This window comes from Ictidomys tridecemlineatus, chromosome 11 (genome assembly GCF_052094955.1).
Source record: "Ictidomys tridecemlineatus isolate mIctTri1 chromosome 11, mIctTri1.hap1, whole genome shotgun sequence".
NCBI lineage: Eukaryota > Metazoa > Chordata > Mammalia > Rodentia > Sciuridae > Ictidomys > Ictidomys tridecemlineatus.
In genome coordinates this window covers 69459596-69531684 of record NC_135487.1, presented here as the reverse complement: position 1 = coordinate 69531684, position 72089 = coordinate 69459596, and the positions used below count along the sequence as shown (strand labels likewise).

The following is a 72089-nucleotide window of genomic DNA, read 5'->3' as shown; positions in this document are numbered from 1 at the left end:
TCTTCCCACTGGATGGTGTGGAAACTCTAAAGGTCTGCCTGTAACCGTGACTCATGCAGAGAAGAGCAAGCACTTCATTTCAACTTTCCTTGGCAGTTTATGTTCTCATGCCAATCTCTTGTCTTTTAACACAAAAGTATTCCCGGTTGTAAAGCAGTATGTTAAAAAATTATACTCATAAACACACTGTAAGAATATTTTTCACTCACCATCAGAATATTTTTCTTGTCACCATGCACACTTGCCTAAATATTTCACTGGAGGAGGGGACAATTGAAGACAGTCATTCAGCACTTTCTCTTGTTTAACTTGTTTTTTATCAACAGCTAAAATGGTTCCTTCAGAGTGTGAGTGTGGGGGATATTGGCTGGAAAATGCATATAGCTTTATAAAGACCACCAAAAGTGAGCCTCTTGTCTGACTTTGCCTGGGTTAAAGCCTGAACAGGCACACCTGGACTTTGCTTAACCTGGGCTGAGTGTAGGCATGGCCTCCACTCATGTCTACCTGCATTTTGACTCCTTGGTTCTGGACCCAATCTCCATCTAGTCTGGCTACTTTACTGAACTCCACTTTTGCCATATGTTCCTTGCAAATTTCCCAGTCACTGATTCATTTTCTGATCACGTCTTGACAATTACATTCACTTCTGAAAGTCTTTCCCATCACCTCAGTTCTGACCCACCCTTTGGAATCTACTCTGCTGTCAGCAACCATGTCAAAAACCAGGACAGTCGAAGATCTCTTCTTATTGCTTTCTCCTGTTGCTGGGCTGACCCTATAGGAGACAAAACTAAAAAGCAGGAGAAAACTGACTTGACTAAATGATTAAAAGTCATTCCTGAGCATGTGTTCTCTTCTCATACAATTTATTCTTTCATGCAAAAAATATTTGCTAGACTATGTTTATAGATTTTATGATAAAAGAGAAATAAAATATACCTAAGTGAAAAAAATGTGAATACAATTTTCAAGGGTTTATTTCAATGTTATATAAACTCTAGGAATCTGTTCTGCTTTAATCTACTTTCAAGAAAAAAACAGTTATTCAATTTCAGTAACTGAAGAATTGAAAGCACATCTTTGTGCATTGTGTGAACACACAGTTCAGCCTGGTCTTGGAAGGCCTCATGGAGTCTGCTGATACAGAGCCACAGGCAAAATGAATAAAGCATCAGATGGGTGTCAGAGACATAAGGAGATTTGGCATCTTAAGGAGTCAAAGAAAGTTTTGCTTCCTCTTGGGATTTTGGTTCAAGAATCCCATTTAGAAGAAGAGAATATCTGTATGGCCCACCTTAGTTTATGCAATATTTATGAAATAAATCAAAATAGAAGTGAAACATCGTAAGAATCTTAAAATCTAAATAGAATTTTATAAGAGTCTGCTGAGGACCCAGATGGGTCTTCCCAGATTTCATCCATCTCATATCCCATTTTCTTCAAATTTATACTCAATTTTAAAGCAAAGGAGTGAAGTAGATAACCACAGAAGGCTTGGGACCATTTGGTCTCTTGAGTCACCACTATGTCAATGCATGGGGATTGAGAACAAAAGTGAGATGCAATGACACATAAACGCAGAATTGAGCCAGTAAACCTAGTGGCTCCCAGAGATAACTGCTTGGAGGCCTGAGGAGAAAGGATTCCCAAACTGAACAAAACACTGAACTTGGACCCTGTGAAAACCTTCCCAGGGATAAAATCTTGGAAGCTCCTGACATTATTAGAAATAATGATTGTGCTTTTCAGTTTTCAAAGCACATCTGTGTATTTTATCTCAGAAGTCACAGGAAATTATTTTAAAGAAAAGCAAAGGTAGTTATCTTTTTTGAGGACCATTTAAATGAGGTCCATCTTGGATATGAGGCTAAGGTCTAACTCATGGATTCTTTAAAATTCATTCTGTGCATAGCACTATAGTATACCGTGTAGTGTTCAGGGCAGGAGATATTTCTTGTACTCATTTTCTACAGGACCCTGGTCCCATCACTTTTTTTGAGGCTTGTTTTCATCATCTCTAAAATAAGGAGCTTAATATACTTAATTGTATTATTTTCCCCTGCATTCCTCACCTAATTCACTATTGCTGTAACTTGGTAGATTAATTTGTGCACCCACACACCTAAATCTGCCAAAATGAATGGCATATGAGAACTGATATTATATGTCAACCCAATAAAAAAGGGGGAGAAAGTGCATGAAATAGTCCTCATTTGCAAAGCAGGCAGAAAATTAACTTGCCTCCTATAAACACATCCATAGAATAGAACATCATATGAATGAAGGATATTATCACTACAACCATCATTATTTTTCAGAGAAGATAAAAAGAGAAAGCATAAAAGTAGGGGAAATTTTAAAAAGATGAAAAATAAGGAAACTCCAAGAGCAAGTACACAGAAACAGCACCAGATCTTGACTGTCTTTCTTAGTCTCATTTCTGTTTTCTTTCTGCTCTGACTCTGGTCTCTGTACCTCTCCAAGACCCCAGGGCTTTACCACCTCTTCTGCTGCCCCCAACCCCACCAAGAGGGAGTAGCAGGTACTTTTTGTTTTCTGTCCTCTACTGTTCTTAATACTTCATTTCACCCAGCCAATCCCATGAACAGGAAATCAACCAGTTGAAAGATCTGCCAACTGGGATATTAGGGCTCCCTCTTCTGTTCTTGGGATGCAGGAATCTGAGGCTATGAATCTCCAAACAAAATCCTCAGCAAACGGAACCCATGCACATGAAAATCCCTTATAAAGTACAGCAAACACAATTTGGAGTGATGATTTTCTTTTTTTTTTTTTTTTTTTTTGCTTTGTAATATTTGGTTGAATTTATTACAAAACACCATCAAATCAGCAGCAAAATCCAAATTCCAAAACAATTCACTGTGAGATTTAATCCTACAATCATGATTGAGGGTATTTCTTCTTGTACAGAAAAAATTTTTAATATCAGCCCTAAGCTCAGAAACTCATCATAAATCTCATATGACCATTAAGCCATAAACTACTATGTGGGAAAGCAAAGCAAGGATATTCTGTTTCTATATCTGATGAAAGATGAAAGAACTGTTGATGTCTAAGTCTGTGAGAGTAAATGATGTTCTCAGTTAACACTATTAGTTCAATAATATAAGATAGAGTACAATATATTTCACAAAATACCTATTAGTGAATAATATAATAAGTAACCACAGGTTTTAAACACCTTACATTTTTAAAGGTTTTGCTTTGTAAGTTTAACCTGCTAAATCTTGTTTTGGACCACACATATTTTTACTGCTACCAGTTGTGACATATCTTAGCAGATTCTACATCAGGTTGTATGTAGTTTATGTTTTCTTCTTAGAAAATATTCTTGTCTGTAATTGTTTTACACAGACAATTCATAGGAACCAACTTTTCACTCCCTTTATCCTTGTCATTGATTCACCAAATAAACAATAACTAGGCAGTATCAGTCACATGTAGCCAAGGAAGACCACTCATGGTCATTTGTTTTATTATTTTTTCTTCTGTTGACTGTTGATGTGGTTCCCAGAGTTCTCAGTTCTTCAACTGTTCTTGCCAAAAGTCTAATAGTCATGAGCATGTTACTTTTCTTCAGCTGATGCAATAAAAAGATTGAAATCAGTAAAAGGCTTTTCTTTCTTTATACCAATTCAGTCCTTTACTTTGGCAGCTTGATTTTCATAAATTAATTCTGCTGTGGTGAGTTGTTTTAAATTTTCTAATTTTTCTGACCACTACATTCCTATAAATTAAGGATTTTATAATGAGTGTTTAGCTTGGTAATTTTAACACATTCTTTGAGAGCAACTATTTCATCATTGCATGTTAAATACCATTCATTGCCATCAAATTTTATAACAAAATAATCTTCGTTCTATTATGCCTTAAATGTATTATCACTTGAAGTTTACTTTTCTTTTGTTTTGACATTATAGGTAGACATTGTTTTTTTTTTATTGTTGGTCGTTCAAAACATTACATAGTTCTTAATGCATCATATTTCACAGTTTGATTCAAGTGGGTTATGAACTCCCAACTTTACCCCGTATACAGATTGCTGTATCCCATCAGTTACCCTTCCATTAATTGACATATTGCCTTTCTAGTGTCTGATGTATTCTGCTGTCTGTCCTATTCTCTACTATCCCCCCTCCCCTCCCCTCCCCTCCCCTTTTCTCTCTCTACCCCTTCTACTGTAAATCATTTCTTCCATTTATATTATCTTGTCTTGATTTTCAAATGTTATTATATTTAAGAATCATCACCTGTTCAAATGCAGATTCTGACTCTGTCGATCAAGGCAAGATCAATACTCTGCATATTTACTGTTTCCATAAATTTCCAATATAAATGTATATTAATTTATGGTTGATGAAACCTCATTTTATTTTATGACTATCACCTAAAGATGAATTAAGAGGGAATTGTTAATTTCTGTTCAATCAATAATATCTTTAATCAGTGAGGATCACCCATAAGAATCAATGACTTATTATGATAAACATCAATAACATACACTCAACTTGTGCAGCCAATATATGCACTATATATTGGAAATGCACTAATGTGGCTAAGGTCCTTGGGCAACACTTGGAGTAGTCTTTGTATCAGAAGAGTCCCCAGGGAATCTGCAGAGCCAATTGTCCTAATTACAACCCTATACTCAAAGAAGGAAGTCTGCAGTCTTTAAACAGATTTTTATCTTCTATGGGAAAGTATTTCTGAAGAAAATGTTTTCTCAAGATAAAAACATTGCATTAAGTATCCATATTTATAGTGACACTATTATTTATTCTTTGTAAAGAAATACAAAGTACCAGGTTTAAAAAAAAACTAAACACAGATATGTAGGTTTTTAGATTCTTAAAACTCTTTAATATTAAAACAGTCCTCTATCACTAAAGTCCTGCCTGAACTTGAATCCACTTACTTTCTTATTAAACATGATGTTGTAATACTGAGCATAGATGGGTGGGTTCGAAAATTTGAAGAATGAAATCCATACACCTAAGAGTGAGAGCAAAGTAACAGAATTTATTAGAGTAATAGAAGGAAAACAGGGCTCCCAAAGAGGGATGGGTCCCAAGAGAGGTGTGCCAAAGGGTAGCTGTTGTCTTGTTGTTGTTTTCATTTTTATTTGTTCTTTTTAGTTACACATGCAGTAGAATGTATTTTGATATATTTATACAAGCATTGGATGTATCTTATTCTAATTAGGGTCCTAGTCTGTTTTTTAAAATATTTATTTTTTAGGTGTAGATGGACACAACACAATGCCTTTATTTTTATGTGGTGCTGAGGATCGAACCCGCGACAGCGCTCCACCGCTGAGCCACAATCTCAGCCCCTAGGATCCAAGTATTGTGGATGTACACAATGTTGAGATTTACTGTGGTGTATTCATATATGTACACAGGAAAATGACATCAGATTCATTCCATTGGCTTTCCTATTCCTATTTCTACTCTTTTCCCTTCATTTCTCTTTGTTTAATGCAGTAAACATCTACATTTCCCCTCCTCACCCCTTGTTCTGGTTAGTATCCACATATCAGAGAGAACATTTTATCTTTGATTTGGGGGGATTGGCTTATTTCATTTAGCACGGTAGTCTCCACATTCCTCCATTTGCCAGTGAATGCCATAAAGTCATTCTTCTTTATGGCTGAGTATATTCCATTGTGTTTATATACCACAATTCTTTATCCATTCATCTGTTGATGGGCATCTAGGTTGATTCTATAGCTTAGCTAATGTGAATTGAGCTGCCAAAAATACTGATGTGGCTGTGTCATTGTAGTATGCTGATTTTTAAAATCCTTTGGATATATACTGAGGAGTGGAATAACTGGGTCAAATGGTGATTCCATTCCTGGTTTTTTGAGGACTCTCATACGGCTTTCCAGAGTGGTTGCACTAATTTGCAGTCCCACCAATAATGTATAAGTGTACAGTTTTCCCCACATCCTCACCAACATTTATTGTTGATAACATTTATTCTTGATAACTGCCATTCTAGTTGGAGTGATGTGAAATCTCAGTGCAATTTTAATTTCCATTTCTCTGATTGCTAGAGATGTTGAACATTTTTTCATATACTTGTTGACCATTTGTATTTATTCTTTTGAGATGTATCTGTTTAGTTCCTTTGCCCATTTATTGATTGGGTTATTTGTTTGGATTTTGTTTTTGTTTTGTTTTTGGTGTTAAGCTTTTTGAGTTCTTTGTATACCCTGGAAATTAACACCTTATCTGAGGGTGGCAAAGATTTTTCTCCCGTTCTGTAGGCTCTCTCTTTATGCTCTTGTTTTCTTCACTGTGAAGAAACTTTTTAGTTTGATCTCATCCCATTTATTGGATTTTGATTTTACTTCTTGCACTTTAGGAGTCTCATTGAGGAAGTCAGCTCCTAAGGTGACATGTTGGAGTGTTGGGCCTACATTTTCTTCTACTAGTTTCTGCATTTGTCTAGGGGCTTTTAAAGGCATATCTGATGTCCCAGCATAGGTGATTTATGAGGTGTAGGATGCCAGCATGGACCCGTCAAGCTCTTCAAGCTCCCAGCTTAATAAGCCAATTGGAAGTACATAAATTTAACCCCCTTACTTGCATAATTAAGAGGACAGGTCCAAACTTGTGATTTGTCATGTCTGTTTGGGAGAGGAAGTGCTTCAGGTAAGGGTATATCTGGTGGTTGGCCATCATAGGGGTAGGATTAGGGTAGCTAAGGAAGAGCTGTTGTAGTTGAAGCTGTCAGGGGCAGTGACAGTGTATTTGCCAGGCCCTATGTCTCCTTCTAGGATGGCATAGTCTCATTTCCTCTTTCTCTTCTCCAAGGACCTTATCTTGTTTGCTTATGGGAGGTCTATCTTCTTGCCTCATTCCCTCAATGTGAGCCAAGATAAGATTGTTGTAATGGGCACATTTGTCTTTTTATTACCTCTTATACTTCCTCCACAATCTCCAACATGTAGCCTCACTTAAGTAATTCTCAGTGATGTAGTGATGTGCCTTAGTCAGGGGACTCCCTTTACTTTTACTTCTCTCTCTTTTCATTCATTCATTCATTCACTCAAAAATAGTAATTTGTCAATAATATCACAAGAAAGCTGTTAAAAACAAAACTGTGCTCCTCTCAGATGCCAGATACTGTTCTAAGCACTGTATGATTGAGCAAAACCAACTAGTGCTATGGCCCTGTCCTTATGGAAATTACATTCTAGAGAAGGGAGACAACCAACAAATATAATATCTATGGAAAGTATTGTGGAGAATAAATCAAGTTGGGGGAATCAAAGAAAGGGTGGAAACTGGGCTTTGCTATTTTGTAGCAGGTGGTCCAGGAAGGCGTGGTAGATACAATAAAGAGTAAGGAAAGGAATCATGCAACTTTGAGAGAAAACTAGGCAGGCAGAGAGAGGGTCGGCAGGGAATCCTGAGGCTGGCTGGTGTTGGAGTGCAGTGAGCACCGGAAGAGCAAAGTGAGGGAGGAGGTGGGGAGGTCCCTGGTCCTGGAGGATGCTGTGGCCTGCAGGTGACTCTAACACAGATACCACATGGGACTTGCAGCTCATGGGGAAACAATGGTGGCTTTGAGGAGTGAGACAATCTGACTTTCAGATGTTACTTTGTAAGGACCACTCTGGATTCTGGGATGAAATGGGTAGGAGGAAGCCAAGGGTAGAAGCTGGGCAGGGTGGGGGTTACTGCTGGACCATGAGTGACACTGTGGAGGTGGACAGAGTTCAGATCACAGTTTTGATCCCAGTCTCCTTGCCTTTTTTTTGTCTTTCTCCAGCTTTCTAGGAATTTCTTTCTCCTCTCCATGGAATATTTTTGTTACGTGGGTGAAATAAAAACCCCTTAGGCTTGTAGGCAGATTAAGGGAAGGAATGAAGTCATCTTCCTTGCTTGCCCCGAAGTGCCTAATGTAGTGCTGACAACAGAAGAGATACAATGAGACATGATAACATGAAAATAATTGGAGATCTATAGTCATAGACAAATGACATAAAATGCAGTCCACATTTAAACTCACAAAATAAGGATGTGCTTCTCCATGATTCATTCACAAAGGCTCCATAAATGGTAAGTATGATTATTATTATTAATTTATCTATTAGTATTGTCACTGAGGGCTTCCTGCTTCTCAGAGACACAGTTATAATTAGCTATTATAGATGTTGATTCCATGGCTTTTTGCAAGACCAAGCCTCCTCCTAGATTTCTGCAACTACCTAGAAATTTGACTTCTCAAAACTCCTGCTTGCTACATCCACACTGGTTGCCTCTCTGCTTCACTACATTGCCAAAAGTGTAGTGTTTTGTGTTTTCCAAAGAAACATGTGCATGTTTTTATGAGCAATTCAGACTTTATTGAGGAGTTCACAGTAGAGAATAAAGAGGTATCTATGTCACAGAAAAAAAATAACATTTAACAGTTACTGAAAAAATCAACATTTAAAAAATAATTCTCCATTAATGTGAACTCCTTTGGACTCCAATTTGCCTTGGCCTCTGTCTTGAGGGATCTCTATTTCTTGCCCTTTCCCCCTTTTCCTTACTTTGAAGAGCAAAACCAAATAACTAAACAACAACAAAATCTCCACCTGGCCTCAGAGAGGGTCAGTGCTACTATCATCTGAATCCTGGACACTAATCAAAAACCAGACAGGAGGGGGAGTAGAGGGGATACCCTACCGCAGACATTTGTTAAGTGTTCTCTCCAAGAAGAACTCTTGAACAAGAGTTTTAGAAGACTATTCTGGCTTAGTCCCTCTGAGTTCTTTAAAGCCCTCCAGCTCCTCTCTTCCTCTGAATTCACAATTGAATCCTTCCTCTACTATTCGTTTTGTGATATGTAAGTTTGAGTCTCTAAATTTGCTGTTTTCCCTTTAGTTAGCTGGGCATAGGCAAGGTCCCAGAGTTCTTCCCATATCCTACAGAGTTCAAACACCCCACTTTGGTCCCAGTTTTCTTGAGTAACCTCCCACTGTGATTATTTCAGGAGTTTGGGCTTCAGGTTGTTTGCAAATTCCAGTTAAGGTCCTGCTTAGAGAGACTGTTTCTGATCTTCTTTCTCTTATTATTCAGGAATTCTTTTTGTGTATACCATATGAGTACTTTCTTCTCTTTTTCTATTTCCCAAAAGGGACAGGGAACAACTTATGAAAAAAAAAAAAAAAGAAAGAAAACTATTAGCACATTTCTTTTATGACATAGCTGTTTTTATTTTTTCCCTATTAGAAAATAACAGGAAGTTTTTTGAGTAGGGATTCTTAAGTTATATAACTAGGAAAAAATCAAAATAAATGAATTCTTTAATGCTATTAGTGGTTATTAAAATTACAATGTTTAAAAGCCAAAAAAGGCACAGTAGGTGAAACATTTTAGCTAAAATCCAAAATTCATATTATAAAAATATTGAGTGTTTTAAAAGCAACAGCCATGGGCAACTAACACATTTTTTAAAGTAAAATTACAAGGACCGTTTTGTCTTTTTTCAGCTAAGAATAAAATAAAAATTTTAGTGTCATAATTTATCCTAAATGTCATTCTATAACATTCATGCCTTAGCTCCTCTTGGATGAGTTAGTATAACAGATTATAGCAATGAGTCACACATTGTGTTTACCAGAGAGGGGGCTGAAGTCAAAATATTAAAATTCCAGAGCCTAAGAATATATTAAAATTTTTACTATGTCTGTTTCCAATTACATAAGCTTCTATTGGCATTCACCTACTAATCCTGTATTGCAGTAACTGTCTAGAAGCAGTGGTTCAATGGTTAAGTGATCGGATTTGAAAATGGATTACCTGGTTTGAAATCCCAACTCTGCCTCTTACCTGATGAATGGCCTTAGATTAAGTGATTAAAATCTCTGTGCCTCAGTGTCTATACTTGTAAATTTGGTATACTAATTAAGCAGTACACATAGTGACCTAAACTATATTTAGGTCAGATGAAGAGTTTAATAAATACTGATCCATTTTAAATTATGGCCTTTCTTTAGTGTGTATGACACCTAAATAGGCACTGGGTGTTGCCTACCCAGCAGACATTCCCTTCTTTCTTATTTGCTGGAAGAACCTGTCTTCCACAACAAAGGTGAAAATATCTGATGTTGGGCCATGCATGTATGACCTGACTTCAGACAACAGGACCTAAGAAGTAGCACACTAGTGTTCGGCATGAGGAGGTGATGGTGTTGGGATCATTTAGAGGAAAGTATTTTGTACCTGAAAAGAAAAGCCCAGAAAACCCCCACCCTTCTTTCCTATAATGGTGCAAGAAGCCAAGAGGTTTTGTGGCTGTCAGGGAAAAGGTAAGGAGGGTATTAGTCACCTGTTTGTCACTATGATCAAAAATACCTGACAAGAACAACTTAGATGAGGAAAGATTTATTTTGAGTCACAGTTCAAAAAGTATCAGTTTTTGGTTGGACAAGTCCATTGTAGAAACATCATGGCAAAAGAAGGAGAAAAGTTGCTCAGTTCAAAACAGCTGGGAAGCAGACAGAAAAGGAGGAAGAGGCCAGGGATAGATATAGTCCCTAAGGTCATCCCTCCAGTGATCTACCTCCTTCAGCCACACTCTACCCTGCCTACACTTAGCTCCCAGTTGTCCAGTTCAAAATATTAATGGATTAATAATTGATGAGGTTATAGCCCATATGATCCAATCATTTCCTATAAGCTCTGCCTTTGCTGCCCTGGAAACCATGCTTTCAACACATGAGCTTTTGTGTGGGGCATTGCAGACTCTCATAACAGAGTAAGCAAACAGTGAAGGATAGGAGAACTCAAAGATAGGAAGAGCCTATGTCCCAGGTGACTGCTGAGCCACCTCAGGCATGCCTAACTCCAAACTTCTCCCTGTGTGGCAATGAAAGCATGTATTCCTTAGGGCATCTCTAGTTGGTTACTGGTTATTTTCACCAGAGACTCTTAAAAACTGATAATGCCCTTCAGTAGATGAATGGATAGGGAATCTTTGGTATATACACACAACGGAACATTACTCAGCATTAAAAGAGAATAAAATCATGGCATTTGCAAGTAAATGGATGGAGTTGGAGAATATAATGCTAAGTGAAGTTGGCCAATCCCCCAAAACCGAAGGCCAAATGTTTCCTTCGAGATGAGGATGCTGACTCTTAATGATGATGGGGGAAGCATGGAAAGAATGGAGGAACTTTTGATAGGACAAAGGGGAGGGAGGGGGAAGGAGGGAGTAAGGGTAGGAATGATGGTGGAATGAGATAGACATCATTACCCTAAGTACATGTATGAAGACATACATGGTGTGAAAATACTTTGTGTACAATACTAGTACAAGAACTTTGAAGATAGATATTGTATTTTCTTATAAAGTTAAATATATTTGTTTAACTTCATGTTGAGCAATTCCATTCCTAGATAAGAAAATTGAAACTATTATCTTCATAAAATGATTTTCTAAGAATGTCATTATGAATAGTAGCCCTATTTACAATAACTAAAAACTGCAGTCAGGTATAGTGGCTCACACCTGTAATGCCAGTTATTCAGGAGGTTGGGCAGGAAGATCACAAGTTTGAGATTAATCTTAGGCCCTCAGCAACTTATCAAGACTCTGTCTCAAAAAAATAAAGACTGGGGATGTAGCTTAGTGGCATGGCACCCCTAGGTCCAATCCCTAGTAGAGGGAAAAAATATAAGAAAAAATTCATTTAAAAAATCAAAACAAAGTGCATGCACATGTGGCATGTACGCGTGCACATGCACACACACACACACACACACACACACACACACAAAAAAAAAACCTGCAAGCAACCTAAAAACCTAATGTGTTATCAACAGGATAAAGGAAGGATAAACAGATTATATTCATACTCAGCAATAAAAAGTAACAAGCTACCAAAAATATGCAATCTTCTGTATCATCATTAGATCTGCAGCTTCTTTTTCATCTGCTTGGGGTATTCACTTTTGGGATGCAGCTGCCATGAAAAGCAACTCATGCTGGCCATATGTAGACTCACATGGATAGGGTAGGAGTGGTCCTTGACTCCTGATTGATCCCACCAAGCCATCAGACATGAGTAAAGTCATCATTGATATTTCAGCCTCAGCTGCAATCTGGTTGCAATTTGATGATGAGACCCAGTTATCAGTACTAAGAGGGAAAAAATCTAGTTGAGCCCTGCTTGGATTTTGAAAACACAAATCATGAACAATAAAATGGTTGTTGTTTTAAATTATTAAGTTTGTTAACAACAGAAAACCAAAAACATTTTGGAAAGAGTATATGCAGTTCAGATAATGAGAAATAAACTTTATGAAAATCCAGGGCACTGCTCAATGAATTTACTAGGGTTAAGTGGTCTGGGATGTATTAGGTTATCTTCTCAAAATGAAAGTTGTATCACCTTGCTTCCCTTTAGACTATGGTGTTGGCCAAGGTCATTCAAATTGCTTCATTCAGGTAGGAATATGGTTGTGCCCTGAAAATCTATGATTCACAAACCTGGTCACTCTGGTGGGTATCTGTTAACAGGTGGAATCTGATTGGCTTTGCTCCATATTAACTGGATTTCTTACATAGTAACTGGTTTCCAAGAGAAGAAAGTAGAACCTGCTAGGCCTCTTAATGCCTACATCTGTAATTGGTCCAATATCACTTTTTACCATATTCTACTGGCAATTACAAAGCAAGGGGAAATGTATATACAGGAATGACTGGAGTTGTTCAGAAGCCATCTTTTGAAAATTTATCACATTACCAAACCATATTTAAATTGCTTTTTTATTTTGCTTAAGTATTATTTGAATTCACCAAATATCTTAACAAATTTGTTATTTTTATATATTTGTTGCTTGTCATAGTTTGGATGTGAGGTGTCCCTCGAACACTCATGTGTGAGATAATGAAAGAAGGTTTAGAGAAGAAATGATTGGGTTATGAGCCTTAACCAGTGAATTAATCCCCTAACTGAATTCACTGAGTGGTTTCTGAAGGCAGGCAGAGTGTAGTTGGAAGAGGTGGGTCATTGCCGGTATGCCTTTGGGGTAAATATTTTGTATCTGGTGAGTGGAGTCTCTCTCTACTTTCTGATCATCATTTGAGATGCTTCCCTCCACCACTGTCTTCTTCCATGCCGTCCTGCTTCATCTCCAGCCAGGAGGAATGGAGCTGTCTGAATTGAGACCTTAGAAAACCTGAGCCCCCAAATAAACTTTTCCTCCTATATAGTTGATCTGGTCAGGTCTTCAGTCACAGCAGTGAAAAACCTGATAAAACAGTTACCATTAGGAGGGAAATCACAATTTCCATCCAATAGGATATACTGTTGCATACTATACTCAAACATGACTAATGGGTTCAATGTTTATTGAATACTTGATGTTTTACATGCTTTATGTCAGGAGTTGATACACTATATCCTGTGGGCCAAATGTAGCCCACTATTTTTGGAATTAAAATTTTGTTGGAACACAACTAAGCTCATATGTATCCTGTATGACTTTTTTGTGCAACAATGTAGTGTTACATATATGACAAGGACTATATAATCTTCAAAACCTATAATATTTCCTATTTGACCCTACATAGAAAAGTATGCTGGCCCAACGTTTCCATATTTTTCCCTACCGTTTTTTGACAGGTGGTCAAGGGTGTTTGAAATGGGCTAGAATGGTTACTTTCCCCCCCCCCCACTTAATAACAGTAAGAAATCATTCCCCCCAAATTCACTATCCAATCAGATTTTTAAGAACAAATTTAGATGACCAACGATGTCACATTTATTTGGCTTGGACAATCAGCTAAAGCAGTCAATTTGACCCTCTATGGAACTTATTTATTAGGAAGTCTAACTTTAGATTTTTGTGACTATTTCCTCACTGAAGTCTTTTAAAGTTAGTTACATCTAAAATCAATGCCATTTAATTAAGCATTTTTCACAAGTGGAGTTTGTTTACAGTTTTTTTCTTTTCAAGTTAGCAAGGTTAGCTAGAATCCTAGGTTAGCACTGAAAAGCCAAGTAGAATTGTTCACCTTCTGTATCCCAAGTCCATTGGACCCTTCCCTTCTTTTACTGAGAAAATTGGCCCAGAGAAATTAGTTGGTTTGCCAGAGGTCACAGTACATTATCGCTAAGAGTAGATGTTTAAACCACAATCCCCAGAAACTTTTCAGCATTTGCAGACATATAAAAATTACACATTATTAAATTTTAACTCTCATGAACTTTTTGCTGGACAATCACAATGCTGGAGGAAAAGAAGGCATTGTTGGTACCATCAAAAGGAACTATTTAGTAAAATCAATAATTAGAATGGTTAAACGGTTCAATTGATAGTTTGCTCTATTTATGAATATGTAGGCCTAAATCTCATAACTGGAACATGAAATAGAGGCACTGAGTGAAATTTTTATTCTCAATAAAACCTTGTTCAGTTTGTTCAGGAGTTTATAAATCATACCAACTGGCTATTGCACTGATACAAAAAAAAAAAAAAGAGAGAGAGAGAGAGAGAGAGAGAGAGAGAGAGAGAGAGAGCTGGAAGGCATTTTGAAGAGCACAATGCAGCTCCTTCATTTAACAGAGGAAAAACCTTAGGCCCAGGTAAGGTTTTTGGCCAAACAATACCATATATTTTAGAAGAGGTTTCTTTCAAAAGCAGTTGCCTTAGCTTTTTGAAATCAGCTTTTAAGCAAAAGCTGGGCACCTTCATCCTAGTGTCTGAAAGTTCGAAATTGGCTTTATTTCCTTTCCCAGATGAGCTGTCAAGATTTTCGGTGATTAAACACACAAGTCCTGTCCTTTCCAGAAAACAAAAGCTTTTGCTATAAAAAGCTCCCCAGAGAAACAGAGGCAGAACAAAGCACATCCCCGGCCCCGCCCCCTCATTCCCGCCAATAGCAGCGGGCAAGGCGCTCGCGAACTCGGGCCAATCGGCTGCGGGCCCGACGGAAGGGGCGGTGCAGCCGTTGCCAGAGAAGCCGCTGGCCGGTTACTAGCGTCTCTTTGGTGCCTTAGTACCCGGCGGCACTCTTCCGCTGCAAGCAGTTTTAGGTAATCGCCCCCTCCTTAGCCTTCCACCTACTCCACTATTCCCTGCCTCCTGCTCCCTCCTCGCTGATCCGGAGCTGGGGAGCACAGGTACGTAGGCCGAGCTTTACATTTGCATCAGCCCCCGTTGACCCTCTCACCGCGGCGGCGAGATGACGTCACCGCGACGTGCTAACGCAGCAGCAGCGGCTGAGGCGCGCCCCTGGGCTCTGGGTGGGAAGCTTGACTGGTCTCTTGGCCGTCTGAGGGGCCCAGTGGGGTCCTGTAAGAGAAAAATCTCGCCCTCATCCTGGTTGGATTTTAGTCTGCTTTTGCATTTACCCTCCACTTTCCTCAGGGAAAGGGCGGCGAGACTTGACTCCTAGAAAGGGTAGCAGATCTTAGTGCGAGGCGGGCTGGTGCAGAATGGGTCCCCGGGAATGGCCCTGTTTGTTTCAGAAATCATTTGGCTGTATTTTAAGTGCCCTTCAAATTTTATGCGAGATCGTGGAAAGCTCTGAAGCTCCAAAAGTGAGACATATTTCTGGTAGCCTCAGGAAATAATTCCTTCTTCAGGATCCTCTAGGTCCCATCCCTTGGTGGATTTTTCGCTTATGGAAAGTGCTAGAGGCTGACTTGCATTCAGTTCCAGCTCTACCATTTAACCACCTAGTGATCTTGGGTGGGTCACTGGACCTTCTTGGCTTCAGTTTTCCTTATCTTTAAGTGGGGCCAATCATGATCATTTTGGGGGTGGCTATAATTAAAGTACGTGGTTTTCCATGGGTAGCTCTGAATTTAGGTGGCTGGTGAGTGATGCCTGTTATTTACTGAAAATAACAGTTATCAGACTGTGACTGAATGTTGGGGAAAGGCCATTTCAAAGCAGTTTATCTCTCATCTGATGCATAATGTTACAGGTATCTTAAATGTATTTAATTTGTGTTACCTTTTTTTTAAAGTTGTAAATGGACACAATACTTTTATTTATTTATTTTTATGTGGTGCTGAGGATAGAAGCCAGTGCCTCATATGTGCGAGGCAAGTGCTCTGCTGCTGAACCACAATCCCAGCCCATAGTCTGTTACCTTTTAAGAAAGAAAAAAAAAAAAAATCTGAGCTCTTGAGCTTGGCTAGCAGTCACCCCATTTAATGTATCCAGCCTCGTGTCCTCTCCCTGTCCCTCTTGCAAGTCATGGTCCCTCGTGTTTCTAGCTCTTTTTATTACTATTCTTATTAGACATTGTTTTAGCTTTTCTGCTGCTGTGACTAAAAGACCTGACCAGAACAATTTCAGAGGAGGAAAAGTTTATTTGGGGACTCAACAGTTTCAGAGGTCTCAATCCACAGACAGCAGGCTCCATTCCTTGGGGCCCCAGCAGAAGAGTGTGGTGGAGTGAAGCAGCGCCCATGATTATCAGGAAGGAGAGAGAGAGAGAGAGACAGACAGACAGACAGACAGACAGACTCCACTGGCCAAGTACAAATATGTACCACAAAGCCATGCCCCCAATGTCTTACCTCCAGCCTCAACCCTCCTGCCTTTAACTACCACTGAGTTAATCCCACCATGTTATTAATTTACTGATTGGGTTAAGGCTCTCATAACCCAATCATTTCTCCTCTAAACCTTGCATTACCTCACACATGAACTTTTGGGAGATACCTCACATGCAAACCATAACAGATATTATATCGGTACATTTTTGTGGGATATAGTATTATAATCTGATACATGTTATACAGTGTAAAATGACCAAATTTGGATAATAAGCACTTTGATTTCCTCAAACATCAACCATTTCTATATGTTACAACTTTTATATTCTTATTATGAAATATATCATAAATCATTATAAATAACAGTTATCCTACTGTGCTATAAGAAAACAACCAGTTCTTCCTGTGTTTTGGTGTCCCTTATCTAACCTTTCTGTGCCCATTCCTCCTTATCCTCCCTAGTCTCTAGCGACTACTATAACATTTCATTTTTCTGAGATTGACTTTTTAGTTTCCACAAATGAATGAGAACTTGTGGTATTTTCTTGCTCCAGTGTTGGACTTCCCTCGGAGAATGCCTTTTTCTGCTCCTGTTTGGTCAATTCACACTTGTTTTGTAGGACTCAGCTGAGGTTGCACCTCCTTTGGAAAGTCTCCCAGATTCCTGCCAATTGACATTCACTGTCCTTTGGCTTTTTGTGTTACACCATGAATCCGTTTCACAACTTCTCGCACACTAGATTTTAGTAGTCTAGTTACTGCTGCTCGCTCTTTAGATTTGTAGTGTGTACCTTCAAGTAGCTCATTCTTATCCCTTACTTCCCTGTACAGAACACTTTTCATCTTTTGGATATAAATTGAATTAAAATCTGACGGAATTAAGGCAAGTTTGTATATTTTTGCTGTGTTGATTTTTATGTTTATTCATACGTTATCATTTTGAGGCTTTTCATTCAAAACATAATTCTAGCAATTTCTTGCTAGTAGTCTTGGGGAGCAAGCTCACCATTCTAAGACTTTTCTTTTTTTTTAATCTGTAGACTTTGGATGTTAATAGCAACTTTGTGAGGCTTTTTGAGAGATTATGTTTATGAGGTCAGTCACTGTGCTGTAAATGGCAGCAATTATAATTGCTTTGAAGAAAAGAAAAATGCTTAATGATTATCTGGTATAGGATGCTGACTTTATTTGTGATTAGACAATGTACTGAACATCTTTGGTCCCATCTTCTTTTGAATAATTTAGCTTTTGTCAGATGCTTTCATTTCAAAAGTGTCCTATGATCTGGTTACCCCAACTTGTATTTGAGGACCTAAACCTATGCTGCCCACAGTGTTAGGTAATGCAATTTTGGACTAATATAACCATGAATAGCAGTTATAATTTTGATATTTGTCTTTAGAAATGTTCTTTTATATATCATTAGGATCTTTATCTTATAGGGTAATCTCTACTAAATAATAAGTTTAATAACTAAAATGTTTCCTAGCTTTCAGCTTATGTGAAGTTGTTATTGAAGCCATCTATAAATCTGCTTACTGAATTTATGGAGAAGCCTAGAAATGATGGAAGTCATTCAGAAGAATTCTTTTCCAATCTCAGAAGTCCATCAGAGAAAGAACATTTATCACGACATACTAGTGAAAGTCGTCTCAGCTGGTATTCTCATCATTATGAGAGGAACTCTAATATTCTGATTTCAGGGTTTCATCTTTTGTCCACAATGTAAATCATTTAAGCCAAATGCAATATTATTTCAAAAATATTTATCTTAAAATTTATTATTCATTGTTTAAAATAGATTTAATCTGAATATAGATGTATTCATTTAGCAGGACTTAGCTATGCTTTTTAAAATTACAATACAATTAAAAATTAAAATCTAACCTATTAGAAATTTGTAAAGTAAATCTTAACTAAAGCAAATGAAAATATAAATGTAAATAAGATGGGACTGGAAATGTAGTTCATAAGTACTGATTTATTATCATTTAATATATTGCAAATATTTATCATATTTTACTGATTTAGAATGGGAAATGCACTTGTTATTTATAGGAATCATTATTCCCCAAAACATCAGTCTTAAAATAACCATTATTCTCATTATGGATAGGATAGTTGAGTTTCTAATTTAACTTGTTTGAAAATAACATTGTTTTGTTATATATAATAATTCTCGACTTTCTGTAATTTTTATATGGGACAGATATCTTTTATAGCCATGATTTTCTTAGGCCCTTGAAACCTTAAGAAGAAAATCTCTACCTTGTGACATAGCCTGTAAGCTGCCATAAGTTTTTAACAAGTCACTATATTATGTTCTGTGAAGAAAAGAAAATGTTATCAATAAAATTTAAAAAGTCCTTTCCTATCACCTGGAATTTTATATATAAATGTTGAAAAAAACTCCCTTAAATGTGGTTACACAGATTTTTTTTATCCAAATAAATTCTGTTACATAAAAGTAAAATGTAAGTGAAATAGTTTCTCAAAGTTTCTTTTTTTTTATTTAAAAAAATTTTTTTATTTGTTTTAATTAGTTACACATGACAGTACAATGATCTTGACATATCATATATTTGAATCAGGTGATATGAAAGCACTTTTTAAATTTTATTGGCATTTCTTTATGCTGAAAGTCTTAACTTTTAGACTTTTTGACTCAAAATTTTCCTTCCTGTTAAAGAGTAATGGTGATATAGCATTTCTTAGGAGTATCTTTAAATGAAATCCTTGGTAGCCAGGAGACAGTCTTGATTTGTCTTTCTCTGTACATGCCGAAATTTCATAGAATGGTTTTGGAACTTTTGTACTTAACCAATTCTCTTAACCTCTCTTTATGACCTTTCATTTCTGGGAGTTCTAAAAGTGTTGTATCCTTTAACTCTGGGCTATTCTTCAAAGTTGTGTATACCCATTTTATAAATTTTGAGTGTGTACAGATAAAGACAGGTCAGGGCTATCTTGTGGCTGATGAAGGTTGTGAGAAGCATCCTGAATTCAGCATGGCCAAAAGAAAAAAAAAATTCTTACAAAAGCAATCAGATATTTCACTTTCAAGTGGTAATAAATGTATATTAAAGCCAAATGTGGAGGATTTTTGGAGACCTGTAGAACTTTAGTTTGTGTTTCATTTGTTTAGCTTTTTCATTCATTGATGAAGGACAGTTTTATGAAGGACAATGAATTTCATGGAAATATTTGGCAATAAGGTCTAGAAAGACAAGTCTCTTGATTTGGAGTGAGGAAGAAGTTGGAGAAGAAAAAAAGATATTTACACTTTTCATTTTGTAAACCAGAAAGGGGATTTTGAATAATTATCAAACAGCACAGTTAAATGCTGCTATTAGTGATCTTTGTGTTTTACATGTCTAAATATTCTAAAAATTATCTTTCTGTGTATACATCGTGTAGAAAAAGTATAGAAATATTTAGAAAAGCACACATTTTTAAATGACAATTTAATATTGCATATTGTAGAAAAATTTATAGGACTGTAATATTTAGTCCATGCTATGTTTATATAAAAAGCATAACCAGTTTATGTGATAGATTTAACTTAAATTTTATTTATGCATTTGTAATTAGCCTGGACCAGGACATCCAAAATGATGAAAAGATTGATTTGGGGGCAACACTTAAAGAAGCTGAGTTGGCAACCTGTTCTATAGAATTACTTTTACCATTATTTAAAAATGCCATTGAAGAGATGAGTTTTGAAAATGTGAGTATTTGATTTATGAACATTTAACAAAATGAAAAACTAGTGCAGTATTCAATGCATTAACTGATTTCTCATATCTTGAATAGGTATGGTCATTTGTGGGTATTTGATACCCAAAATGGGATTTATCAGTGTTCTTTAGGCTGGTGTCATTAAGTACTTTTCTTTAAAAAAGAAAATCTCTCTCTCTACTACCCCTCCTCCCTCCCTCCCTCCCTCCCTCCCTCTCTCTCTCTCTCTCTCTCTCTCTCTCTCTCTCTCTCTCTCTCTCTCTCTGGAATGCACTAGATAAGAGGCCAGGCTGTGAGCTGTATATCTTGGTATTCGACTTACCTTGCCTTGAACTAGAGATTCAGCTTTTTCTCAAAAGTTAGTTTATAGAGCTGAGATGTAGCTCAGCACTGGAGTGTTTGCCTAACATGGGCAAAGCCTTAGATTTAATCCTCGTTACCTTAAAAAAAAAAAAAAACTAAAAAGACTGAATTTGAAACCAAAATCTTCAGAGAGATGAAATGTATCTGTATTTCTATAGTGCTATTTGGAATAGAAAACTATTTTAAAATTTCAACATGCTGAAGTTTGAGTTAGGGAGAAAAATAGAGTGTATGCTATAAGTTTTGTTAGAATAAATACTGAAATACTTCTAGAGTTTAAGCCTTTACTTTTTATTTTAATGTAATGTACTTTGTAACAGATCCTACCTACTGTTAACAAACTTGGCAAATTTTACTATTATTATGTGCATTAGAATGATCTTGTTACTAGGAAAAATGTTCTTTGATAATAATCTTAATATTTTAGGGTATTTTACTTAAATGCCATATCTTAAAATGTGTACCTGGTACTTATATTATGTCTGGTTCTTATATTTTATCAGGCTAATCTTTCTGTCTCCAGTTTGAAGATTTCTAAACAGAAGGAAATATTAACAAAAGAATTAGATACATTTAAACGGGTAAAACTAGCCTTAGAGCATCTTCTTAGAAAGACCAACTACAAACAAGTAAGGCATCAACACTAAACACCCACTTAGTAGTAATGATATTCCTCACATGAATGTTATTTATCTAAAAGCTAAAATATTGATATATTTGAAGTGAAAGTAATTCTTTGAATTTTTGTTTGAAATAGCAATAATTAAACTAACTCCTATTTTAATGTTTTATAAGCATGAAAATAGCATGTTCTATAAAAATATATTTTTTCTATATTCAAAATCTTATAATTTATTTGATTACAATAAAATATACATTCTTGGAGTTTAATCTCATATACATTATATTTATATATGTATTTTCTTTTAAATTATAAAAAATTTTTAAATATAGATACATAAAACAAAGTTTATGTATTAATGGGGGACAGTGTAATGTTTTGTTATATTTATACTTTGCATAACATTTAAACCTGTACATTTCCTTAAACATTTGCCATTTCTTTATGGTAAAAACTTTCAAAATCCTTTCTTTCAGCTTTTTGAATTGTACAGTTCGATATTGTTATCTATAGCCACCCTACTGTGCAGTAGCATACCAGAGCTTATTACTCCTAACTGTAACTTAGTACCCATTGATCAACTTTCCCCCATCCTTACATCCTGGCTGCTCTCTACCATGTCTTGTTAACCACCATTCTACTCTCAACTACTATGAAATCAACCCTTACCTTTCACATATGAGTGAGGTCACGTGGTATATGTCTTTCTGTGCCTGGCTTCTTTCATTTTAACATTCTGATCTCCCATGTCATCAATGCTATTATGAATGATAGGCTTTCATTCTTTTTTATGTTTGAATAGTCTTACATTGTGTATGTGTACCCACTTTCTTTATCCATTCACACTGGTTGATGGACAATGAGGTGGTTTTTATTTCCTGGCCATTATGAATAGAACAAATAATTCTTGACTTTCTTTTGTTCTTTACTGTGGTGACATTTTCTCAGAATTGTAAAATATATTGAATATTGTTACCTAATATTAGGTAACAGTTTTCATAACTAAAAAAGCTACATGTTTCATTATAGAAAATTTAGATACTCAAAGAAATACTAATAATTTCCTCAGTAAAAAGTCACTACTTTTTTTAATATATTGTTTTTAATTTGTGGATGGACACATTACCTTTATTTTGTTTAGAAGTCACTACTAAAACTATTTTATAATAAATTTTATATGTGTAGTTTTTTGTTATTTTACTATGTACATGTTATTTTTGTGTTTTAGATAACTGAGAACCTACTATTTCATTGTTTTATAACCTGATTTTTACACTTGACACTGTATCATCAGTGTTTTAGTTAGCTTTTTCACTCCTGTGATCAAAAGATCTGTTTAACAATTTTAGAGGAGGAAAAATTTATTTTAGGGCTCAAAGATTAAGATGTCTCAGACCACAGATGGCTGGCTCTGTTCTTCTGGGTCTAAGATGTGGCAGAACATCTTGGTGGAAAGGCATGGCAGAAGAATGCTGCTCAAGACATCACACCAAGAAGCAGAAAGAGACTTCCCTTCACCACACACAGAATATAAACCCCAAAAGCATACCCCCATGGCCCAGCTCCCCAGTCATCCTACCTGTCTACTTTTACCACCTACTTAAATCCCTATCGGGATTAATGCACTGATTAGGTTAAGGCTCTCAAAACCGAATCACTTCACCTCTGTATCCACTTGCATTGTCTCACACATGAGCTTTTGCTGGGCACTTCATTTCTAAATCATAACAACCACTATTTTCTCAACAGTATTTATTAAATATTGGTTGAATAAAAAGAAATCTAAAGTTGAATTCCATGGACTCTTACAGAGTCCAGGGTCAGATTTCATGAACACTGAACCCTCTGAAATTGTGTGCACAATTTTGCATTATATATATACATGTTTATGTGTTTTGGGATGAAAGAAATTCATAGCTTTTTCACGTTCTCAAGCAGGAGCCCTATCCTCAAGAGTGATATGTTTTATTTGTTTTTTAGGGTTTTATGGTATTTCAGTAAGGCTACTTGGTATAAACCACTACAAATTAGGGACTCTAAGTATTTTTCTCTAGTCTCATTTTAAATGGCTACGTACAATTCCATTACTAATTTATTGTCATTTCTTAAGAAATTTCTTATTGCTAGAATTTAAAGTGTAATTTATTCCTGTTTACAGATAGCATTATGTTAAGCTGCTTTTCTGTATGGGTTTTTTTTTATATATGTCATTGACCTATACTTCCTGAGATATTCTTTGGGGATTAATTTTAGTAAATTAATAAATTATGGACAAAAATTATTTGGAAAACTTAAGACAATCTTTCCCATGGCTAACTTTTAGAAATCTGCACAGTTGCATAGTATTTGCTCATATGAATTTTTTGAATTATGCTTATTCTTTCTACTTTTTTATGTCGAGAATTATACTTTGTGAGCATTTATGATAAAATGCTTTCTTTACAGACAGGAGACAATTTACCAAGCATGTTATTACAGAATCTGACTGATAATGAAAGTGAAAATATTGTAAGTTTTTTTTTCATTTTGTATTTTTGTTTTGCTTGTTTGCTACTTGACTTTATAAAATTAGCAATAGTAAATTGTGAAATTTCTAACTCTTACGTTATTTTTGCTGAAGAATCTTAAGAAGAAGGTACTTGAAAAGGAGGCCTATATCCAAGAACTTACTTGTTTGTTTCAGAATGAGAAGGTAAACAAATTTTGAGCTTCTTATCTTAATTCATCATATTTTCTTAATATTGTCACATTTTTTTATTTCTTCCCATCCTGATTCCATATTCTCAGAAATTATGCAAGAAGTGCTTTTTGACAGCCCAGATTATTAGATTATTTAATATAATTTACAAGATTTATGTATAAGTACACCATTTTAAATTTTTGTTTGTTTGTTAGGGTTTTATTGTGTTTCAGTAAGGTTACTTGGCATAAATCACTACAAATTAGGGACTCATGACTTAGAATTTTGGAATTCAAATTAAGGAATTTTGGTATAAATAGTAGCATTTTAGATATACCTATAATTTTACTTATAAGGACAGATGGAAATATTTAAAAAGATAATTATTAGGAGACATCAAATTAAATGTGGGAAGAAAACTCCTGATTTTACATGAAATATAATGAGGCAGTAGTTTATGTAAAGCAGGACTTTGCTTTTTATCAGCTTTTTAGAGTGTCTTCATTTGTGGTAAAATTAAAGGTATTGGGAATTATAGCAAATAATGTTTTTGTTTGTTCTTTTTTCTCTGTTATAGGAAAATACTTTGAAAGCAAACCGTTTATCTCAGGCAGTGAAACTAGTACATGAACGACTACAGCTCCAGATTCATAAAAGGGAAGCAGAGAATGATAAGTTAAAAGAATACATGAAGGTTATAAATTACTTAACTATTTTTAAAATTTAAGAGATAAAATTAATAAAAACTATAAAATCTATTCCTTAGTTATGAAATATAATGATTATAAAAAATTTCAATTTCAGTGTTGCCATGGGAAATCCATATTGAAGGTAAATCCTGATCATAAGATTCCTAGACCTTCTGACTTGGATCCAAATGTCAATATGAAAATGCCATTTCTTTTTAATACCTGTCTAGGAAGGATTTGTAGAAATTGAATTACTTTCAAAATCTTTCTCAAGATGTACATACATATTCTCACACATAATTAATAAGCAGTCATTACATTTTTTGTTATTAATTATAATTTTAAAATTAGTTAATCTAGCTTTAATATTCAGGTAATTGAGTAATTTTCTTGTTATGTAACCTTGTAACCATAAAGTTAAAGGGAGTTTTTGTTTTAATTATTCTCTTTGAATCACAATCACTTTGAGATAATTATTTCAAGTTGTCATCATGTATCACAACCTAACTCGATCTATTGTCATTGTTTTTGACAAAGGCAAAGGAATAGTGGTCCCATCTCTGCAGAAGTATACAGACCCAAACTCCACTGAACAGGAGTACTTCTAGTTAGAAATCTGATTGCATTTAGACTCCTGACTCATACCAGATGTCTGCAACTGTGCAGCACATATTTCAAAACTGTGCTCTGGCCTTTAAAAGTTTTTTCTTTAATGACAAAAAGCTTTTGCCCTTCAAGAGGACATTGAGAATGTTTATGGAAGATGTAAATTTTGTTGCTTGTTTCCCCTTGCTTGCTTTTTTAAGTACCTTCTCCCTAGAGATCCTTGTGTCCTTTGCATTGGTATCCTAGGACACTGCAGATGAGGTGGATTTGGTATTGCAGTGCTCTGTTTGGTAAACACAAGAGAATAATTGTGAGTTAGTATGTCAGGTAGTTATCTGTGCCAATTTATGTTACACAATTTTTAATTATATGCTCAAATGGTGGTTGGAAAGTTTTTTTAAAAATATTTTATTTAAAAATAAAATATTAAATTATTTTTAAAGTTAAGCTTAACAAACATTTTTTATATCCATAATTTGGAGAAAGAACATAAGGCTAAAATCCAGAGATTTTGCCGTAACATTCTTAATACTACTGTTAAGAAATGATTATAATTGTTTCCTTAGGATATTGATTTTTCTACTTCCTTATCATACTTATTCTTTGGAATTTAAAGCATTAAGTAATCAGTGACCAGAATTTAGTTCTTTGATTTTAGACTTAACATTTTGTTCTGTTTACTTTTTAAGAGAATACAATGAATTTAGGTTGGAATAATCCTAGTTTTTTACTCTTTTTGAGTCTGTTTGTTGAATTGGATCCTTTAAGTGTATGTTGTATTTCTCCAAGAACTCTCCCAAAGATACTTTGATCCACTTTTTCCATCTAAATCTTTGTAATTTGGCAACTACCATTGAGATATTTTTATATTTTTAGAAGATATAGAGAATAATTATATAATAGGCATCAGTGTATAGCTTTTGGTAATAGGGAAAGACAATCTAATCTACCTTAACTATTTGTCCATTTGGCAAATGACTGGGTTGTTATTTTGAAATTGTAAAAATAATAGTTTTATTATACTCCTTTATAGTGCTTAAGTGTGAGATTTGGCAAAACTCGTGAGAAAATATGCTTGCAGCCACTTCAATTTCACTTTTTATGTGTAAACATTTTTTTCCCTTGTGTAGCAACTCTTCATGTTGTGTGACTGACACCCTGTGGCTTTTTAGAGGAATGGCAATTGTATTTTCTGTGGATGTTCCTTGCTGTTCTGCTCTTCCTTGTTTTTACCCAACTATTACAATGTTTCACGGGATTTGTTGTTGTTGTTGTTGTTGTTGTTGTTTTAGGTATGTTTTTGAAAACAATTCAACAACATGTTGCCGCATGCCGCATGTTTTAGTTCCCCCAATCTCTCTCCACAGGGGTCAAATCTAAATATGTACTTCTTAATCTCTAGTTTAAGTGAAAGTTAAGAAGCATAGTTTTTATTGATCATAAAGTTAAGTTAAAAAGCCCCATCTTTTACTGTGACTCCTCTGAATTTTTTTTAATTAGAATAATTGTCTGAGAAATGGGAGAGACTAATATCCAAGTTATCTAATAAATCCACATTGGTTTTGATGTTACCTAGCTTTCAAAATGTAAAAGCATTAAAATCCTAAGTGTTTACATTCTCATATACTTAACACTCAAAAACTTTAAATACAATATCTTAAAACTTTTGAAATAAAAAAACGAAAGTTGTTATTCTGGATAAGATCTTTCTTCCACCTAGGCTATTATTCTGTCTCATTTTACCAAGAGATGTCAAAGAGATGATCAAGCCTGTTAACACTCAGTGGATAGAAGCCAGCCTTCCAATACCTTTTTACCTTTACTGACATTATGGATCTGATAGTCAGTAATTTATCTAAACATATCTGGTCTTAAAATCAGTCATTACTTTCATAAATTTACAACTTTTTTGAGTAAAACAGTAATTTTATTGTCCTTAATGTAGCTCTTTCTAGTGGCATGCCTCCTTATTCCAGCAAATTGAAATTTTGTAAATAAGTCTATGTTTATCTCATCTGTATCCTTCATAGATTTCCATCATATCTCCTTTACACTTTTATCTTACAAACTGAAGAATATCAATATATTTGGGAAGCTACCACTTTCCTTTGAGTTTTGCATACCTATTATTTAAATCATTTCCAGCTCAATTATGCTTTCTAAAACTAGTTTCTAAAACTGGTACTTTGTGTCATGTTCTAGATGTGAACTAAAAAAGTGTCCTAGTTAATCACAGTTTAGTCTCTTTAATAATGTTATTAATTTTCCATAGGCTTAAACAGTTAAAATTTGCATTACTTAACTGGTTATAAAGAAGCATTGGTACAGTCTCCTTTCTTCACTGTTTTCCTGTTTTGTAAATCTTATGATTAGTTGTTTTGATAAAATATATGTGGAAGATAATATAAGTGTTTTTATAGTGTTCATATGAACATTAGAGTTCTGAAATAATTTAATTGTTGCTAATACTTTTTTAGGACTTAGAAATCAAGATAGCTAAATGGAACTTGCAACTCAAGACAAATAAGGATGAGACTACAGCAGTGAAAGAAGCAAGTAGGCAAAAAACTGTAGCTCTAAAAAAGGCTTCTAAAATTTACAAACAAAGGCTTGAACATTTTACAGGAGATATTGAACACCTTACTTCTCAGATTAGAGATCAGGTAAGCATACATTTTTTTACATAGATTTATGTACTTAATTTATGTTGTTAATGCCATGATATGTAATTGTTTTATTCTTCTTTTAACACTACTGATAAATAGGAAAATCTTTACTTATCCTATTTGCTTTAATCTTTTATTCTGAAAGATTACATAAAATATCCAAATTTGCCTATTGGATAATATCAGCATTTCTTTTGCGACTTTACTTACAGGAATTGTTGTGTGTATCATACACACTTGCACATAAAGCTTCTGTGGCCCACTAAGGGTAAGGCTTCACACATGTTTCCCTTTGGAAAGTTACAGTGAACATTACTGTATTAAAGGCCTTGAGAAGGCGTTCAGAAACACAGTGTACTGTGGTTATTAAACTAAGAGTTTCCCAAACTTATATAACCACAGAACTCTTCTTTTGCCACAAAGAAACTCTTGGAACTGGTTCTGAGAAATATCAGTTTGGGGAAGTGCTGATTTATGTTATTAGACCATATGATTTTATTCAGTAATTTACTTCATTTCATCTCTGTAATGCATTTAAAACCATATGCTGACGTAAACACACCATGTGAAAGATATCTTTGTGTATAGTACAGAGTAGAAAAGTGGCCTTAACACTTTGTTGTTTTTGACAAATTTTTATATTTATTCAATTATCAACTAATTAAATATTTTTTCTTATTAATGCACCACTAGTATCCCACCTCTGAAGAACTTATGTTAGAATTATTAGAGGCTTTTAGAAATGAAAACAGACCTATATAAAACTTCTTCACATTAACAATATTTTATAAGTTCTTGTTAACATTTTAAAGTCTAATGTTTAAACTATATTCATTGGAATTTATCTAGATAGAAGGATTGGAAACAAGGTTTAAAGTCAGGAAGGCTGTAGTTGATTGCTTGAAGGTATTCTTAAGTGGCAAAAACTAATTGAGTCATTAACATTCTTGAGGTTTTCCTATTGAAATAGCCTCATGTCTTAGTGTAGAAATGCTCCTCCACTTGTGAACTATGTAACATTAGATAAGGAAATTAACTTCTCCAAGTTTCAATTTCCTCTATCTGTATAATGATACCGTTTATCTTACATGATAGGGAGGGATACATGAGAAAACAGGTCAGCATACAGTGTACGTCCAGACTACATTTTACCTTACTGTTCTCCTTTCTTTTCCTCTAATGCATGGAGTTGGTGGAGTTTGTTTGTTTGCTGCTTCCTCAGGCTTTAATGTTCTTTGCCAGCTCATTATATTTGGTTCTTGTTTTAATCATTCAGGTTACTATATCTTCAGAGATACTTTTCCTGACTATTATAAGTTATCCTACAATAATTACTCATATTACTTTGTTTTTTTTCATTGCATTTATTGCCATCTCATTTTTTTGTGGTTGTCTCTTCTTCTCCCACCTCATCTTTCTTTTTTCTGTTTTCCTCTACTAGAATATAAGTCCCAGATAGTATGAGCTTGTTTATCACAGTGACCTGAGAATACCGTTATTTAAAATGTATCCCTTTAAGTCCAAAACATGAAGAGTTTAGCAACAGGAACTAAATAATCATTTAATAAGATGTCATCACACATTCGTACAGTGCCTAAAATTTACCAGGTAGCACAGAGAAATCAAGGAGAGTGACGATTTGGAAGGGCTTGTGGTCTATGGTTGATAGAAAGTCACTAGTTACCCAGTTCACAAGCAATTTCAATGCGGTAGAAGGAGGTGTGGAAGGGCTTTTGCTGTGTGTCTGCATGTTTATAAGAGCAGATGAAAGAAAAAAGGAGGATTTTGAAAGTGCTGGGAAGAACTGATCCTACTTTTAGTACTTAGAGACTAGAATATTAAAAGTCTTGTAATTCTGCATACAGAAGAATTACCCATTTCCTTTTTTGAAAATTACACAGGACTTAACTTGTTTCTAGTGGTTGAGATATGTGCCATTTCTTTAAAGCAAAGAAAAAAGGTAGGCCACCTCAAAAAGTTCTCTAAAAAGATAACTTCATCATTAACTGGTTTCTGCATTCTAGGAATGTCACACTAATTAAGTATCATACCACACACAAGTTATAGGTCACAATTATATATGTAATATATAAATTTCTTTTTTATAATTAAAATTTTAAATATATAATTTATAATATTACATGGAATCACGCTTTATAATGTATATTATACTTAACTTATACTTATGTTCAATTTCATTTTACACAAAATATGAAAATAGAATACTGTTTTTTCCACATACCAGAAATATTACTATGAAAAATATGGACAAACAATACCTTGCACATAATAGATGTTCAGAATGCTTTTTCAGTGAATGGATGAATGAGGAAAGAATAGAAGGAAGCATCCATACATTTTAACTGTTGGCATCATTGTTTCTGGGTCTTCTGATTTATAATTACTGACACTTGTACTCTAATGAGTTTGTTTTTCTGTAGAATGTAGACAAGGGTAGAGTGGCTACAGCTCTTTGGGTGAATTAGTAGAGAGCTGTTCAACAGTTATTTATTTAGTGTTTGTTTTGTTCCAGGCACTCTCAAAATCATAGGCCTAATTCCCTGAGGACCTTAAAAGAGCACACTATACGGATACGGCCACATCAATGATTATAGCAGCACAATTCACAATAGCTAGACTGTGGAACCAACCTAGATGCCCTTCAATAGATGAGTGGATAAAAAAATTGTGGCAGCTATACACAATGGAGTATTATGCAGCACTAAGAAACGACAAAATCATAGAATTTGCAGGGAAATGGATGGCATTAGAGCAGATTATGCTAAGTGAAGCTAGCCAAGCCCTAAAAAACAAAAGTCAAATGTCTTCTTTGATATAAAGAGAGCCACTAAGAATAGAACAGGAAGGAAGAGCATGAGGAAAAGACTAACAGTAAACTAAGACGAATGGGGGGAGAGAAAGGAAGAGAGAAGGGAAAACATATGGAAATGGTAGGAGACCTTCAGTGATACACAAAATTATAAGAGGTTATGAGGGGCAAGGGGGTGGGGGGAAAAAAAGGGGAGAGAATTGAACAACAGCAGAGGAGGTAGAGAGGGAAGATGGGAGGGGAGGGGAGGGGAGGGGGGATAGTAGGGGATAGGAAAGGTAGCAGAATACAACAGTCATTAATATGCCATTATGTAAAAATGTGAGTATGTAACAGAAGTGAGTCTGTATTATGTATTTGGGGAGTTCAAAACCCAATTGAGTCGAATGTATGAAAGATGATATGTCTTGAGCTCTGTAATGTTTTGAACAATCAATAAAAATAAAATTAAAAAAAAATCATAGGCCTACCACAATGAACAAAACAGACAAAAATCCCTACCTCATGAAGCTCATATTCAAAATGGATTAGCCACCACTGCCACTTGCATCTCTTTGCTGACAGTAGCAGAACACTGGTTTAAAACATGACCAACAGGGATGATGTCTAAAAACAGTGTGACATTATTATAACAAAGATAAATAAGCTGTATTACTAAATGCTATGGAGTTGTAGAATTGAGAATAGTTTCTATGTACACCATCTAGATGCTTATTTAGTTGTTTGCATCTTATGCATATGGAATGCAAAATGAAAAGTGTAATAAGTAGAAAGGAAATTATCTTTGTAATTACAAATTATTGTTTAAAAATAGTTGCATTAACATCCTTTAAAATGATAATAAAAGATAGTAATATAGATACTTTTTTAAAGTTTAAAATTTTCCTGTATTCAAAATTATACACTAAAATTTCCTACAATAAAAGTTTCACACTTTATTGGAAGATTGTTTCACACTTTTATTGGAAGATATGTATAGGACTCTTAACAAAATACTTTTAAAATACGAGATGATATTTTATGTATTTTTTAGGAAGCCAAGTTGTCTGAAACGGTTTCAGCTTCTAATGCCTGGAAAAATCATTATGAGAAAATTGTAATAGAAAAAACTGAATTGGAAGTTCAGATCGAAACAATGAAAAAGTAAGAAAAGAATTTAGAATCTTTTTACTGTTTGGTATGAAGCATTTTTAATTACTTTCTTTTTGAATTGTTGATTCTTTGATGTTTCTGTATTTCATTTAGTAAAGGTGTTAGCAACATGATTTATTTTTGTTATAATTCTGTAGTTTTCTTACTGTATAATAAAAAAATGATCACTCATTATAAAAAGTGCATTGGTGTCCCAGTTTTATAATTTTGAACTTCATATTTATTAACTTCATATTAATTAGTACTTCATATTTGAGTATGTGATGTTATTTTTAGTAAATATTAATGCAGTTTTTTCTTAAGTGGAAGTATTTTTCAAATAAGAATGTGTAAAAATATATAACAAACTTTATAACACACAAATGCTCTGAAATCCTAAAATTATTCCTTAATTAAAGTGACTTAAATGCATAACAGAAAATCAATGACTAAACAGTCATACATTTTATGCTTTGAAATTTACTACTGATAAACTAACAATAACAAACCCTTAAATTTTTTTTTCACTATTTTTGTTTTCTATGTGTTCTGTTCATTTTTATCATTGAAAACTAACACATATAATTTGCTTCTGAAGATGGTTGTCATTGTCTTTCTTGATCCTTTCTTTCAACTTATCCCTAAAAGAGTATGTGCTTATGTACATATATACAAATGTGAGAAACAGACATGTATAACTGTGAATGATAGCTTACACTTTTTATTGACTAGCAGAGAGATTGTTGTATAATTTTTTATTGGCATTATCAATGGATAGTTGATTCTATTCAAAGTAACTCTGGTAACCTAGTAACCTTCCAGATTTCCTCCCTTGCTGAGTTCTGTTAACTTTTTTGTGTATTTCCTGTTTGAAACAGTGCATCCTGTGTGTCGGTGTGTGTGCATATACATGTGTATATAAATATATATGGACGTGTATTTATATATATTTCAGAAACACACTTAAGATATGTTACTTGAATGAAAACTTTTATTACTTTTATAAAATATATTATTGATTTTATAAAGACAAATCACTAATCTTTTGGAAGACCTGAAGAAGATGGAAGTCCATGGAAAAAATTCATGTGAAGATATTCTTAGAAAACTTCATTCAATGGAACATGAAAGTGAAACTCTGAATCTTGAAAACAAGGAATTGAAGGTACTAATTATGTGTCTGTCTGTTGTGTATTATGTAATGACAACTTCACTTAGTAGAAGTAACTTGAAGATTCTGCATGTTTGTTTCTCTGGCTCTTAGAGTATTACAGTAGACAACTGCTAAATCTGTCGTGCGTGTGTGTGTGTGTGTGTGTGTGTGTGTGTGTGTGTGTGTGTGTGTGTGCATATGCATATATCCACACACATTTGTATATGTATCTATATATAATTGTTTATAGTTACATACACAGATACATGTTTAATTGTATTCAGCAGTGTAAAATAAAGCTTATGAAGTTGAATAACTATCTCTTTGCCTCAGCTTTAGGAAAATTTATTTACTCTCTAGTTTTAGCAATAAAGTGAATCATCCAAAATTACGTTAATGTGTAAGACTATTGCTAAGTGTCATGGTTACATTAGAATATAATCTCAAGCCTGGTCTGTTTGAAACCAGAAAGTATGTTCTTGGCTGCTTTATAATCAGAAAGAATTTTCCAACTGAGTCAAATCCAAGGGGTGATTGGTTTGTATTTGTACCAGAGAAGAGAAGGGGAAGAAATTTTCATACTTTCCTGAGAAATAAGAAGTTGAGTTCTCAGTCACCAAGAGATACATGTAACCAGATGTTGGCACTATGAATTTCAATTTCATAATACTACTTTTGGAGGACAGAAAATAATCATTTTGAACAATGAAATAAAGTTTGTGTGTATAGGATAAATAACAGTATATTAGCATAATATCCAACACAAGTACATTCTAGAGAGACTTGTTTTTCTGTGTTTATAACAGTGTAATTTTATTATAGCATTTAAGATTACCTAATAGATATAGCAATATAGATTTATTTTGTGTATTAAGATGTATATTTTAATTTATGTGGTACTTGGAGAGGAAAAGATTTTTAATGTTAAAAGAGAAGTAGTACTAAGACCGTTTTTTTTGTGTGTGGTACTAGGGATTGAAGCCAGGGGCACTCTACCACCAGCTCTTTTTATTTTTATTTTGAGAGCAGGTCTTGCTGGAACTTGTTCCTCCTGCCTCAGCCTCTCAAGTCACTGGAATTACAGGTTTGTGCCACGGTGCCTGCCAAAATTACATTTTTAAAGAGCTAAGTGATTTTTTTCATTATAAATGTATTCATTTCTTTTTCTTGGAAAAAAATATATGATTGGCTGTTTAGAATTATGTAAACTTTACATAAAAAATGTAATTGACTGATTTTATGAATTTTTTTATGAGAAAATATATAGAAAATTTAAAAATTATCACCAAAGAAAATCGCTTTAATAAAATGATGGTATTTCATGCTTTAAGTTTCATAATTGTTATTTTAAAAGATTATTTCTCAGAAGGGATTTGGATACAAATCAAATATCTTTTATTCTTTCTAAATTTTCTTTCTTCATATCTCTAAAACATCATGTACTAGAAAGAGAATTTAATCCATTGTAGATTTTGGCATATTTTCCCAGGGCCAATCTATTTTTTAGGTACTGTAGTATACAGTAATTAAAGGGTACTTCTGTGTATGACAGAAAGGTCGCTGTACCCAAGCCAGAAAGATCCTTTCCCTATGTTGGTTTATAATATTGATCTTTCCTCACCTTGATTTTCAGTCTCCTTTAAGTCAGTGGTCAAGGTCAGGCTCATAAAGCTCAAGCCCATTTTGTTCCAAGTAGAGAGATTTAATTTATTTAAAGGAGGACTTGAACTTGACAGTGCTGTTGCCTGTGGTCCTTTGGGAATGAATGGAGGAAGTGTTAGGAATCTAATTGATACATGTGACAGGAAGTAGCAAGGTTCTGCTTTTTTTCACCTTTAGCTTATTTAGTAATATCATTATTTTGGCTACATTTGGTAAAGAAAGATTTTTTAAAATCAGAGTTATAACATATGTACTTAACTTTTTTTTTTAATAGCAGTGACATTCAGAATTAGTAAATTCTCTAAACAGAATTTTTCTCTCAGAAAATTCTGTAAGTTCATAGGTTTTAGGTAATATGGATTTCTTATTTTCTTTATAAAAGAAATTCAGTTATTTAGTGCATAGCTCTACTCTTCATTATTTAGTATTATCTTCTGAGGGAAGAATGCATATTCATTATAGCAAACTTAGAAACTATTGAAATACAGAAGGAAAAGAACACAATAACTATTGATTCCATATATCCTGGAGATAATCACATTTTGTAAAATTTGTTTTTATTCCATAGTTGTCACTAAATATGTCTTGCTTTGTTCAATTTAAAATGGAAAATATATTACAGAAGAGTAATAAGTATAAACTTAACACTAAGCATCCTTTGTAATTGCTTTGTGATATATATTCCCTTTGTGGTATGTATTCCCCTAAATCACATTTCATTATTCTCAATTTTTTAACTTTTACAAACAATGCTCTAATTTTTTTTTTTTTTGTATATAAAGGTTTTGTTGTTGTTGTGTTTTCTTTAGCGTAGATTCCCACATGTAGGATTACTGGGTCAAGGGATATAAACATTTGTAAAGATAGCTTTGCCACATTTTTTTTCTCAAAAAATTAGGTCACTAACAATGTTACTAATTCTCTATACTTTATCAGCACTAGAAATAAAATCTATTGTTTATAACTTTCACTAATTTGAGAGATAAAAATTATATCAGTGGTTTTAATATGCAGTTCGTCGAGAAGCTAGTTTTAAATCTCTAAACAGTTACAATTTCGGGCTCTTCTGGTGGTTATCTGTATATCTCTAAACCATACACCATAAGTATTTTGTTTTATCAAATTTAGTCACTTATAATATATATATATATATATCATATATAATATATATTATTTAGTCACTTTCTAATTAGTAGGGCACTAACAAAAATGACTAAATACTCAGACAACTAAAAAGACATGTTAAATTCCTCATATAAAAACACTTAGTAAATACTTACTTAGGAAAGTCAGGTTAGATTCATTCCACTGTCTTTCCTATTCCTATCCCCACTCCCTTACTGTCATTCCCCTTTGTCTAGTCCACAGAACTTCTGTTCTCCTACCCCTTTTTTGTGTGTTAGCATCCATGTACCAGAGAGAACATTTGACCTTTAGTTTGGGGGGATTGACTTATTTTACTTTATTATTATTTTTTTTTAATAAAGGTGGGTTGATAGAAGAAGTTTTTTAAAAGATTGTTTAAAAAAAGATTGTTAGGGACACAAAATTCTTAACATAAGGGCAAAATGCAATAAACACTTCCAGGACAGGGTTTATAACCACAGAAGGAAGAGGAAGAACCTGGGGCATATTGGCTTTATGTACAGTGCATCTCTAGGTGTGTGTGCATGTTTAATTGCGTTTGTGCATTTTATATTCAGCTCATGTTTTTTTGATGTTGCAGACTATTATAAGCTGGGAAAAAATGCAGTAGAACAAAAGTGACTTCTTTTGTCACACTGGCATCATTCCTTTGCTTTCCAGTGGGGCAGGTGGGGGCGCTTCATTGGACAGATGTGAAACACAAAACAGATTATATGCATTGACTTCCTGTTTAGTAAGGGTACTGATGTCTACTTTTCTCTTCATCTTTTTTCTCTTTTCACCTCCCAGTTTCTTTTTATGTTGCTAGTACTGTTAATCTTGACAATTTGTCCTGTATTCTTAAAATCTCTTTTTATGGATTAATTCTAAACACAGACAACAATGAATACGTAATTGTTCTTTAATTACACTGTCAAATAATCTTTACAGTTTTTTCTTTTCCAGCTTTTTAATTTTTCCTGGAATTTCCAAATGTCTGCTTGTTGTGCTCTTTGCCCTTATCATAGCCTTGTTTTTTCCTGAAACTCTCATCATGTTTCTGTTCTCTGAAGAACCTGTTTTCCCTGGACTCTTCTACTTGAGACCCTCTGTCTTCCTGTTTTGATGCTCATGGGTTGGTCTCCAGGCCTGCTTCCCAGAAGCTGTGCTGGACTTTGGCTGCTATTATGGTTCTGCTGTTTCCTGGATCTGATGTTGTCTTTCTTGTTATTCCTCATTTTTTTCAGAAATATATCTTTTTAAAACTTTCCTTTAAGAAAAGGGAAGTAAACATAAAGTTTTTATATGTCTAAAAAATGCCTTTATTCTGTCCTCATTTTGGTCAATAATTTCAGCTATAGAATCCTAAAGGGAGATGAATTTTTACTCAAAGCTTTGATGGCTTTCCTTTTTTATCTTCTAGAGTTGCTGGTGGAGAAAATCTGTTGACAGTCTGATTCTTTCCTTGGTAGTGACATTTTTAATTGAAGTTTTAAAAAAAAATTCCCTTTATCCTTGATGTTTTAGAATTTCAAACACATTTTCTAGGTATGTTGTCTTCTTGTCCACATTGCCAAGTACTTTATTGATCTTGTACATACAAAGATTAACATTCTTTTGCTTTGGAAAATTCTAGTATTATTTGATTGGTAATACCCTTGCCCCTTTCCATCTTTTTGAGTCTCTATTACTAGATGTACTGCTGATAGTACTGATGATTTGTTGTTCCTACTGGATCAGTACTGTTTCTACAATCTCTGGTTTTTGTTTAATATTTTAGGAGATCTCCTTGATTTTTATCTTTCTTACAAAATTTGAATTTTCAAGTTTTCTTTTTTTTCCAAATGGGGTAGTCCTTTTTGTGTTGCCCAGGCTTTGGCAACATGCTTTGTGCCTCAGCTTCTAGTATCTAGGACTGTAGGTGAGTACCATCGCTCAAGAATGTCTAAATTTTTAGTGTTCTTTGAGTGTTCCTATCATCAAATATCTGAAAATACTTATGAGAATAGTTTTTTATTTTCCCAATTTATTTTTTCTTCTGGATCATGTATTTTTCTTTTTAACTAAAAAATTATTGAGATAAGAAATGAAACTTTAAAAAAAATGAAACTTTTTTTAATTGGGTTTTTTTTCATATTGCTCTCTTTATTCAAATATCTGGTGGCACTTAAGAATTTATAAATGAGATGATAGAAAAACTAATGAGAAAATAGACAATTAAAAGCCAATCTGAATATGTGGTTAGTCTTTTTTCCTTGACAGATATTACTTTACTTTCTCCCTGGTAGCCCTAAAATAATGCTATAACCATAGGCATCTTTACTCTGGGTCACCAATACCATTCTTCTGTTCTGGTTCTCCCCAGAAAGGTAACTCAGTTTCTTTAGAGAAGAACCTTCATTGTTTTTATTTTTTCGGAGGTAAAGGCCTGGTTGTAGGCATTCCTCCTTGAGTATGGCAGAGGGGTATTAGTGGTAGTAGTGGTTATCATTCTCTTCCCAGACTTTGAATTAATCCTTTTAACACACATTCTACTCTTGCCCTCAGCACTGTGCCTCTCTAGATTATACAGGTACATGAGCTTCCTCCTTAGCTGTATTCTTTCCTGCTTCATTAATCTGTCAACAGCTTTCCAGAAGCGTCAAAAATATTTTTTTATTTCATGGCTCATGGACCATTCTTTTTAAGTGGATTTGTAAACATTATTATTTCTATATTAGTTTTTTCTTGGGAAGGAAGGGAAATAAACAAATGTGGTCTCTAAAAGAAGACTCTTTAATTCTATTTAATCTAGGGTGTACTCTCTGATAAAGCACATTAATAATCTTTACCCAGTAAGATCACACAGCTAGTTTAGTGGAATAGTAGGGATTAGAATTTGGATGAAGGAAGGAAGAAAATACTGCATACAACCTTGCTGATATTTTATAATTACAAACTTGATTTCTCTCATCTTCTAAATTACATGAACTTTGCTAGAATATAATGGAAACTTCAGTAAACAAAATACATGAACACCTCTAGGAAAGAATCTTTTGTATTTCAGCAAGTCTTATATTTGCTAAGATTCAACTTCACTGTCTCTAACAGAAAACCAAATAAAGTGGTTTAAATAAAGTAGGAGTATATGTTTGTTAAATAAAGAAGTCCATACTTGACAGTTCAGAGTTGATATGTCATTGGAGATCTTAACTTCTTTTTAACTCTGTTGTGCCATTCCTAGACTGTGACTTTTATCTTCATAATTCAAATGGCTTCTAGAACTCCAACCAACTCCAACTTGTAGACAAGTTTCAAGCAGCAGGATGGACAGGAAAAAAAAAAAAATTACCTCTGAAAGTCTTATATGACTTGACTTTTAACTTATTTAGATATATGACCCTTTCCTTTAAAGCTTAGATCAAATGCCACTTCCTTCTGAAGTCTTCCTAGTGAGGATGAATCCATCCTTATAAACTACCATTTTGTGTGCACAGGTGCTCAAGGAAGGTGTAGCATAGCCTCAGTGCTCAATCAATATTTGTTGAATGTACTTAAGTTGCTTTATCCTTATTATTGTTTATTATATCCTTCCAAGGGAAAGGACTAGGAGGAAATTTTGTTAATTATAAATCTGTTTTAATCACATGATAATGAAATTAATTTTAAATTAGTAGTTATTGAGTTCAAGTTTATTTAGGCATATTCTGTTAATAATTCAGAAACATGTATTTATAATGCATTATTCTTGAGATTTTTGTTTAGAGAGAATGTCTAGGAATGTTTGACATATAATAGAAAATTGCCTAGATGTTTAATTTTATTTGTTTAATTGTTATTCTAAATTACATCTATAAGATGTTTAATTGTTATTCTTAATTACTTGAGAATAGTTTTAGATTTTAAAATTTTAAACAAGAAGCTTACTGATATTTCTGCGATGGTCTACCAATCTCCTCTGTTAAAAACAACCAAAGTTTATTTGCAGGGGTTATAAAGTTTTATTTGTTCATTATATATAGTTGGAAAAATAGAATGGCACAAAAGGAAAAAAATTAAAAACACTTGTGATTTCACAAGTGAAAAACAACTGAAGTTAATATTTTGGTGTATATCATTTTGTATATTGTTTATATATATATTACTTTTGGTAATACAATTTTTCACTATTATAAATAAAAATGTAGTTTCTTTGGCTTTTTTGCAAACCTGTTTTCTTAGAATAAATTTTGAGAAATGAAATTATATGGTCAAAATAGAAGACCATTCTGGTTATATATTTCCAAATTGCATCATAAGTATATCTTCAATTGGCAAAAGAATCCCTATACTTTTTCCAGTTGTAGGCAATTAAAAGTACTAATTTTAAAATGAATCTCTCTAAATTTGTTATTCTCATTTAGTAGTTATTAGGTAATATCAGTCTTGTAACCTTAAATACCATCCAAATGCTGGGGGTTCTCCAATTTATACCTCTAGCCTAGAACTTGCCTTGAAATTCCACACATAAATTCTGTTGCCTATTCGTCATTTCCATTTGGATATTTAATAGATGTCTCAAAGTTATCATGTCCAAAATGAAAATCTTTGCTATTTCCCCATATCATTCATTCTGTGGTTTTCCTTATCTCAATCCTTTCTTTCTTTATCTCATATTTTCTCTCATACCATACTTCCAGTCTATCAGCAAATCTTCAGATATATCCAGTAATTGGTCACTTCTCACTAGAACCAGTTTCTTTACCTTGAGTCAAGCCACCATTATCATTTTACCATGACATCCTGACCATTCTCCCTGCTTCTGCCCTGGGCTCTGCAGGCAGCATTCAATGTAGCAGTTGTCAACCATGCCAGTGTTGTGCTCAGACACTCCCCGTAATGGTATCTGGGTTTATAGAGCAAGTAATATCATGATAACATGATATCACCATCTGGCTTTCAACTACCTCTCTAACCCCATCTTCTTCCACTCTCATGTTTTCAAAGATAATTGTGTAATTCACATCCTTAAAAAATCACAGTGCTTCTCTTCGGAACAAAGGGCAGGCATACTTACTGCCTACTATGATATTTGGGTTTTCCAAACTCAGGTTTGTTGTACAGTAATACATTCCACAGCATATGCAGTTGTTATCTGGCCATCTTTGTTTTGCCCTGTGGGATCCGGGGCTCAATAAACTGATAAAAATGCTGACAGTCTTGCCACTTTTATTGCTGTGAATAATAAAGTCCTCTCTCTGTGATTAGGAGTCTTGTGTCTTCTGCTAGCATCCATGAAACTGTGATAGGCTAACGGTAGGTAAGCTTTCAAGGAGAATAAAATCTCAGATCTTTACAATTCTTCATAACTTATTTTGATTTTATGCTCAGTAAGGTTGTTACCATTCTAAAAATCAAATACATTTTTGCCTGAATCTTGGGGAAAATGTTTAAATTTGGGTTTTTAAAAATATGCTTAATCTTCAACTCACTTGATGCTTTTTTAGTGTTGGGCTGAGGCAAGTAGTTAACATGTTTTGTTTCTAATAATCGTTTATCTCATTTATTTACTGACCTATGTTATATTGATTTAAAAATTCAACTTTATTTATCATATACTTAGTGTAGTTTTTGTATATTTTTCTTTTTCACCGTCCTCTGTATTCTTATATTAATATCAATAATTTTAGTTCTTTACACATTTTAATATTTAATAAGCATTGACATTATCCACTTAGTATTCCTGTCGAAATTGTACTGGTGGGCTGGAGTTGTGGCTCAGTGATACAGCACTTGCTTAGCATGTGTGAGGTACTGGGTTCAATTCTCAGCACCACATATAAGTAAATAAATGAAATAAAGGTCTGTGAACAACTTTAAAAAAATTGTACTGTTATTTCCCATTTATCTTCCATGTAAATTTTAATTAATTTTGTCATATCCTCCCCAACTGTTATACTTTTGAAATTATAAAGTGTTACATTAATTTAAAAAGAACTATCTTGTCAAAATTATTCCTGTCTTTTTGTCAATAAATTTTTAAGAAGTTTTAAAAAATATGTGACCCATGCAAGTCTTATTAAATTTTTTTATAAATATTAGTCACTAACTTTTCAAAATTCCTAAATTTCAGATGGTAATCTATATAGTAAAACTAATTATTTTATTAATTTTGTTGATAAATGAAGTATTTTTTAATAATTCTGTAACACTGGAGTATAAATGTATTCTAATAGCTTATAAAGTCTATTATATATTCCTTCTAGGGTACACTTGCTGCTTTGGAGGACAAGGTTGTTTCTGTTGAAGAGGAACTCTTAGAATTACAAGAACTAGAAAACCAACAGAAAACCCTTATTGAAGTGTATAAAACTCAGGTGACCACTGCATCTAGTTTCAAATTTGTTAAAATTGGTAGACAATTTAAAACACTGTATTTTATTTGTGATCTAAATAAATAGAAATGAAGAGGTGGGGCTATTATTTTGTGACATATTATATGCCCCAAATGTTTCTTAAGGTCCCAAATACTTTTATAGATAGATGATTTGCTAATACCTAATTCAAACACTGCCTGTGGGTATATTGGATATTCCTAAAAGTAAATATACAATTAATTCATTGGCAGAATGTGAATTTTTTTTTTATTTTTTAGTTATGAGTGAACACAGTGTCTTTATTTTACTTTATGTGGTGCTGAGGATCGAACCCAGTACCTCATGCATGCTAGGCAAGTGTCTACCTCTGAGCCACAACCCAGCCCAATAATGTGAATTTTAATGTATAATCTTATTAATCTTGATTATATTTGGTTTTTCATCTTATATATTTAACGTTATCAACTTACAATAATGATGCCCTTTCAGGGTCACTAATGTCCAACATTTCATCTTTCCTAATAAAAGTATAATTCAGATTTATTCATGTGAAAGACCTTGAAAAGAGCTTATGACAATGTATGTGAAATAAAGCACATATTTAATAGTAATTTGTAGAAAAGCTTTGTTTTGGAAATATAGTATTCTGCTTCATGGAAAAAATGAAACTTTTGTAGATTTTTCCAAGATGAATAACAAACTGGTCCAATAAAGATCGTTCTCTCTCTCTCTCTTTTTTTTTTTTCTTTTGGTATTAGAGATTAAATCCAGGGGCACTTAAGCACTGAGCCACATCCCTATCCTTTTTATTTTTTATTTTGAGACAAGAGTCTTACTAAATTACGTAGGGCCTCACTAAGTTCCCAAGTAGAGCTTTGAAATTGCAATACTCCTGCCTCAGCCTCCTGAGCTGCTGGGATTACAGATTTGTACCACTGTTCATGGCTCAATAAAGATCTTGAATTTATTGGAAAAAAGAGTTTGAGTTAAAGAATAATGACAGACTGAGGGTTTAGGTCAGTGGTAGAGCACTTGCCTAGCATATACAAGGTCCTAGGTTTGGTCCTCAGTACCACCTTAAAAAATAATAATAAAAAGAACAGAAAGAAGATAATGAATCAAAGGGGAAAAGGTTAAGGTAGGACAAAGTATATGCAAGTGGAAAGGAGTTCCATGCATCTGGATGGATTAGATGGTAAAACGGAGTTGAGACATCCAGTTAGAATATTGTAGGCAGGAGGAAAGAATGGAGTCTATGAAGACAGTGGATCTGTTATTGAGAATGTCATCTGGGTCTTCCACTTGGTTGTGCAGATTTAATCCCTCAGCAAGAATACTATAACTGAGTTACCATAGAATTTAATTACTGAAGTGCTCACCTATTTTTTGAGCAGATTTTCATATGGTAGGAGAAATTATTGGATTGAAAGCTGGTTTGGACTGGAGACTAATACTTTAAAGTAACTTTTACCTGCAAATCTCTGTAGTTTTCAGAGTTCAAATGAAGAGGCTAGACGCATTGAGGGAAGAAGACAGGTAAATCCATAAAAGAATTGTGGATTAGAGTAGAGCATTGAGCAATTTCATATTTAAAGAAGGAATAACATTAGATAGATAAACATACTGAGGGTATTGGTAAGGAAATTATGATTTATTTAATTTGAGAATCCAGATTTTTAGTTTTTATTCATGCTATAGTCCAAATAATTAAATAACACATGGTACTCTAATAATGCATTTTATTTTTAGGTACAAAAGTTGCAAGAAGCAGCTGAAATGGTGAAAAGCAAGTGTGAAAGTTTGCTACAAGAAAATAATCTAATGACAAAAAACAAAAATAAAAAATTAGATGAGGTAATTTAAAAATTTGAATTGTAAGATAATATTTATATAGTTTTTTCTCTGTGAATGTTATACAAATTCTTTCATTTTGGTCATTTTCTGTGGTTTTTACCTAGGAATGGTCTGTTCTCAGTCTCTGTAGGAGTTTTTTTTTTCCTGAGGAAGTAATGTTTCTTCCAGACTTGAAATGTTGTTTGTTTATGTGAATGTTTTATCACTTTTTTTCTTATGATTTAAGAAATAGCATAGATGTTTATTATTTTCTGATACAGAATCAGACTTAAACTTTAAAATCTGATTACCATTGAGATTTATCAGCCCATAAAATGCAAACTAATCTCACTTTTTTTTTTCTGGTTTTAATTTTTTTTTTTTTTTTGGTGTCTAAAAAATTACAAAGTAAATACTCTCTGCTAAATGCATTTTTGAAGAAAAATGATACCTTTTTTAAAAAATCGTCATTTCCTTTTATTTGCCCTATTGCAACAGAATAGGGGAAGGCCAATGTTGGCAAGTGAACATGTTTTTGTGAATATTTCTAAGTTTTAAATGAAACTGCATCCCTTTTTGGAGTTTCATGTTGTTTTGGTAAGGAAGCTGTGAAAGTTGTCGGATGGTAACTCCTGGTTGGAGAGGTTATGAAGTTAGTGGTCAATTCCAGCTGGGTGTAATAAGCTGGGTTGCTCCCAAATTTGGGTTTCTCAATCAAATAAGACACCACTGGAAAGAAGAAATAAGCCAGAGCAGGCACACTGCGTTAAACAGAGGTAATGGATAGTAACCCATCCAATGCTCAACTTACCAGTTTCTTAAAATTATTTTTCATCTATTTTTAGCAGACAGTATTTATGTCTTTTGGTTTCCTTCTCAGGAGATATTTCCAATGAAAATGTTTCCTCTTCAGCTAGGCAGCATTGTAAGACGTCTATTTTAAAAATCTGTGTTCAAGGGCACAGAGGGCAGAAGCTTGTGTTTTTCAGCTACTGTTTTTTTTTTCTTTTTTTTTTTTTAGTTACTGATCTACAACCACAAAAGTAATTTTGGTTTTAAATTAAATCTTTTTCCTTTTCAACTAAATTTCCTGGTTTTCTCTTGGATCTTAGGTGTTTTACAGAGTATGCTTTCTTTCTGTTTTCATCTTTTGTAATCAAGGCTGCCAGATGCTACATAGAGGATACAGGTGTTCCCTTTCTCAGGGAAAGAGTCATACTCGTGGTTTTCCTCCTCCTTATGAGCACCCTAAATGCCAATTCTGGCTATTTTTTTTTTTAATAATTAACAGTATGAGCATTTTAAAGATTGTTTTGAGTCACCTGTCCACAAAAGCGCTTCAGAGAAGAACTATAGGATGCAGGTTTTAATATAGATTGGGGTTAATATAATATAGATGAAGTCAGAGAAATATGTTCATTGTAACCATGATCAAATAAGTCAAGTGGAAGCTCATATTGTCTTGAAGTAACATACAGTAAACCCACCAATTTGAGCCACGATGAGTGAACCAGGGTTGCTCTCTTTTAGTTAAATATCTGAGTTATAAGATTGAATGACTGAAAATGACAATTACTTGATAGGCTGATGGTAGAAAATGGAAAAGTAGTATACCAATTTTACTAATATTAACATCTATTCACAAAATGACAGATGTCATTTTGCTTTCATTCACAAAATGACAGATGCTTTCCTAAGTAGTTTAAACACCCTCTTCTCAAGCTAACATCATATTTGTTTTCTTAACAAACCTTTTGGAAATTAATAAAGGGCCAATCCACTTTAATTTTATGTTCTTATGTAGCAGAATCTAAGTTAATATTTGTTCATACTTATTTTGTTTAAATATTGTTGTTTAAAACCATTATACCTAAAATACTTATTATATAACATTTATCTAGCATTTAAAATAATAAGAATTTTAATGCTAAATGTGTGATCTTGCACTTATTTCTCCTAATGCCGCACTCAGATGAGAGGCCAGATGGAGTCTCATCTGAAGGAGGTAGAGCATATCCGTGATTCCTTGACGGCGGCTGAACGGAGGCTTCAGGAGTCTCAAGAGAGCCTGCAGCACTGCAAGGCGAAATGTGCAGACCAGGCACACATCCTTAGGGAGCTTCAGGGCCAGGTGTCCAGCGTTTGTTCTGAGTTTTGCAAGATGTGTTAAAGGAACACTTGGAGTGAATTCACCAGTTGAGGGCACTCATGTCAGGGGTTGATTTTTCATTTCCATCTGCCTCTGATGATAAAATGTTTTCATGAAATACCATAATATTATGTTATATGCTGTACTTTTAGTGCTTTATGATTTTTAATTCATAATTAAAAATCAGTAACTTAGGCTATTAGTGCAAATCTATATTTAGATATTGGCGGATATGGTAATTACATGAGGGCAAGAGCAAAGCTGTGCTAATGTAAATGTTTCTGGTATCAGGATAAGGTGAATTATTGTAATTTACCTTTAAATGATTGTAATTTACCTTTAAATTATCATGCTTTTGAGTAGAATTGTGTGTCACATTTATTGGCATTATTTTCAATTCTTTTATTTTTTTCATACTTTTTAACCAATCAGAACAGGGATCAAGTATGTCCTTTTTATAATCACACAGCCATTTCCTAGCTCAGTGCCTCGCACATGAAATCACTCAAGTATTTTTGAATGGATTAATTTTTTTTTCAAAGAAGCACATCCAAGCATGGTAGCAAGTCTTTTTTTTCACTTGCAATATAGTTATAGGAAGAATTCATTCTGTGTCTTCCAACTGTATATTTTCATTTTGAAATGAAATGCATCCTGTTTATTAAAACATGCAGGCAATATTTTGTGAACTTAAATTCCTGAGAAGAGATTTTTCTAGGAAAATGTTAAATTATATTTATTTAACCTAAATTACTAGTTGAAATTATGAGAAAAAAAAATTTTTTTAATTTTCAAAGCTTTTTAAGCTACTTAAATCAGCCTTTGAAACAATGGGAAGAATTTTTTTAAATTTTTTAATATTTATTTATTTTTATGGTGTTGGGCATGGAACTCAAGGCCTCACCCATGGCTAGGCAAGCTTGTATACCACTGAGCCACAGCTTGGAAGATATTCTGTCTTGGCATGGGCATTTGTATATTTGATTTATTTTGCTTCTCAGCAGAGTATGGTTTTTACTTACAGTTACAAATTTACAGATAATAAATTATCAGCATCATTAAATGAAATATAAAACATAAGAGAAACTAAGTAACAATTAATTAAGTAAATTAATACTGTGTAATTTTCCCATATTTTAATTGCTATCAACCAGAAAATTTTCAGTTGATTTTTTTTTCTCTATTATGTACATATTGTTTTTGTTTGTTTGTTTTAAACCTAATCAGGGGGCTGGGGATGTGGCTCAAGCGGTAACTCGCTCGCCTGGCATGCGTGCAGCCCGGGTTCAATCCTCAGCACCACATACAAACAAAGATGTTGTGTCTGCCAATAACTAAAAAAATAAATAAATATTAAAACTCTCTCTCCTTCTCTAAAAAAAAGAAAAAACCTAAAGAGGAATTTAAGAATTTGTATTTTCATAATGTAACATTTCTTGGTATCTTTCTGTATAGAAGTAATAATAATTTTATATATCTTGTTTTTTTTGTTTTAACAATAAAATATTTAGATTTCTTTGGTAGTTGATTATAAAGAAAGCATATTTTTTTTTCTTCTAGATTGATGAAAATCACAGTCTTCTAAAGCTTTCTCTAGAGGAGGAAAATTATCTAATTCAGTTGAAGTGTGAAAACCTTAAACAGTAGGTATTAAATTGACTTAAAATTGGTGTTGCATTTTTTTTCCTGAACTCTATAATTTAAAAATATATATTTTCTGTATAAAGAAAATTAGAACAGATGGATGCAGAGAATAAAGAGCTTGAAAAGAAGCTGGCAAACCAAGAAGAGTGCCTTAAGCACAGCAATCTGATGTTTAAAGAGAAATCTGCAGAATATACAGCACTGGCCAGGCAACTGGAAGCTGTTTTAGAAGAAGGAAGACATAAGGTACAGATGTCCTTTATTTATAATCATTTTAATTAGTTTGCCAAAGAGTCCTCTTTTTAAATAGTTAGTATTTCCTGTTGCCAGACTTGTCTTTACCCTGATAACAGGTTAAAGGGAACAATTGTATTTTTGTTCTTTACCCATTTTTCCTTTGAAGAAAAACATATATTATTGGTCCAGAGTTACTCCACCAGGTAAATGGCTGTGTGGCGGGGTAACAGGCTGAGATAGGAAGTACTTCGAAGGTGTAACTCTGCCCCCCATCCTCTTTTAAAAATATAAAATCAAGTTAAATGGGCAAATAATTAAAAATTTTGTTCCAGTCAGGATCTGGTGAGCTGTAAAGCTCAAGTCCTTTTTGACAAATATTTGTTGTATAAATAAATAAATACATGCAAGAATTAAATTATAGTTAGATTAGCATTCCGCCTAAACTAATGCTTTCCTGTGTGTCAGGCAGTCTGCTGGTCCTTGAGAGATAAAGGTGGAAAAACCCCACCTCAGCTCTCAGCATACTCTGCTTCAGCACACTTCAGCCTCAGGACTTTTAAGGACCAACACTTGACTCTCAGATGCCATCTTACGTGTAGGCACTGTAACAGGGCAGGTTCAGGGAAAACTGGAAAGTGTGCTTACCTCAGTCTGGAAGGAGAGGGAATGACTTCAGAAAGTCTCAAAAGGAGAAGTGAGTTTTTCACACTTAAACAATAGTTTGAATCTTGAAAGAACAATGGTAATTTTTTGATTCCAAGAGGAACTAGGTTTAAATGCTGGTTCTGACACATTGTACACTGACATTGTTCACTTCTCTGAACTTTAGTTTTCTTAACCAGTAAAATGGGGTTATGCATTTCTTCATAAGTAAGGCTAAAAAGTGATTATCTGTATCCTGATGATTCTTAGATGTGTATCTCCAGCTAGCACTGTCCACCCACTGAAATCTAGACTCACATATTCTACTACTTACTTGGCATCCCAGTGAATGTAGACATCTCAGGCTTAGTAGGTCTACACCCAAATTCTGAATCATTTCCTCCAAACTTACTTCTACCCATGGTCTTCCTCAATTCCATTAATGTTCATTTCATAAAAGTCAGATAAAATCTAATATTCTTGAAATGTGACTCTTCCGAGTATCACATATATAGTCTATTTTTTTAAACTCTGAGAAGCCAATTTAAATTGATTTTGAGAGCACATTGTTGAATAAAAGCTAGATATCAAAATGTACTGCCAATGGCAGAAGTGTAATACAAATTTCTCAGCCCCACCAACTTTTGTTATGAAAATAAGACATGGCTTTATTTTGGATTCGCTGTTAGTGAACCTTGAAAATTATAGGTACTCTCAAATTCCTTCCCAAAAGTAAAGTCCTTAGAGATGTGTCTGCCCTCTCCTTTCTCTCCCACTATAGTGGATGTGGGGCTATCTGTAGTTTCTGTACACTTCTGAAGTGCCATCACTGCCCTATCTCCATAGCCCACTTCAAGGAGATAGTGCCAAGGGCATGAATATTTGTTCTGAGGGCCTTTACTTCCATAGCTTCAGATCCTGCTAGCATCCCTCAGTCAAAATCTTCCTTAGCATTTGTACAGAAGAAATGTTTGTAAATTCTTTCATCAAAATTTAGAACCATGTCTACAGCCTTATGTTAGAGGATACTTCTTCCTACTAGCTTCTTGTTCCTGGACTGGACCTGACTTTCATTCTCATTTTTGTGGCTCCGTCTCTACATTCCTACAGAAAGCCTTTCATATATCTGAATTTTTGATGAGCTAAGCTAGACTTTCTGATAAAATAAGCAATGAGAGAAATATGAAAACTCAAATTCAGGCCACTTAAGTGAATGAATGAAAAGCCAGTTGTGTAACGCGCATGTTTCTCTGTGTGTGTGTCATTCCCCTCCATTCTATCCATTTAAAAATATAATCAGCATTTCATGAGAACTTTATGTATTCCACTGCTGCTGTAGACACCATGGTGCATATAAATACTATTAAAAATAGAAATTGCTCTTATATTGTTAAAAATATGTGGTTGGAGAAAACACCTACCTTAGTTACAAAGCAGTAAAAATGTACACAAAAAAAATCTTTTGTCTCTCAAGCTAACTTTTCAAATACTTATGAAAAAAGTATAGATACTTATATGTGCCTCTTCATGATAGACTGTTTTTAAGCACTTTCTAATTGTCCAATACTTATTTGGGAATAAAAAAGTACAGTATAACCTTGTCACAGCTTTAAATCTCATTTTAAAGAAAGCACATTTAGTTGTTTTACTCTCTTAATAAAAATTACAGGTTTCTGAAGAAGTAGAGAAAATGTCTTCTAGAGAGAGGGCTTTACAAACTAAAATATTAGATCTGGAAACTGAGCTTAGAAAGAAAAATGAAGAACAAAACCAACTTGTTTGCAAAATAAACACTGTAAGTATTATTATGATTTAATATATTGTAAAAACTAAATTAGCACATTCATACCATGCAGTTTAGTTAAATTGTTAAAGTACAAATTGAGGGGTATCAAGGCTGTTTACTGGTAGTATTAAAAATAAATAATATAAAACATAAAATGTAAATGTCAGCATTATGCCAAAGAATTTGTCCTGCCTTCCTGGCAGCATGTATTGCATTGTCCCAGGTCTCATCAGGCATCTCCCCCTGCATGTGCTCTTAATGAAACTTAGAGTTATCATTTACTTATTTTCTTCATGGTATGAATTTTTCATTTTTTAAAGATGAACACAATTTAGAGTGTAAGTTAGATTTTTATATCTGTCTTGAATAATTATGTCTATGAATGTTATTTTTTAGAAATGTATAATTTGGTGTTAAGTAAATATTCAGTATTGTTAAATCTGCATATGAATGAATGCTTTGATCCACTTACCCATGAAATGAGAATACCAATTGGCTGTGTTTAATTAGTCTTCTGATGTTTTTCCTTGAATATTTATGAAATACTCAGTTGGCATAAGATACTCTTGAAGCCAGCATTAGTCATGTTTAAATTACTTAACTGACTACTTGATAATGACGTAGAGAATAATGCAACTTTATTTTTCCAGAAGCAGGAGAATTCACGAAAACTTTTTTATTCCAAGTGTCTAAAAAGTGTCTAAAAAGTAGAAAACCTAAAAAGTTAAAAAATTAAATGTTTATGGCATACACTGTTTAATTTCATTGCTTTCACAAGTTTTATGACAATTTAATCAGAATAAAATGTTTATCACTTTTAATTTAGCACAGGCCTTCCCTTTATTTCCAAAAATTTTTTTAAACTCACCATAGAAGTTTCTGATATTATAAAATGTTTATATTCTTTATGTAATTAAAGCCTCTGAAAAAATAAAGCTAAGGTGAGATGGGTTTTGTTGTAATGTTCCAGTATTTAACTAAAGCTACTAATAAGTAGGTTTACTATCTGATAATTTTATACCAGTAATAAAATATAAAATTCTAAGCACAGATTTAGAAAGCTGAAAAATGAGTTTTGTTCCATGATTTTCAGAAACAGTTGAGTGATCAGTTAAGTATTTATCTTATATACATACGTTAGCCCCAGCTGGACTATAGACACCCAGAAAGCCTCTCTCATTAGTAACTGTGTCCCCAGAGTCTTCTGTAGTGCCTTTTCTTATTTTCTACCCAAGTACTCTGGTGGGTGGCGGGGTATAAAATGAAAAATTAAAATAATTAAAGCACATATGGTTGATTTCTACTGTGATTTAGTTGTTGTAATACACATTCACTTAGCCCCATGTTTAACAGATTAATAAATAGGTTTTGCCTGGTATGGTGGTACACACCTATAATCCCAGCAGATCAGGAGGCTAAGGCAGGAGGATGGAAAGTTCAGATCTATCCTCAGCAACAGCTAGGCACCAAACAACTCAATGAGATTCTGTCTCTAAATAAAATACAAAATAGTGCTGGGAATATGGCTCAGGAGTCAAGTGTCCCTGAGTTCAATACCCAGTATCCACCCCCCAAGCCCCCCCCCGCAAAAAAAATGAGTTTTATTTAAAACCATCAAAACACATTTCCAATACATAGAACATATTTTCATACTAATTTTTGCCATTTTTCTGCCTAAAAATTCATATTTTATCCCATCAGAATGAACTTTGTTGTTTAAAAAAAATTCTTTAATTAGATCAGTTTACCAAAAAATGCTTTAGATAAAACAGGTTACAGATACTATCTAGTTTCCAAGATTTCTCTAAAGAGACCTTCTGTGTGCTTCACAACAGTGCAATCTGATAGACTGAGCTGCACAAAAAATGCAGCAAATCTTTTTGAAGCATCAACTTGACTCAACAATTTGGAGAGAAAAACAGCAACACAACACACTTGTATTTGTAGGGTAGAATATAAAATTATCAATGGATTTAGGACATACATAAGACTTGAGAGGCATTTCTGGCTTCAGGAGGGTTACAATGGGTTAAGCAGCTGAGCCCATCCTGGAACTTGTACGTTCACCACCACCCCCACCAGAGTACTTGGGTAGAAAATAAGAAAGGCCTATAGGGTGAACAGGGCACTGCAGAAGACTCTGGGGACAGTTACCAATGAGAGAGGTGTTGATAGTCCAGCTGGGGCTAAAGTATGTATGTAAGATAAATACTTGACTGATCACGCAACTGTCCCTGAAAATCACAGGAAAAAACTCGTTTTCCAACTATTTCTAAATCTGGGCTTAGAATTTTATACTTTTTTACTGGTATAAAAATTATCAGATCGTAAACCTACTTATTAGTAACTTTAGTCAAATCCTGGGAACATTACAACAAACCCATATCATTAATTTTTAAGATAATTTAATAATGGACACATCAGGTATGAGAATTTTTTTTTAAAATTAAAAATAATATATTCAGTTATTGTATATAGGTATTTTTATTGTGACTTGTATTTCTCTCTTGTTTTTATTTAGAAAGCACAACATCAAGAAGTATCTTTGAAAGAAATGCAACATAGTCTTGAGAAGTCAGAGAATCAGAATGAGAGTATTAAGAATTATTTACAGTTTCTTAAAACTTCTTATGTAACAATGTTTGGGTAAATCATTGAATTTATTTTCAGCATTAGGTTTTCACTATGAATCTAAAATGTGATTAGGTAAAAAAATATTAATGGTTATGATTTATAAATAAATATTTGAAATATAATTTATTATCTAATTGAAACTTGAAGACATGATAGCTACTAGTTTTCCTTTTTTCTAGATAATTCTCACTTAACTAGTATATTAGTTTTTAGAACATTTTCCTGACACACATAGATACGAGAATCATTTTTTGTGATGTCTGTAGCTACAATTTGTAATAAATCTTGGCCAATTATGAGCCAAATACATGATTTCAAATAATGTATATAGTTGTTTTATATTGTAATGTTATATAAATATAATAAAATATTCTGAATTTTAATTTTTGAGGATGATATAATTATTTTTATGTAATCTTTTTTTGCATTATAATTCGTATTACACGTGTATACCACAATTTTTCATATCTCTGTTTGTATATAGAGTATGTTGATACCGAGTTCATCTCTTCATACATGTACTTTGGATAATGATGTCCATCACATTCCACCATCCTTGCTAATCCCCTGTCCCCTCCCTTTCCCTATCACCTCTCTTCCCTATCTAGAATTCATCTATTCCTCCCATGCTCCCCCTCCCTACCCGACTATGAGTCAGCCTCCTTATATCAGAGAAAAAGTTTGGCATTTGTTTTTTGGGGATTGGCTAACTTCACTTAGCCTTATCTTCTTCAACACCATCCATTTACCCTCAAATGCCATGATTTTATTCTCTTTTATTGCTGAGTAAAATTCCATTGTGTATATATGCCACATTTTTTTTATCCATTCATCCACTGAAGGCATCTAGGTTGGCTCCACAGTTTAGCTATTGTGAATTGTGCTGCTATAAACATTGATGTGGCTGTGTCCCTATAGTATGCTTTTTTTAAGTCCTTTGGGTATAGTCCGAGGAGAGGACAGCTGGGTCAAATGGTGGTTCCATTCCTAGATTTCCAAGGAATCTCAATACTGCTTTCCATATTGACTGCACCAATTTGCAGTCCCATCAGCAATGTATGAGTATACCTTTTTCCCCACTTATTGTTGTTTGCATTCTTAATAGCTGCCATTCTGACTGAAGTGAGATGATATCTTAGAGTAGTTTTGATTTGCATTTCTCTGATTGCTAGAAATGATGAGCATTTTTTCATATATTTGTTGATTGATTGTATATCCTAATCTGAGAAGTGTCTGTTCAGGTTATTGGACCATTTATTGATTGGGTTATGAAAGATCTAGACAATGAAAACTACAGAATCCTAAAGAGAGAAATCAAAGAAGACCTTAGAAGATGGAAAGATCTACCTTGCTCTTGGATAGGCAGAATTAGTATTGTCAAGATGACTATACTACCAAAAGCACTATACAGATTTAATGCAATTCTGATCAAAATCCTAATGGCATTCCTCATAGAAATAGAAAAAACAATCATGAAATTCATCTGGAAACATAAGAGACCCAGAATAGCTAAAGCAATCCTTAGCAGGAAGAGTAAAGCAGGTGGCATTGCTGTACCAGACCTTAAACTATACTACAGAGCAGTAGTAACAAAAACAGCATGGTATTGGCACCAAAACAGACTGGTAGACCAATGGTACAGAATAGAGGACACAGAGACTAACCCACAAAATTACAACTATCTTATCTTAGACAAAGGTGCCAAAAACATGCACTGGAAAAAGGATAGCTTCTTCAACAAATGGTGCTGGGAAAACTGGAAATCCATATGCAACAAAATTAAATTAAACCCCTATCTCTCACCATGCACAAAACTTAATTCAAAGTGGATCAAGGAATTAAACCAGAGACTCTGCATCTAATAGAAGAAAAAGTAGGCCCTAATCTTCATCATGTGGGATTTGGTCCCAACTTCCTTAATAAACTCCTACAGTGCAAGAATTAAAACCAAGAATCAATGAAAAATGGGATGGAATGAAACTAAAAAGTTTCTTCTCAGCAAAAGAAACAATCTGTGAGGTGAACAGAGAGCCCACATCCTGGGAGCTAATTTTTACCTCTCACACATCAGATAGAGCACTAATCTCTAGGGCATATAAAAGAATTCAAAATGATGATATAATTATATCCTTCCTAAAATACCAAATTTTCAATAAACTTAATATTGCTTTAAGTATATGCTGAGTTGCCATTATAATTTGTTAGATTTTAAATATAAAATTTTAAGTCATAGTTATTAAATGCCAGTTGATGATGACAGATGAAAGCAAATTGGCATGCATTGTTTCTTTATAAAGAATAGGTGTTCAGTCTGTCCTGTGATTACATAATTTCTTCATTCATTTTGTGCTAGTGATTATCAGATATTATTATAGCCATCCTAAAGTTGAGTTTTAAGTGTCAGATTAAAGGGGAACCACTAGTCCCACTCTTGTAGTGGCCAAGCCACATGGGATGATCAGAATAAGCACTTTTAATACCAAATAGCTTTATGAGAAGCTCTTTATTATTGGGATGAAGTATAGCAATCAAGAACTTGCTCCCAGTAATTTCACACCCTTTGTGCCAAGGCAGGATCTTCTAAAAGTTGATGGATGTGGCTCATAAGGGATCAAATGATAGAAACTCCTCTTGGACAATGACTTCAGAGCTATTTGTTCAAAGCAATGGCTTGAAGATCACCCAAAAAGGGGTGTGAGGGATAAAAAGGGAGTAATAGCTTATGAGCAGAGCCATCTCTCCAAGGACTGGTATTTCTTCTCTGATCAGAAACAGAGATGTGTTTTCCACTCCTCACCTCACTCCTATGACTGCCATTTCATACACAGGGGCAACTTCCTAGTGATTCCACTGCTTCATAGTATTTTTCTCAAAATAGCAAAATATAGAATGTCAGAAGCTGGTCATATTTTTTTGCCTAACAATTTCTAGCAAGATTAAATATTGCTCCTGGACCTGTTTAATCATAGAACCTGTGATACTAAAAAACATACTTGACCCTTTATTCTTCAAGGCTCCTTAAGGCAGATGGAGCCTTAAGAAATGCCCACATGAAAGAAAAGGAAGGCTCTTAAGTATTGCTCACTAGACTGTGATCTGCAGTTCAAGGGAGAACTGCATCTTATTTATATTTGTGTCTCAGGCCCGATGTAATACTTGGATATATATTAGGTCCTCAGTTGATGTTGATGGATGAATGGATGGATGTTGAAAGAGAGAGTATTCATACTTCTGTTTTAGATATGAAAAATGAAGGCATAGAAGGTTTAACTACCATGGCCACAGAATAAAACTTAAAACTTTTAAAGGTGGTATTTGAACTCAAAGTCTTCTTACCACCAAATTGAGGTTCTGAATACAGTGTTCTGTCTTTTTCTGACCACATTAGTGGAACAGCAGCAGCAGCAGCAGCCCAGCAACAGCATTGCTGTTCTTTTTAAGCACTTGCTATGTTCTGAAGTTCTAAGTGTAATATACATATTAACTCATTTATTTTTCAGGAAACAAAGACACTTAAGAGTTAAGTAACTTGCCCCTGGCCACACAGCTTGAATGTGGTAGGCATTCAATTCACATCTAGAGTCTCTGCTCTTAACTATTAACCATATTACCTTTGCATCCATTTCATAAGTAAAGGTAGTGGGGTTTTTTTAACAGTAATGCATTTGACATATTTATGAATGTTCTTTTTTATATTTTTAATATTCTTAAAAATAATTTGTGTCTGTGGTATTTAAATATCAGTATTTGCAGTGTTTTAAGTAGACTGAGGAGGAAGAGATTATCGTAGAGTCCCTAAGGTTGGTACTTAGCTACTGTTGACGCGGTACAACAAAAGAAGTTTGCTAGATCCTGGAAGAACTTTGGCAATCTCTGTGCTTAATGCTCTTCTGTGAAGCCTTATGCTTCAGCATCAGCAGTGCCCCAGTTAGTGCCCTAGTGTCCATGAGGAGTGTTCTGCTTCCAGCTTTTATTTTAATATTTATTTTTTAGATCTAGGTGGACACAATATCTTTGTTTTTATGCGGTGCTGAGAATCGAACCCAGTGCCTCACGCATGCTAGGTGAGCGCGCTACCACTTGAGCCACAACCTCAGCCCCTGCTTCCAGCTTTTTACCATCCCAGGAATCCTGTTTCTAACAGTTTTGCATGGTTTTCCTGTGGTATTCAGGGCCTCATGACTTTGTTATGTAACAGTTGCTTCCATTGTGTTATTACTTCTTCCTGTGATCCATTCTTCCTCCTCACTTGATTTCTTGGATCTGATCTCCATTTAACTTGGCCTTTCTCAACTTGGGATCTGCCACTGGGTTTCTTGTGAGGTATTTCTTCCACTTGATTTTTTCTGACCACTAATGTGGTTTTTAAGGACAAGCATTCTTTTTCTGTTGAAATGTTAAAACTTTTCATTAAAAACTGTTGGTTTTTGTTTTTAGTTCCTGAAAGTTTTCTTTTTTTTTTTAAGTTCTATAATTCCAGTATATTTTCATTAAAAGACTTCCTGTCTCCTCCATTGGTTCTACTTCAGTAGCCCCCCCCCCTTTTTTTTTTAATGTTCTGCTTGCCATCTTTCCTTCCAAGCACCATAAGTGAGCTTCAGTTTTCCTTGTCTAGTCATGGCCCTGGGTTTCCTCAATACCTGCCAGTAGCCTGTCATGCGCATCTGTTGGGCAGTAGCAAACCAAGTGGTGAAAGACGTGATGGCCTCTGTTCTCATGCGCCTCTGGACCTATTCCATCTACTGAGTTTCATTAAGGAATTGTTTTGTTCCCAAACTTCTTCAGTAACAAGCAGCAGTTCTTTCCCAACTAACTACAAAGGTGGGAAACACTTCACTGGAGAATCAGACCACTGCAAGATTTTCTCAGGTCAGCAGGTCTGGTGCACCAAACAGCGAGTCTTTCTTTGGGGGTGAAAAACAATGATGGTCTGCAGTTGGAAAAAGTGCACAGTACTTTAAAGAATAAGTCTAATCTCTCTGCTGGCTTGTGATTTCTTCGTGGTTTTTATATTTAGGTTAAAAAAAGTCATAAAATTGTTGAGTATCATTCATTTTCGTAATTAAAAAAAAGCATCTCTGTATATACGCTCACATATGTTGTTAAGTGCATGGAGGAAGGCATAGAATCCTGCATGCCTTGGTGTAGGGGTGGGGAAAACAGTAATAACTTCCTGGATGTGCTTTTATTTTGTTTACTTATTGTAGTGAGATTTGATTACTTTTGTAGTCATTTTTTTCTCTCAGCAGATAAATAAAAAAAATTAAGGTCAGGGCATCTGCGATAAGTGTCAGTGTGTGGTTGGTAAGACATAATGGTCTAAGAATGCAATATTGGAATTTGATTTTCAGAGGTAGAATAGTTTTGAACAAAAAAAAAAGTAAAGAAAAGCCTATTAGGTGGATTACCAGATGTTGACATACAGACACAAATTATTTTTAAGAATATTAAAAATATAAAAAGCATTCATAAATATGTCAAATGCATTAATGTTAAAAAAACCACTACTTTTATATATGAAATGGATGCAAAGGTAGTATAGTTAGAGTTAAGAGCAGAGACTCTGGATGTGGAATTGAATGCCTACCACATTCAAGCTGTGTGGCCAGGGCAAGTTACTTAATTTTTAAGTGTCTTTGTTTCCTGAAAAATAAATGAGTTAATATGTATATTACACTTAGAACTTCAGAACATAGCAAGTGCTTAGAAAGAACAGCAATGCTGTTGCTGGGCTGCTGCTGTTCCTACAACAGGGAGAGAACACTGTATTCAGAACCTCAATTTGGGGATAAGAAGACTTTGAGTTCAAATACCAACTCTCTCTTTCTCTTTCAACATCCATCCATTCATCCATCAACATCAACTGAGGATGTTGATTAGCTGAGAAGCTTTGGATGGTGAAGTCGTCTAGCATGAACCATGTCTTCTAGGGTGAAGCAGAAGAATAAGTATCATGGTTAAATGTGAGCAGATGAGTAGATGACTGATAAGGAAGAAATATTTAAAATCCTTCCCAGGTTGTTTCTAATTGCATTCAGAGTAAAATTTGAAGTCTTCAGCATGGTCATCAAGGCCTGCCCTCCGTCCCCATATCACATGCTTCCCACACACTACATCCAGTTGTGCTTAGTTTCTTCAAAAACCAGGTCTGTTCTTCTGGTCTCCTCGTGGCCTGCCCTTTCCCCCACTCATGGCTTTACTAGATCCTGCTCATTCCCTCATAAACTTTCTATTCTTTTGGAAGAGATTTATTTTGTGGTTATTTGTTTCATGTTTATCTCATTAGATTTTGACCTTGAGGAGGATTTACTGTTCTTGGCCTTTATCTAACACAGTGCCTGGCTGCCTAGCACAGTTACAGAGAGTTTGCTAAAGAAAGATGGGGAACTATGTGGAATCTGGGTGAATGATTAGCTTTTCCTCCCAAAGCTGTAAGTTTTCTTCAAGAGGAGTGGGATTTCCTTTCAGGCAGAGGTAGAGATCCCTACTTGCTTCAGATAGGCTAACAGAACACACTTCCTCTCCCTCTTGCTCTTTGTCTAAGAATAAAAATTCCCGTATTTTCTTATATGACTGGCTTTGGAAAGATACTTAAATCACAAGTATAACTCACTATTTTTGGTTTATTTGACATAACTAATGTGGTACCTTCAGGTAACATTGCTACAGAAGAAAAAATAAATAGTAAAAAATTAACACTTTTCCTTAAAATATAACTTAAGATTTGCTTAAAATTATAAAGTTTAGACTTATTTTAAAAAATAACCTTAAGCATTTTGCTGGTTTTCTTCTTACTTTAGCATTCCTTGGGTGTGGGTTGAGCTTATGCAGGACTATAAGATGTACTCTTTCTAGTTGTTGTTATTAGATGAAGGTAATAATGACAGCAGTTAGATTACTGTTAACACTAAAACCTATGAGTATAGTTATGCATTGCTTAATGATAGAGATCTGTTCTGAGAATTGTACCATTGGGAAGTTTGTTCTTCTGTAGATATTATAGCATTCTTAACACAAATTAAGGCAGCTATGACATCACTGGGTGACAATTTATGAGATCACCATCACATATGTGATTTCTTGTTGATGGATTTGTCATGTGGCATATGACTGTATTTCATTAGAAACATTGTAATTATACACTGGTGACCACTTTCTATAGCCTTAGAATTTACTCTTTGCAACTTCTTTGTAATGAAGTTAAATTTTCTGTAATTAAAAATTAAAAAGCATATTTTTAAAAAAAGATATAAACAGAAAGGCATCTAAATCCAAGCCAGTAAGACATATATAAATGATCTTAAGAAAAAAGTAAAAATGTTATTATTATAGTGACAATAAAAACTACTCTCCCTTCCACCCACTGTGCTGTAGAACCCAGGGCCTGTGCATGCTACCACTGGCCGAAGCAGTCTTGAAGAACGAAATCTAAGAACTTAAACTGTTAGAGATCAAGACTTGTCATAAAGCTGTAATGATGAAGATAGTAGTATTGGTGCAAAGGTAGACAAATGGAACAGTGGAACAGAATAGAGAGTTCAAAAGAAAACCTACCTTTCTGCTTTATGACATCTGATTTATCTCAGTCATGGCAAAGATGAAACTAGTAGGTTGAGAATGAATTGTATTTTCAATAAATGGGACTACATTAGTCAGATATCCATATGAAAAAATCTTAACTCCTAGTTCAAATCAGACACAAAATTATTCAAATGGATTGCAGAACATAATATGAAAAGTAAAACTAAATCTTTTTTTTTTTTTTTTTTTTTATTGTTGGTCGTTCAAAACCTTACACAGTTCTTAATACATCATATTTCACAGTTTGATTCAAGCGGGTTATGAACTCCCAACTTTACCCCGTATACAGATTGCTGTATCACATCAGTTACCCTTCCATTGATTCACATATTGCCTTTCTAGTGTCTGATGTATTCTGCTGTCAGTCCTATTTTCTACTATCCCCCCTCCCCTCCCCTCCCCTCCCCTTTTCTCTCTACCCCTTCTACTGTAAATCATTTCTTCCATTTGTATTATCTTGTCTTACCCCTCCATTACATATTTCTTGATATATCATATTTCACATTTTGATTCAAGTGGGTTATGCACTCCCATATTGCCCCTTATACAGATTGCAGATTCACATCAGTTTCACTTCCATTGCTTTACATATTGCCATCCTAGTGTCTGTTGTATTCTGCTACCTTTCCTATCCTCTACTATCCCCCCTCCCCTCCCCTCCCCTCCCCTCTTCTCTCTCTACCCCCACTACTGCAATTCATTCCTCCCCCTTGTATTATTTTTCCCTTTCCCTTCACTTCCTCTTGTATGTAATTTTGTATAAACCTGAGGGTCTCGTTCCATTTCCATGCTATTTCCCTTCTCTCTCCCTTTCCCTCCCACCTCTCAACCCTGTTTAATGATGGTCTTCTTCTTGTGCTCTTCTTCCCTAGTCTGTTCTTAATTACTCTCCTTATATCAAAGAAGACATTTGGCATTTGTTTTTTAGGGCTTGGCTAGCTTCGCTTAGCATAATCTGCTCTAATGCCATCCATTTCCCTCCAAATTCTATGATTTTGTCATTTCTTAATGCAGAGTAATACTCCATTGTGTATAAATGCCACATTTTTTTTATCCATTCGTCTATTGAAGGGCATCTAGGTTGGTTCCACAGTCTTCCTATTGTGAATTGTGCTGCTATGAACATCGATGTAGCAGTGTCCCTGTAGCATGCTCTTTTTAGGTCTTTAGGGAATAGACCCAGAAGGGGGATAGCTGGGTCAAATGGTGGTTCCATTCCCAGCTTTCCAAGAAATCTCCATACTGCTTTCCAAATTGGCTGCACCAATTTGCAGTCCCACCAACAATGTACAAGTGTACCCTTTTCCCCACATCCTCGCCAGCACTTATTGTTGTTTGACTTCGTGATGGCTGCCAATCTTACTGGAGTGAGATGGTATCTTAGGGTGGTTTTGATTTGCATTTCTCTGACTGCTAGAGATGGTGAGCATTTTTTCATGTACTTGTTGATTGATTGTATGTCCTCCTCTGAGAAGTGTCTGTTCAAGTCCTTGGCCCATTTGTTGATGGGATTATTTGTTATCTTATTGTCTAATTTTCTGAGTTCTTTATATACTCTGGATACTAGGGCTCTATCTGAAGTGTGAGGAGTAAAGATTTGTTCCCATGATGTAGGCTCCCTATTTACCTCTCTTATTGTTTCTTTTGCTGAGAAAAAACTTTTTAGTTTGAGTAAGTCCCATTTGTTGATTCTAGATGTTAACTCTTGTGCTATGGGTGTCCTATTGAGGAATTTGGAGCCCGACCCCACAGCATGTAGGTCGTAGCCAACTTTCTCTTCTATCAGATGCCGTGTCTCTGATTTGATATCAAGCTCCTTGATCCATTTTGAGTTAACTTTTGTGCATGGCGAGAGAAAGGGATTCAATTTCATTTTGTTGCATATGGATTTCCAATTTTCCCAGCACCATTTGTTGAAGATGCTATCCTTCCTCCATTGCATGCTTTTAGCCCCTTTATCAAATATAAGACAGTTGTAGTTTTGTGGGTTGGTTTCTGTGTCCTCTATTCTGTACCATTGGTCCACCCGCCTGTTTTGGTACCAGTACCATGCTGTTTTTGTTACTATTGCTCTGTAGTATAGTTTGAAATCTGGAATCGTTATACCACCTGATTCACCTTTCCTGCTTAGTATTGTTTTTGCAATTCTGGGTCTTTTATTCTTCCATATGAATTTCATGATTGCTTTCTCCATTTCTATAAGAAATGCCGTTGGGATTTTGATTGGCATTGCATTAAACCTATAGAGAACTTTTGGTAATATCGCCATTTTGATGATGTTAGTTCTGCCTATCCATGAACAGGGTATATTTTTCCATCTTCTAAGGTCTTCTTCAATTTCTCTCTTTAGGGTTCTGTAGTTTTCATTGTATAAGTCTTTCACCTCTTTTGTTAGGTTGATTCCCAAGTATTTTATTCTTTTTGAGGATATTGTGAACGGGGTGGTTGTCCTCGTGTCCATTTCAGAGGATTTGTCGCTGATATACAGGAATGCCTTTGATTTATGCGTGTTGATTTTATAACCTGCCACTTTGCTGAATTCATTTATTAGCTCTAACAGTTTCTTTGTAGACCATATTGGGTCTGCTAGGTATAGAATCATGTCATCTGCAAATAGTGATAACTTAAGTTCTTCTTTTCCTATTTTTATGCCTTTAATTTCTTTCGTCTGTCTAATTGCTCTGGCCAGTGTTTCGAGAACTATGTTGAACAGGAGTGGTGAGAGAGGGCATCCCTGTCTTGTTCCAGATTTTAGAGGGAATGCCTTCAATTTTTCTCCATTCAGAATGATGCTAGCCTGAGGCTTAGCATAAATTGCTTTTACAATGTTGAGGTATGTTCCTGTTATCCCTAGTTTTTCGAGAGTTTTGAACATAAACGGATGCTGTACTTTGTCGAATGCTTTTTCTGCATCTATCGAGATGATCATATGGTTCTTATTTTTAAGTCTATTGATGTGGTGAATAACATTTATTGATTTCCGTATATTGAACCACCCTTGCATACCAGGGATGAATCCTACTTGATCATGGTGCACAATTTTTTTGATATGTTTTTGTATCCGATTTGCCAGAATTTTATTGAGGATTTTTGCATCTAGGTTCATTAGAGATATTGGTCTGTAGTTTTCTTTCTTTGAAGTGTCTTTGTCTGGTTTCGGAATCAGGGTGATGTTGGCCTCGTAGAATGAATTTGGAAGTTATCCCTCTTTTTCTATTTCCTGGAATAGCTTGAAAAGTATTGGTATTAGTTCCTCTTTAAAGGTTTTGTAAAACTCTGCTGTAAACCCATCAGGTCCTGGGCTTTTCTTAGATGGTAATCTTTTGATGGTTTCTTCTATTTCCTCAATTGATATTGGTCTGTTTAGGTTGTCTATATCCTCCTGACTCAATCTGGGCAGATTATATGACTTAAGAAATTTATCGATGCCTTCACTATCTTCTATTTTATTGGAGTATAAGGATTCAAAATAATTTCTGATTATCTTCTGTATTTCTGAAGTGTCTGTCGTGATCTTGCCTTTTTCATTCCTTATGCTAGTAATTTGAGTTCTCTCTCTTCTTCTCTTCACTAGCATGGCTAAGGGTCTGTCAATTTTATTTATCTTTTCGAAGAACCAACTTTTCGTTTTGTCAATTTTTTCAATTGTTTCTTTTGTTTCGATTTCATTAATTTCAGCTCTGATTTTAATTATTTCTTGCCTTCTACTTCTTTTGCTGTTGTTTTGCTCTTCTTTTTCTAGAATTTTGAGATGAAGTATGAGATCATTTATTTGTTGGTTTTTTCTTTTTTTAAGGAATGAACTCCAAGCAATGAATTTTCCTCTTAGAACTGCTTTCAATGTGTCCCATAGATTCCGATATGTTGTGTCTGTGTTTTCATTATACTCTAAGAATTTTTTAATTTCCTCCTTGATGTCTTCTAAAACCCATTGATCATTCAGTAACCTATTGTTCATTCTCCAAGTGATGCATGATTTTTCCTTGCTTCTTTTATGGTTGATTTTTAGTTTCATTCCATTATGATCAGATAAGATGCATGGTATTATCTCCGCTCCTTTATATTGTCTAAGAGTTGCCCTGTGACATAATATATGATCTATTTTTGAGAAGGATCCATGTGCTGCTGAGAAAAAAGTGTAGCTGCTTGATGTTGGGTGGTATATTCTATATATGTCAATTAAGTCTAGGTTGTTAATTGTGTTATTGAGTTCTATAGTTTCCTTATTCAACTTTTGTTTGGAAGATCTGTCCAGTGGTGAGAGAGGTGTGTTGAAGTCTCCCATGATTATTGTATGGTGGTCTATTAGACTCTTGAACTTGAGAAGAGTTTGCTTGATGAACGCAGCAGCACCGTTGTTTGGGGCATATATATTTATGATTGTTATGTCTTGTTGGTGTATGGTTCCCTTGAGCAGTATGTAGTGTCCTTCTTTATCCCTTTTGATTAACTTTGGTTTGAAATCTATTTTATTTGATATGAGTATGGACACTCCTGCTTGTTTCCGCAGTCCATATGAGTGATATGATTTTTCCCAACCTTTCACCTTCAGTCTATGTATATCCTTTCCTATCAAATGCGTCTCCTGAAGGCAGCATATTGTTGGATCTTGTTTTGTGATCCATTCAACTAGCCTGTGTCTCTTAATTGGTGAGTTTAAGCCATTAACATTTAGGGTTATTATTGAGATATGGTTTGTTCTTCCAGCCATATTTGTTTATTAATGCTGTTAAACCTGATTTGTTTTTCTCTTTGATTTTCCCCCCCTTTACTGTCCTACCTCCCACTGTTGGTTTTCATTGTTGTTTTCCATTTCCTCTTCCTGTAGTGTTTTGCCAAGGATTTTTTGAAGAGATGGTTTTCTAGCTGCAAATTCTTTTAACTTTTGTTTATCATGGAATGTTTTAATTTCATCTTCCATCCTGAAGCTTAATTTTGCTGGATACACGATTCTTGGTTGGAACCCATTTTCTTTTAGCGTTTGAAATATGTTATTCCAGGATCTTCTAGCTTTTAGAGTCTGTGTTGAGAGATCAGCTGTTATCCTGATTGGTTTACCCCTAAATGTAATCTGCTTCCTTTCTCTTGTAGCTTTTAAAATTCTCTCCTTATTCTGTATGTTGGACATCTTCATTATAATGTGTCTAGGTGTGGCTCTCTTATGATTTTGCACATTCGGCGTCCTGTAGGCTTCTAGGATTTGGGGTTCTGTCTCATTCTTCAAGTCTGGGAAGTTTTCTCGTATTATTTCACTGAATAAGTTGTCTATTCCTTTGGTTTGGAGCTCTGTGCCTTCCTGTATCCCAATGACTCTTAAGTTTGGTCTTTTGATATTATCCCATATTTCTTGGATGTTCTGCTCATGGTTTCTTAGCAGACTTGCTGAGCTGTCTATGCTCTTTTCAAGTTGAAATACTCTGTCTTCATTGTCTGATGTTCTATCTTCTAAGTGATCCACTCTGCTGGTAGTTTTCTCAATTGAGTTTTTAAGTTGGTTTATTGCTTCCTGCATTTCTAGGATTTGTATTTGTTTGTTTTTTATTTCCTCTATCTCCCTGTGAAATTGATCTTTTACTTCCTGGATTTGTTTATGAAGTTCCTTGTCAATGTGATCTTTCATTGTCTGATTTTGCTGTCTCATGTCTTCCTTGAGACTCCAGATCATCTGAAGCATGTATATCCTGACCTCTCTGTCTGACATTCCATCTGTTGCAGCTATTACCTCTTCTAGAGTTGAGTTGACCTGCATTGCCTGTGGTCCTTTCTTTCCTTGTCTTTTCATACTGCTGGCGTTTCTTTCTGCTTGGTGAAGCTGTTGTGTTTTTGAGATTTTCCCTCTATTTATTTATATTGCTCTTGTATAGTTGAAAAGTCTCCCTTGCAGGACAGATGGTGGCTGTGATCCTCCACCAATTGGTGCGATCTGTCTACCACGCTGGCGGGCCCTAGGTCTGCTCTGCTGGCCGGTCGAAGGTCCGCCTACCCAGCAGGCACGAGGGGCACCTCTGTCTCTCCGTAGGTTGCTGGGCCTAACCTCCCGATGGGTCCCTGGTATGCCTACCTTGCAGGCACTGGGGGTGGCGCTGGCTCCGGCCGCAACAAGCCGCTGGGCCTGATCTGCCGCTGGTCGCAGTCCCGCCTACCTTGCAGGCACTGGGGGAGGGGACGGGCCTGCCCCACAGAAGGCCGCTGGTGGGTCGCAGGACCCTGTTCCCTGCAGGCGCGTGTGTCAGCTCTGTCTCTTCGCAGATTGCTGGGCCTGACCTGCCTGTGGGTCGCCGGTTCTCCTACTTTGCAGGCACTGGGGGTGGGGCCGGCTCCGGCCCGCAACCAGCCGCTGGGCCTGATCTGCCGCTGGTCGCAGTCCCGCCTACCTTGCAGGCACTGGGGGAGGGGACTGTCCTGCCCCTCAGCAGGCCACTAAGCCTGATCTGCTAGAGGTGACAGTCCCGCCTACCTTGCAGGCTCTGGGGGAGGGGACGGGCCTGCCCCACAGAAGGCCGCTGGTGGGTCGCAGGACCCTGTTTCCTGCAGACGCGTGTGTCAGCTCTGTCTGTCCGCAGATTGCTGGGCCTGGCCTGCCCGTTGGTCGCCAGTTCTTCTACCTTGCAGGCACTGGGGGTGGGGCCGGCTCTGGCCCCAACCAGCCACTGGGCCTGCTCTGCCGGTGGTCACAGTCCCTCCTACCTTGCAGGCACTGGGGGAGGGGACGGGCCTGCCCCACAGAAGGCCGCTGGTGGGTCGCAGGACCCTGTTCCCTGCAGGCGCCTGTGTCAGCTCTGTCTCTTCGCAGATTGCTGGGCCTGACCTGCCTGTGGGTCGCCGGTTCTCCTACTTTGCAGGCACTGGGGGTGGGGCCGGCTCCGGCCCGCAACCAGCCGCTGGGCCTGATCTGCCGCTGGTCGCAGTCCCGCCTACCTTGCAGGCACTGGGGGAGGGGACTGTCCTGCCCCTCAGCAGGCCACTAAGCCTGATCTGCTAGAGGTGACAGTCCCGCCTACCTTGCAGGCTCTGGGGGAGGGGACGGGCCTGCCCCACAGAAGGCCGCTGGTGGGTCGCAGGACCCTGTTTCCTGCAGACGCGTGTGTCAGCTCTGTCTGTCCGCAGATTGCTGGGTCTGGCCTGCCCGTAGGTCGCCGGTTCTCCTACCTTGCAGGCACTGGGGGTGGGGCCGGCTCTGGCCCCAACCAGCCGCTGGGCCTGCTCTGCTGGTGGTCACAGTCCCTCCTACCTTGCAGGCACTGGGGGAGGGGACGGGCCTGCCCCACAGAAGGCCGCTGGTGGGTCGCAGGACCCTGTTCCCTGCAGGCGCGTGTGTCAGCTCTGTCTGTCCGCAGATTGCTGGGCCTGACCTGCCTGTGGGTCGCCGGTTCTCCTACTTTGCAGGCACTGGGGGTGGGGCCGGCTCCGGCCCGCAACCAGCCGCTGGGCCTGATCTGCCGCTGGTCGCAGTCCCGCCTAAAACTAAATCTTTTAGAAAGAAACATAGGAGACAATTTTCAATGGCATGGAGTAGATAAAGACTTAAAGAAGATACAGAAGATGTGATCTATGAAGGAATTATATGCAAATTTGTAAGTTCTGATAATTGACAAGTGAAAATTATAATTAAGGTGAAAAAGCAACCACAGGGGTAGAAAAAATATATATATATAAAAATATTTGTGTGTATATGTGTATTTATGTATCTCCTTATGTGTGTATATGTAGATGTAATAAGTAGATCAAATAAGTAGATGTATAGAGGAATTAACATTATTTTCAGGTGTTACATGAAATGTTCTCAATTAAATGTGAAATAAAGAAAATCCACCCTTCTGCTTCTAATGTCATAAAAAATATTGATCGGAACAAGTATGAAAGTTCATCGTCAGAACTCTATAGCATTCAAAGTATGTTCACATTCCCACTTTTCAGTTAAAATTCAAAGTGAGAGATATGACTTGACCAAATCAAAATTCATATGATTGTTTAATGAAAAGATTGGATTCTTCTTACTAGGTGACAGGCATTGGCTAAGAAATGGAGTGGCCTGACGGAAGTGGTTCCACCAGAATCTAATTACTCCTTTAGGATAAAATACCTAAGTTGGAAATTATTGTAGCAAATGACATGAATACTTTGTGTTTCATGAGCCTCAACATTTTTTGTGGTATTTGACCTAATATTTTACATCTAGGCACTTATCCTAAATAATAATTAGATGCAGACAAGCATATTTGTTCATGAAGCCATTCACTGCAGAAAGATTCATTACACATTTTACATAGTGTAAAAACTTTAGAATGCTATAATTTTATTGCCTTCTTATCCTTTTTCCTGCATTTGTTATAACATTTAACTTCTATACATGCCATAAGCCCCCCAAAACATTATTATTATTGCTTCAATAATTTATTTTTCAGTGATTACAAATAAGAAAAATGTCACATTTACCTCATTCTTACCATTTTCAGCACTCTATTTCTTATTGGAGACCCATATTTCTATTTTGTCTCATACTCCTTTTACCTTAAAAAATTTCCTTTAATATTTTCATGGTACAAGTCTTTTGGAAACAAATTCATCTTTTCTTTTTCTGAAAAACTACTTGATAATTCTTTTTTGAATGTTTTCATCAAGCATAGAATTCTGTATTGATTTTTTTTTCTCTTTCTGTACTTTCTTCAGGATTGCACGGCATCTGTCAGGATGTAAGATGTGAATCCTTTGTCCTCTGTATGTGTAGTTTCTTTTTCCACACATTCACCTCTTCACTACTTTAAATATTTTCCCTTTAGTTTTGGTTTTCAGCAGTGTGAATATGTCTAGGCTTTATCTTTCCTAGGTAAATATGTATACTTTTCTGAGTTTAGATTTGTAGATCTTTTTGTCTTTCACTAATTTCAGAATATTGTCAACCATTATCTCTTCAGATATTTCTACTGTCCTGTTCTCTTTATTCCCTTCTTTCCGGGACTCTAATTTGATGTATGAAAGACCTTTTCATATTTTGGGGGATGATCTATTTTCTCTCTTTTCTCCCTCTCTCCCTTCCCTGTCCTCCCTCCCTTTCTTCCTCTCCCTCACTTAAGTTTCAGTCTTGATTTCTGTTGACTTATGTTCAAGCTCAGTGATTCTTTCCTCATCTGTATCTGTATCGATAATTCTACTGATAGTTTTATCTCTGAAATGATGCCTTTTAATTTTAGCACTTTCAGATTACTTTTTTGTACTTGTCATTTGATTGCTTATATTCCCACGTCTATGCACATTGTGTACATTTTTACTATTTTAACATATTAATCATAGATTTTTTGTCCATATGTGGTAATGTAACATCTGAGTGATATATGTAAGTCTGGTTCTGTTGCTTTCTCTTAAGATGGTGTATTTAGAATCTTTCTTTGTTGTGCATCTTATGGCTTTTGGTTATTTGATGGACACTGTGGATATACACATAATACAATATTTGTGCCCCAAATTGGATACACATATTTTCTGTCAAGCCACTGGCATGGTAGAGTCAATCTAAAAAAAAGCTGAGCTTGCTTTGAGGTTTATTATCACTACAGTTACCTTCAGTACCTACAAATTTCAGATCTCTCCAGTAGTTACCTTGGTTTATTGTGAGGTTTGGGGATGTCAATCAGTTTTTCTCAATACTCCTACTCTACTCTCAGCTTTCAGTGGTCTCTGAAAACCTCCATTATAGGCAAGCATGCTACCAAAGAGCTACATTCTCAGCCACTTTTTAAAAATTTTATTTTGAAACAGGGTCTCGCTAAATTGCTCATGTTTGCCTGGAATTTGTGATGCTCCTACCTCAGCCTCCCTTGTAGCTAGGCTTAAGGAAATATACCACCATGCCTGGCTCTTCCTTCACTCTTATTCTTCCCCAAGCAGAATACTGCTATTTGCTGGTAGTGCTAGATTTTTGGTGGGGCAAAGGGCTATCTCAGTTTTGCTGGTCCAGCCTGTTTTCAGCAGTCCTTTGGCTTGTGTCTTATATAGTTAGAGGTTTCTCACTGTCTACCTTCTTCCATACCTGTAGCAACCATATTCAGCCATGTCTCTGTGTGTATCTGTACAGAGGGGCAGAATCTTAAGGTAGGAGAGCAATTTCTAGCATCTCCCTCAAGTGATAGCAAATTTCTGAATAATAAAAAAGTATAAAAACCCCATATGGTTGTATTATTTTCTTTCTTATTTTAATTGTCAGTTGTTCTATATCTGTTTTGATCTGTTATTTTGTGCATATAGATCTAGAATTGTGATGTCTTCCTGTTGGTTCCTTATCATTATTAAAGGTTTAAGAATCTCTAATAATGCTTCTTGCTGCAAAAATCTATTATCTGATATTAATATACTTACATCATCTTTTATTGGTTTGGTGTCTGCATGGTGTAGTTTTTTCCATCCTTTTAATTTTAGCCTTCCGTTGGCTGTATGTTTTAGGCATATCTCTTATATGCCATATATAACTGGTTTTATTTTGTTTGTTTTTGGTTGGTCTGGGCTTTTTGTTTTTTCTTTGTTTATTTTTTTTTGTTTGACAATCCTTACTTTTAAATTAGAACAGTTAGTATATTTACATCTCATGTAACGTTTATTATAGTTGGGTTTTATCTATTATCTTACTATTTTTCCCATTTGGCCCATCTTTTTATACTCCTTTTTTTCTCTTTTGATTCCCCTTCCAAATCAGTCAAATGTTTTCTATTTCATTTTTTCTTTTAAAAAGCTGTAGACACTTCTGATGATATTATGTGTCTTTGGAGAAGAGAATACCTTGTACTATTTAAGCAGTTGTGTGAAGGTGGGCTCATCACCTTAATTCAATGTTATGGACTAAATTGTGTCACCCCCAAAATGTATATGCTGAAGCCCTGAAGCCTGGTATCTCGGAATATGACTGTATTTGGAAATAGGGCATTTAAAGAGGTAGTTAAGTTTAAATGAGCCTCTTAGAGCTATCAGGGTATGGACCCTAATCTAATCTAGTATCCATACAAGGAAAGGGGAAACAGAGAAAGAGAACAGTGTCTGATGGACGTTATTATCCAAAGTACAAGTATGAAAACACGAATTGGTATGAATATACTTTGTATACAACCAGAGATATATGTAATATGAATTTTAATGCATTCGCTATTATATATAAATCTAAAAAAATAAAAAGAGGGGGAAAAGAAAGAGAACAGTGTCTGAATAAGAAAAGGGAGAGATACTGGGAAATACCAAAGAAAATAAACAGTCATGTAAAGTCACAGAAAAAGCAGCCATCAGTAAGATGGCTGACTTTAAATAAGGAGGGAGACCTCAGGAGAAACCAAACTTGCTATAATCTTGATTTTGGACTTTCGACCTCCAGAACTGTGAGAAAATTAATTTCTGTTATTTAAATCATCCAGTCTGTGATATTTTGTTAAAACTACTCTAGCAAACTAATATATTC

General features: G+C 35.1%; 1 protein-coding gene across 14 annotated transcripts; it reads left to right on the top strand.

The window, feature by feature from the left end:
• Positions 1–14952: 14952 nt before the first annotated feature.
• Positions 14953–53454, top strand: Odf2l (outer dense fiber of sperm tails 2 like). 14 transcript variants are annotated; one of them, XM_078026641.1, is made up of 19 exons: positions 14953–15157; positions 18036–18271; positions 20138–20273; positions 21151–21276; positions 23715–23777; positions 23890–23961; positions 24527–24643; positions 24754–24780; positions 27722–27907; positions 31774–31883; positions 32901–33036; positions 34049–34108; positions 42036–42146; positions 43896–44000; positions 45952–46110; positions 47689–47771; positions 47856–48018; positions 50321–50446; positions 52959–53454. In XM_078026641.1, the coding sequence occupies exons 2-19, from the start codon at positions 18093–18095 to the stop codon at positions 53085–53087; spliced, it is 2088 nt and encodes a 695-aa protein (XP_077882767.1). In that variant the 5' UTR covers positions 14953–15157; positions 18036–18092; the 3' UTR covers positions 53088–53454. The 14 variants fall into 14 exon arrangements, with proteins under 14 accessions (XP_077882767.1, XP_077882774.1, XP_077882772.1 ...); XM_078026644.1 differs by having other exon boundaries at positions 14954–15157; positions 18036–18205; XM_078026642.1 differs by having other exon boundaries at positions 14995–15070.
• Positions 53455–72089: the final 18635 nt, after the last annotated feature.

Excerpts from the sequence above, each read along its gene's own strand:
- Odf2l (XM_078026641.1), top strand. The coding sequence starts at position 18,093 with ATGGAGAAGCCTAGAAATGATGGAAGTCATTCAGAAGAATTCTTTTCC. Across the intron at positions 24,644-24,753 it reads AGTTAAAAGAATACATGAAG|TGTTGCCATGGGAAATCCAT; the intron begins GTTATAAATTAC and ends TTTCAATTTCAG. Across the intron at positions 33,037-34,048 it reads TTGAAAACAAGGAATTGAAG|AGCAGGTCTTGCTGGAACTT; the intron begins GTACTAATTATG and ends TTTTATTTTGAG.